Genomic DNA, 62,004 nt, shown 5'->3' on the forward strand with positions numbered 1-62,004 from the left:
CACAAACAGTTCACCATCGTATGTCTTCGTGAAAAGAGTGGGATCCAGTGAACCAGGTATGAAGCCTTTGCTCTTCAGAAAGTACTTGAGTGTATCATACCAGGCCCTAGGGGCTTGTTTGAGGCCATACAGTGCCTTGTTGAGCTTGTATACCATATCAGGATGTTTTGGATTTTCAAAGCCAGGTGGTTGTGCAACATACACTTCTTCTTCAATCTTGCCATTGAGAAATGCACTTTTCACATCCATTTGATATAGAAGTATGTTATGATGATTTGCATAGGCCAGCAGTATGCGTATGGCTTCAAGCCTAGCCACAGGAGCAAATGTTTCATCGAAGTCAATGCCCTCCACTTGAGTATATCCTTGAGCAACGAGACGAGCTTTGTTTCTGACAACTTGACCATGCTCATCTTGCTTGTTGGGTATATCCATTTGGTGCCTATTATGTTGTGCTTCCGTGGATCAGGACGCTTAACCAGTTCCCATACATTATTCAGCTCAAACTGTTGAAGCTCTTCTTGCATAGCTTGAATCCATCCCGGTTCCATGAAGGCTTCTTCAACTTTCTTGGGTTCTGATATTGAGACGAATGCGAAATGCCCACAGAAGTTTGTTAGCTGAGTTGCCCTTGAACGAGTGAGTGGACCAGGTGCGTTGATGCTGTCAAGTATTCTGTCAATCTGTACTTCATTTGCAACACGAGGATGTATGGGGCGAAGACTTTGCTCTTGCTGATCTGTGTTGTCGTTTGGAGGAATGTCTTCATGCTGAGCATTGTCTTCATGTTGATCAGGTGCTGAGATGATGAGTTCTTCTTCAGGATGAGCTTCAGAAGGCATGATCTCTCCAGTTCCCATAAGCTTGATTGATTCACTGGCTGGGACTTCATCTAGCACATTTGGCAGTTGCTCTCTTTGTGAACCATTTGTTTCATCAAACCGCACATCCACTGTTTCAACCACTTTGTAATGGAAGAGATTGAAGACTCTGTAGGAGTGTGAATCCTTTCCATATCCAAGCATAAAGCCCTCATGTGCTTTTGGTGCAAACTTTGAGGTGTGGTGTGGGTCCTTGATCCAGCACTTTGCGCCAAATACTCTGAAGTAACTGACATTTGGCTTCTTGCCAGTTAGGAGTTCATAAGATGTCTTGTTCAGAAGCTTGTGAAGATAAACACGATTGATTGTATGACATGCAGTATCAATGGCTTCAGTCCAGAATTTTCTTGGAGTCTTGTATTCATCTAGCATTGTTCTGGCCATCTCAATGAGTGTTCTATTCTTGCGTTCGACGACGCCATTCTGCTGTGGCGTGTATGGAGCTGAGAATTCATGTGTGATGCCCAAGGTATCCAGATATATATCAAGGCCAGTGTTCTTGAATTCAGTGCCATTGTCACTTCTGATGTGCTTTATCTTGGCGCCAAAATTGTTCATGGCTCGATTGGCGAAGCGTCTGAAGACATCCTGCACTTCAGTCTTGTAAAGGATTATGTGTACCCAAGTATATCTAGAGTAATCATCAACAATGACGAAGCCATAGAGGCAAGCTGAAGTAGTAAAAGTTGAGTAGTGAGTGGGACCGAAAAGATCCATGTGAAGCAGTTCGAAGGGTTGTGTAGTAGTCATGATTGTCTTCGAAGGATGTTTTGCCCTTGTCATTTTCCCTGCTTCACAGGCACCGCATAAATGATCTTTCTTGAACTTGACGCCCTCGATGCCTATGACGTGCTTTTTCTTCGCAAGGGTGTGGAGGTTCCTCATGCCAGCATGCCCAAGCCTTCGATGCCAAAGCCGGCATTCTGAAGCTTTTGCAAGAAGACATACTGCAAGTTGTGGTCCTGCTGAGAAATCTACCACGTACAAATCACCTTTCCGATACCCTTCAAACACTAGAGATTTGTCAGATTCCATCAGCACCAGGCAACGATATTTTCCATACATTACAATCATATTCAAATTGCAAAGCATTGAGACAGACATTAAGTTGAAGCCAAGGGATTCAACAAGCATGACTTTATCCATGTGTTGATCCTTTGAGATTGCAACTCTACCTAGACCCAATACCTTACTTTTACCAGTGTCAGCAAATGTGATGTGACTCTTGTCAGATGGACGTAAAGTTGAGTCCATAAGAAGACTTCTTCTGCCAGTCATGTGATTTGTACACCCATTGTCAATAATCCATTCTGAAGACTTTGAAGTCGCTGGTGTCGTACCCTACAGTGCAGTTAGGGGGATAGGCTTCACGAAGAGAGTTGTGAAGCATAAACATTTGACGAACCAGTGGGTTATGAAAACTTAGATCCAGATTAGGACTAATAGGGAGAGTAGCATGCGATTCAGGAGCAAAGTACATAATGATGCCATTCGGGCATTTTATCTTGCACCCTACAAGATTTTTAAGGTCCCCAGCAATAGCATCAGAAGATTTTGTTTTTCTGCTGGAGACCTTTCCCTGCAAAAGAGAGTTAAGCTTTCTTAACCACCCACATCGTCAAGGGTGGCTTAGAAGCAATAAGTCTAAGTGCAGCATCTGAGAATTTTGGCTTTGGAGCCCTAGCAAACAGTCTAGCAGGGGGACAATAATACTCATAGGAATAAGCAGAATAATTTTTGGTCATATGAGCATGACGGTTCGACGAACCGCTCTCATATTCATATGCCTGAGTATGGTTTCCCTGCAAAACATTTGCGTTAGTGTAACTCAGGTGAGTCCTCTGTTTGTATGAAGCCATTGGACCGTATGAAGCCTTTGGTCTGAGGTTTGTCTTCTTTAAGTGAGGTGTCATGAAGACATTCACAGGAAGATTTTCCAGACACTTTTTCGGAACCCAGATCTTCTTCATAGGCGGTCCATTCCTGCAGTTAGTACCAATGTACCTGGCAAATACTTCACCATTCTGACTCTTAAACAGTTTGTAGTTTGCATCAAAGGATTCATCAATGATAATGGGGTTGGCACAAGCGAAGCCAGATAGATTAGATGGATCTGCTGAGGATTCCTTTGCAGCAACCCATGTGGTTTTGGGGTACTGCTCAGGTTTCCAGCAAGAGCCATCTGCATTAATTTTCCTCACGAACCCAACACCCTCTTTCCTAGGGTTTCGGTCCAAAATCTGCTTCTTAAGGACATCACATAGTGTCTGATGCCCTTTCAGACTTTTGTACATCCCTGTTTCAAGCAATGTCTTCAACCTAGCATTCTCATCAGCAATAGTAGTGGTATCCTCAGCAGAGGGGTTAGTTACCACCTCAACAGTTGAAGATATTGGAATAGCAGTAGCAGTGGAACATTCGGCAACAGAAGTAGCATTATCACGCTCAATGCATTTAAGGCATGGTGGTTCAAATCCTTCCTGAGCGGAACTGATCTGTTCGGCTCGAAGTGACTCATTTTCCTTTTGAAGATCTTCATGATCCGCTCTCAACTTCTCAAGATCTTGCTTCTTTTGAAGATAATCATAGGAAAGCTTTTCATGAGTAGTTGAGAGAGTCTCAAGACGATCTTCAAGTTCCTGACACTTAACGTGAAGATTTTTTATGTCTTCAATTAAGGATTCAGAACGAGTCATTTCAGCACCCAACAGATCATCGCTTCTGTCTAACAGTTTTTGAATATGTTCCATAGCTTTCTGTTGTTCAGTTGCAATCTTAGCAAGTGTTTTGTAGCTAGGTTCTGAATCACATTCAGAGTCATCGTCACTAGATGTTTCATAGCGAGTAGTGCGTGTGTTTACCTTGGCACCGCGTGCCATGAAGCAGTAGGTAGGAGTGGAGTCGTTCTTGTCATTTGCGTCGGTGTCGGTGATGCAGTCATTGTCTTCAGTGTTGAAGATGGACTTGGCGACGTATGCTGTAGCCAGACTCGCAATGCCAGTATCAGACTCCTCCTCAGACTCCACCTCTGCATCTTCAGATGCGGACTCCTCCTCTGAATCCATCTCCTTTCCAACAAACGCACGTGCCTTGCCAGATGAGCTCTTCTTGTGTGATGAAGACTTCGATGAAGACTTGGAAGAAGACTTTGAGTATTTCTTCTTCTTCTTGTCGTCAGAATCATATTCCTTGCTCTTCTTCTTCCTTCTGTTCTCATTGTCCCACTGTGGACACTCAGAGATGAAGTGTCCAGTTTTCTTGCACTTGTGACATGTTTTCTTCTTGTAGTCATGAGCAGAAACTTCATCATTCCTTGAGCTTGATCGTGAAGATTTTCTGAAGCCTTTCTTCTTGGTGAATTTTTGAAACTTCTTCACTAGCATTGCAAGTTCTCTTCCAATGTCTTCAGGATCATCAGAACTGCAGTCAGATTCTTCTTTAGATGAGGAGACGGCTTTTGCCTTCAAGGCGCGAGTTCGCCCATAGTTTGGACCGTATATATCTCTTTTCTCAGAAAGCTGAAACTCATGTGTGTTGAGCCTCTCAAGTATGTCAGACGGATCGAGTGTCTTGAAATCAGGACGTTCTTGAATCATCAGGGCCAGAATGTCAAATGAACTATCAAGTGATCTCAGCAGCGTCTTGACGATTTCATGTTTGGTGATCTCAGTGGCGCCGAGGGCTTGAAGCTCATTTGTGATGTCAGTGAGCCGATCAAAGGTGTGTTGAACATTCTCATTGTCATTTCGCTTGAAGCGGTTGAAGAGGTTGCGAAGAACACTGATTCTCTGATCTCTCTGGGTTGAGATGCCTTCATTAACCTTGGAGAGCCAGTCCCAGACTAGCTTGGATGTCTTCAAGGCACTCACACGGCCATACTGTCCTTTGGTCAGATGACCACAGATGATATTCTTGGCAGTAGAGTCCAGTTGAGTGAACTTCTTGACATCAGCAGCAGTGACACCTTCTCCAGCCTTGGGAACGCCGTTTTCGACGACATACCATAGGTCGACGTCAATGGCTTCAAGATGCATGCGCATCTTATTCTTCCAGTAGGGATATTCAGTTCCATCGAAGACGGGGCACGCAGCGGAGACTTTGATTATCCCTGCAGTCGACATAGCTAAAACTCCAGGTGGTTAAACCAAATCACACAGAACAAGGGAGCACCTCGCTCTGATACCAATTGAAAGTGCTTTATATCGACTAGATGGGGGGGTGAATAGGCGATTTTTATGAAAGTCTTCAAAACATGGGAGTTATGAAGACATACAGTGAAGATTATGCCTATTACTATGCAGCGGAAGTTAGATTACACTAGGCCAGCCATGGTCAGGTATTCAATAGAGTGAAAGCACAATGACTAACAGCTGCAGTGTAATAAGGATCAGGTAGGAAGAAGTTATGAAGCCAAACAGATCATATATTCACGTTGTGAAGACAAAAGATAAAGCAAGCATGCAATGGCTTCATAATGAATAACAGTAAGTCAAAGGAAGTGAAGATGAAACCAGTGACTCGTTGAAGACAATGATATGTTGGACCAGTTCCAGTTGCTGTGACAACTGTACGTTTGGTTGGAGCGGCTAGGTATTTAAATCAAAGGACACACAGTCCCGGACACCCAGTCAAGGACACTTAGTCCAAGACACCCAGTCCTCACCGTTTTCTCCTTGAGCTAAGGTCACACATACCTCGCCCAATCACTCTGGTAAGTCTTCAAGGTAGACTCCCAAACCTTCACATACTTCGTTCACTGGCAATCCACAATGTCTCTTGGATGCTCAGAACGCGACGCCTAACCGTCTGGAGGATGCACAGTCCTCAAGTGTAATAAGTCTTCAGGTCACACAGACAAGAAGACTTAAGTGATGCCCAATTTACTCTGGCTCTGGGTGGTTAGGGCTTTTCTCCTCACTAGGAATTTTTCTTTCAAAGGCTTCGAGGTGGGTTGCTCTCAAACGACAAAAACCGTGCACTGAAATCTGAGCAGCCAACCGTTTATGGTTGTGGGGGTGGACTATTTATAGCCATTTGGCAACCCGACCTGATTTGTCCGAAATGACCCTGGGTCACTAAGGAACTGACACGTGTACCAACGGTCGAATTTTGAACTCACACGGCAACTTTACTTGGGCTACAAGTAAAGCTGACTTGTCTGACTCTGGACAAGATTTGCTCTCATAGTCTTCGCTCGAAGACATAGGATTTGAGTTAGGCATCACTTCAGCCATTCTGTCTGGTTCTCTTGGACCCCACTTAACAGTACGGTGGTTCCTACGACACAATCATAAATGAAATGAAACTACGAAGTATCTAAGTCTTCGAGTTCCATAAGCTTCATAGGGAGTCTTCTCATGTCATTGTCTTCAATATGAATATCTTCATAAACCACCATTGTCTTCAACGTCTTCGTACATTTTTAGGGGTCATCTCTGGTGGTAAAACCGAATCAATAAGGGACTTCTACCTGTGTTTTCCTGCAATTCTCACAAACACATTAGTCCCTCAACTAGGTTTGTCGTCAATACTCCAAAACTGACTAGGGGTGGCACTAGATGCACTTACACATATGCAATGCACCGGCGAGTCGCGCGCGCTGCATTTTTGCGCGCTACTGAAGCGGCGCGCGCACTGCATTTTAGCGCGGCTGCTGGAGCCAGCGCTGCGCGCCGCGCCAAAACTAGGCGATGCGTGCGTGGCATATCTGTTTTTTGCGCGCGGTGCGACCAACGCCTGTTGGAGATGCTCTCAGGTGACCCCTCTTCTGAATGTGTGCTCTCAGGAAAGGTTCTATTTCGAGTGTTATTATCGGAGGTATGTCTCGTTGCTTTTGTTGTCTATTTGTTTCTTCTTTAATACCTGCAATTGAAAATAAATACATACGCTTTTCTGCCTATAACTTCAGTGCAGAATGAAATATCATATCAAATGAAGGAGCTCCTAAAAATTTCTCGAGCACATCACACACATATCACATAGGCATAATTCATACAAGCTCACATAGGCTAATTCATACAAGTTCATAGAAAAAGAACATTACTCGAGCACATCATACACAAGTTCACATATTCATACATAAGCTTAATTCATGTAAGTTCATAAAGCAAAACACATGCAAATTCTAAGTTTCTAGCCGCGTTGCACACCACATGGACACATTCTCTATGCTTCTGGAGGAGGAGGAGGGGCAACATTCCCACCCGCTTGATTTTGCATTAGCACGGTCCATAGATGTATATTGAAATGATATCTATATTAAGAGAAAGTCGAACCTCAAGCTTTTGCTCGAGCATCTTTATCCTTCATTTGTTTTCGCTTGTTCCCTCGCTCTTGCCTCCTGTTCTGCCTGCCGCCGTTCCTCCTCTTCAGTAGCCCGCTTCTCCAATAAAGCCTGCAATATGGCGTTAGTCTCATCTCATATATGTTGCAACGATTCTATTTCAAGGACACGTGGCGACTTCCTATTCACCTACTTCGCCGAGTGAGGCTCTCGGTAAATTCGTCACTCGGCATCAGCTCTAGGGCTCGCCTGTCAGGTCATGGACACGTGGTAACTTCCTATTCGTTTTCTTTGCCGAGAAGGGCTCTCGGCAAAGACATGTCTCGGCATTAGGAGCTGGATATGCGTCAGCTTCCTACTCATTTTGTTTGCCGAGAAAGGCCCTCGGCAAAGACATGTCTCGGAATTATGTTTGGGTTCCGTCTGTCAGGAGTTGGACACGCCGCGGCGGCGTAATCCTTGCCGAACGCCACCTTCAAGCTCTCGGCAAAGACGTACCACGTGGCAACCGCCGTCTCCATCCCGTGGCTGTGAAGTCTCTTTATTTTGCCAAGAGGTACCGTTTGGCTCTCGGCAAACTGTTTGCCGAGTCCCTGATAGTTGGCCCTCGGTAAAATTCTGTCTGTCTGCCTGAGAGGTATAGGCCAAGTACTCTTTATCGAGAACGATTTTCGGCAGACTTTGCCGAGTTTATTTGGCCCATCACCGAATGTACCTGGCACTCGGCGTAGACCAAATTCCATTAGTGCGTTGCCGTGGTGCATGCTGACTAGCACATAGTACTTATATTTTTAATTTTTACGGAAAATTTGCGTGAGAAATTTACCGGGGAATCCACGATTTACCACCTACCTGAACTGACTTTTGCAAGCGCAGGCGTTGGGTGGAGGTTCCACGAGGAGGTTGACACTAAAGAAACCACGGCCTGTCGGGCGGTCATGGTGATAGCCAGCCATTCCAGGGGTATCCCCAATGTTTGTTGGCGCGTAAAGTCTGCACTAGCTCTGTTTAATAAGCCCTGCTGCTGTTTAAGAATTTACTCTTCAACTGCAGTTCGTTCGCCAGCGCTAGAATTCCACCGGCCAGATCAATCGTCCGATATGCATGATAAAAGATGTGTTTAGGTCTCAGTCGACTGATACTTAACCAAATCTCAGTTAAGTAATATACCAGTATATAAAAAGAAAAAGAAAAAACTGAAAAGAAATTATACAAATCTTCATGTAAAATCAAAGAAATATAGCATCAACTAAGTCTAAATCGATTGAGATTTAGCAAAACTGATGATAAAAAATACGAGAGATTCGCCGACCAATTAAAATAGCAAACTCCTTGCGACCGCCACCTTCATCATCATGACTCTTCTGTCTTACTAGTGCTAGAAGGCGACAAACACGACCTGCATCCGATAAGCATGCATGCATATTATTGCACTGTCCAGAAGCGACTAATTGTAGCTTTGAACGATTGCTTGGCTTCTTGCTGCAGAACGCAGACAGACAGACCTCACCGCCAGCTCACCACCGAGACAAGCTATTTAGTACTTCCTCCGTTTTTAAATATTTGTCATTTTAAAATTTTTAAATGATTACCATGTACAGATGTATATAGACATATTTTAAAGTATATTTTTTTTTTGCTTCATATGTAGTTATTTGTTGAAATCTCTAGAAAGACAAATATTTAGAAACGTCGAAGGAGTATTTCGCAGGAAGCTTCTGTCCCCCACGACCGGAATCCTTCCACAAAAGGCTGTGCTGTGCGGTGATAGCCAGTTTGCCACACTGCGTCTGCATCCCCTGCGCGCGTCTTTCTAGTGCTGCTGCCGTGCGCGTGGACTGCGGACTGCGGAGAGGGAGAGGCTAAGCCATGGCGAGGGGCCACGTGATGGTGCTGCCCATGCCGTGCCAGGGCCACGTCGTGCCGCTCATGGAGCTCTCGCACCGCCTCGTCGACCACGGCTTCCAGGTCACCTTCGTCAACACCGAGGTGGACCACGCGCTCGTGCTCGCCGCCATGGCGCCCGACGGCGCCGCCGCGCTGCGCCGCATCCACCTCGCCTCCATCCCGGACGGGCTGGCCGGCGACGAGGACCGCAAGGACCTCAACAAGCTCATCGACGCCTACTCGCGCCACATGCCGGGCTACCTGGAGCGGCTCGTGGGGGAGATGGAGGACGCTGGGCGGCCCAGGGTGAAGTGGCTCGTCGGCGACGTCAACATGGGCTGGTCCTTCGAGGTCGCCAGGAGGCTCGGCATCCGCGTCGCCTCCTTCTGGCCGGCCTCCGCGGCGTGCCTCGCCATCATGCTCAAGATCCCCCAGCTCATTCAGGACGGCGTCCTCAACGACAAGGGTATGTGTGCTTCTCCTTCCGTGGACTGATCGATTTCTTCACCGGCTGTCCGGCCCGGCGCGATTGAATACCGTACGTGTACTGTAGGATGGCCGGTGCGGCAGGAGACGCTGCAGCTCGCCCCGGGGATGCCGCCGCTGCACACGTCGCTCATGTCGTGGAACAACGCCGGCGCCCCCGAGGGGCAGCACATCATCTTCGACCTCGTGTGCCGGAACAACAAGTTCAACGACCTCGCCGAGATGACCGTGTGCAACTCGTTCCAGGAGGCGGAGGCCGGCGCGTTCAAGCTCTTCCCCAACATCCTGCCCATCGGTCCGCTCTTCGCCGACGGGGAGTTCCAGAAGCCCGTGGGCAACTTCCTGCCGGAGGACGCGAGGTGCCTCAAATGGCTGGACGCGCGGGCCGACGGCTCCGTCGTCTACGTGGCCTTTGGCAGCATGGCCATCTTCGACCCGCGCCAGTTCCGGGAGCTGGCCGAGGGGCTGGAGCTCGCCGGCCGGCCCTTCCTGTGGGTGGTGCGCCCGGACTTCACCCCCGGACTGAGCAAGGCGTGGCTCGCCGAGTTCAGCCAGCGCGTCGCCGGCACCGGCATGATCGTCAGCTGGTGCTCCCAGCAGCAGGTCGCTCCAAACCCACAAACCGCCACGCTCACCCGTGCCACTTGACGTGTCGCTAGCTGCGCAGTGCCGTAACGTGTGGATCTGTTTGGTTCCGGCATGCAGGTCCTGGCGCACCGCGCGGTGGCCTGCTTCGTGTCGCACTGCGGGTGGAACTCGACGATGGAGGCGGCGAGGAACGGCGTGCCGGTCCTATGCTGGCCATACTTCTGCGAGCAGTTCCTGGACCGGAGCTACGTCACCGACGTGTGGCGGACCGGCCTCGCCGTGTCCCCCGGCGACGACGGCATCGTGGCCAAGGAGGAGGTGCGGGGCAAGGTGGAGGGGCTCATCGGCGACGCGGGCATCAGGAAGAGGGCGTCCTGGCTCATGGACGTGGCGTCCGAGTGCATCGGCGAGGGCGGCTCGTCGGAGAAGAATTTCAAGAAGTTCATCGACCTGCTAAGCCAATGAGAGAGTACACCGTATACTGTGATACTCCTACAACGGTAGTGCTCTGTGTACGTGGCGGGTGTGTTATAGCTGTTTGTGGCGATCAACATCTCGGGTCAGTCAAGTCTTTTTCTAGTTGGGTCAGTCAAGTTACAAGATTGCAAGAACTGTTGAATTTTTTTCTAGAAGTTCAACGGCTACCATGGGTCCATTGCTTCGGGTGCTCCCAAGCCATGGCACACGAAATAATATGTGTAAGATGAATCGATCATGTATCGTGGACATCAAGTTCCAGTTCAAAATGTGGTTCTCCAAGCAGCGTGTGACCGTGTGTCATCGTGGTGCAAAATATGTAGGGCATGAGTTAGCTAAAACTGGTAGTTTGTGTTAGCCAACTGTTGTACCGTCCCAAGTAGCTGCGTGCCTTGGGCGATTTGCCCGAGCACCTTTAAGTTATAATAAAGTTCTGCTTTACCCCAAAAATACATTTGCCATATGATACATCGATTTGACCGAGAAAACCCCAGATGTGCAATTTTCATCGGAATACATCTGACTAGTCTCCTGTTAGATTTATTTTCGTCAACAAAACGTAACCAGGCCATCCATTCATAATCCGTCAGAGTCAACCCAAAACTAATATTCAGTGGAGCCCTAGATATATAATATCCACTAAAAAGAACGTTATTCTTGACCTAGAGTGGGTAACTCTTTTTTAACCCTCATCAGGTCTTTCCAAAAAGGAGAATCAAGTTTTGGCTGTCACTTGTGCTATTTTATTTATTTTTGAATGGAGGCACTTAACTCTTGCTACATGGGCTGTCCCAAAATGCGCGATTGGGGTCTATCTGTCGACTCGCGTGATAAATAGGAGCTCCCGCCAAAATGTTGATGCATTGCACCGAGCCGAGCCAGCGACTATACCGGGTGGCCCATGTAGTAGGTTTTGTTTTCTGGTTTTGGGAACCTTTTAGAAGATTTGGTCTTTTTTATTTTAATTTATTACCTTTTGTTATTTTAGTTCTTAAAAAAATCAAATGTTTGAATATTAAAAAAACGTAAGTTTTACTCCCTCCATTCCTAAATGTAAGCCTTTTTAGAGATTCGATTCTAATATGAACTCCATACGGATGTATATAGACATAGTTTAGAGTGTAGATTAACTCATTTTGCTCTGCTTGTAGTCCATATTGAAATCTCTAAAATGACTTATATTTAGGAACGGAGGGAGTACAAATCTTTGAATTTTTTGCCAATGTTTTTTGGAAATATTTCCTTTTATATAATGACCCTAAAATTTGAAAATGTTGACAGTTTTCAAAACATCTTCTCAGTTTATTTTCTGAAAATATGAATTTTAAGCATAAATACATTTTGTGCTTTCCTATAAAACCATAACAAGAAACCAAAATAATAATAATCCAAAACAGAAAAAACGAAGAATCCAAGGCTTGCTTATGTTTTTAGCGGAAGAAACCAGAGCTAGTGCCTGTCACTACTTTGGTGCTGCTACATGGGCTGGCCCACCCGAATGCACTCTTGTACCCCCTCCGAAGTTCAATTTCATGGGCCGCCTAAAAATAAGTCCATATTTAGGCCGCTTAAAGATTTATGTTTAGGCCGCCTAATTTCATGGGGCTCCCTCCGAAGCTTCGGTTGATATGTCCATCACAACCATCATACAAGCCAAGGCAACAGGAAGATGGCGGAGTGCCAGGGCTTCAGGACATGCCAATGCTTCCATAGAAGTGGAAATTGCTTTTGGATCCCGGACTCTATGGAGCTTGGATTTTTGATTTTTGATTTTTTTTCTTTCAAAAAACTATATGTTTGAAGTTTTGGAACATTTTGAAAAAAATTACACATGAACCTATGGATGTATACTACATCTCATATTTTTTTTTCATGATGGAATACGTTTCGATTCAAGCTACAAAAAAATCATCTCGTTCTAGCACATGCACTGTTCACTATAGAAGTATTTGTTCATGAAACTATACAGGAATGTAGTAGTAATAGTAGTATATACCTAAATCTTCATGTGTATTTTTCCAGTTATTTTTGAAATTTAGAAAACAATTTTGGAAATTTTCAAAAAACAGTGTTCCATGGAGCTCGGGAGAACAAATCCACTCTCCATGCAGAGAGAGAGAGAGAGAGAGAGAGAGAGAGAGAGAGAGAGAGAGAGAGAGAGAGAGAGAGAGAGAGTAAATCCACTCTCCCTTACAAGGGTCAATTATCGATGGCTATATGTTGTAGGTGCCCATACAAGGAGACAGGAACATATCGCAGCTCCTTTCTTCTCACTCACTCACCGCGCGAGTACATGTGGCCGACGGAACATATGGCAGAAGCAGACGCCCGGCCGGTTTCATCCTTCTCCGCGGAAAACGACGAGCACGACGCAGAAAGGCGCCCTTATCATCACTCCCTGCGTTTCTGCCGCTGCGCACATTGCCTGTTCAGCCCGACCGGCGAACCGGCCATGGCCGGCGCGGCGCCCCACGTCATGGTGCTGCCGTTCCCGGCGCAGGGCCACGTCACCCCGCTCATGGAGCTCTCGCACCGCCTCGTCGACCACGGCCTCCAGGTCACCTTCGTCTGCACCGAGCCCATCCACAAGCTCCTTCTCGACGCCCTGCCGCGGAACGGCGGCGGCGAGGCGCTGGACGGGATCCGCCTGGTCTCCGTACCGGACGGCCTGGCCGACGGCGACAGCCGCAGGGACCTAGGCAAGGTCCTGGCCGGGGTCTTGGGGCGCGTGCCGGGCCACGTGGCGGAGCTCATCAGGGAGACGGAGGCGTCCGGGGAGAGGAAGGTGCGGTGGCTCGTCGCCGACTCCACCATGGCGTGCTGCTTCCAGGCCGCGAGGAATCTCGGCGTCCGGGTCGCCTCCGTCTGCCCGGCGTCCGCGGCGTGCCTTGCCACGTCGCTCAGGATTCCCCAGCTCGTACAGGATGGCATCTTCGACCACAATGGTACTCTGCTTCTTTACTCATTTCCATGCAATACTCTGCTCCTTCATATTCTGGAACTAAATTTACTGCCTTGAGAAGTCTCAATCAATCTATTGACGCAGAGAAATGCAGTTTTGTTCGGTCCAATTCACAAACCAAAATCATAACACATGGATAATGTGCAGGCTTACCGAAGAGACACGGGAAGATCGAGATCGCCCCCGGCATGCCGCCACTCTGCCCGACGCAAATGGCATGGAACATCGACGGCGCGCCCGAAGGACGGCAGGCGGCTTTCGAGCTGGTGGTCGGGATGGCTCAGGTGACCGGCCTCGCCGAGATTGTCATGTGCAACTCGTTCCACGAGGCCGAGACCGGGGCGTTCGAGCTGTGCCCGGACATAGTGCCCATCGGCCCGCTGTTCGCCGACCAGGAGCTCCGGAAGCCCGTCGGGCAGTTCTGGCCGGAGGACGCCAGCTGCTTGGGATGGCTGGACGCGCAGCCCGAAGGCTCCGTCGTGTACGTGGCGTTCGGCAGCTTCACCATCTTCGACCCGCGGCAGTTCCGGGAGCTCGCCGAGGGGCTGGAGCTCACCGGCCGTCCGTTCCTGTGGGTCGTGCGCCCGGACTTCACGTCCGACGGCGTCAGCAAGGCGTGGTTCGACGAGTTCCAGACGCGCGTCGCCGGCAATGGCATGATCGTCAGCTGGTGCCCCCAGCAGCAGGTGCGCGCCCGGTGCACTGCCAAGAACTTCAGCATCATGCCATGCGTTTTGAGTCCGGCCATGATCCTTGGTTATCTCGACGTACATGTAGGTTCTCGCGCATCCGGCGGTGGCATGCTTCGTGTCGCACTGCGGGTGGAACTCGACGATGGAGGGGGCGAGGAACGGCGTGCCCATCCTGTGCTGGCCCTACTTCTCCGACCAGTTCGCGAACCGGAGCTACATCTGCGACATTTGGAGGACTGGTTTGGGCGTGACGCATGGCGAGGACGGCGTCGTCACCAAGGAAGAGGTGAAGGCGAAACTCGAACAGCTCACCGGCGACAAGGGAATCGCGGAGAGGGCGCGGATGCTCAGGGATGCAGCTCGCAAGAGCGTCAGCGAGGGAGGCTCCTCGTACGAGAATTTCAAGAGATTTGTCGATCTCCTGATGGAGTGAGCTGCACCATTTCGCTCTTCCTAGAGTTCTACTAGTATCTTTATCGTGGCATCCTGAGATAGGCCAAGGAGAATATATTATATTGGACTTTAGGGGATCGTGAACAAATATTGTCCCGGCTTATTGCATCTCCAACAAATCCGCTTCCCTAATTTATTTGTTTCTGGTCCTCTGTCTGAAAAAGCTTGTCCCTCAAATGAATGCATTTAGCATCAAATTAGTGCTAGATATATTTATTCGAGAGACAAGGTTGGAACAAGCTTTTCGGACGGAGGGAGTATATCAAAGCAAGTTTGCTATTTCACATCTAGATGCAATATACTTCGGGTGCAGGGTAGAAATGCAAGAGTTTTTTTTACCTATTTTCCATCCTGAGCGATTTTCCTTCGTTTGTCCTTTTATCTTTTTGTTGGTTTTGTGTATTTTTCTTTGTTTTTTTGTGTATTATTATCGGGCTTTTGTTAATACATGTGAAGTTTTTTCGATATACAATATTATTTCTGAATGCATCAGAAACATATCTATACCGGGTTTGCTATTTCACATATTGATGTGAAATAGTTACCTCACATCTAAGTCCATCACCATAGAATAAAACTTTGCTATAAGATTCGTGCAACTGTCTCTCACACTCGTACATCCCATGCAGTTGTGTTTGTTGCTCAGTTGTGTCACGTTGTCTTCGTTGGGTTTGGCCCAATGACGAAAATAACCAGTTTCTTTTATACATTTTTTGTGGGTTGGGCTGTCTGTGTGTTTGACGGCTATACTTTTTTTTGAAGCAATGTCATTGTGAGCGGGGAGAGGCATTCTCAAAAGAAAAGGAAAAGCGCGGAGATGAAGCAAGGCAAGGTATAGGTATGCTCCATGAGTTATAGGGCGCTAGGGTGACAACTTGTAATTTTCGTCCGGTCTTTTGGAACAAGGGTATTTAATTTTTTTTCATGTTTGTTTTTTCCATTTTTTTCTTTTGGTTTTTAAACCTTTTTTTGGTTTCCTTTTTTTGGTCTTTTTAAATCCATGATTTTTGAAATTTTATAAGTCTATTTTAAATTCACTGATTGATTTAGTTTTCGTAATTTTCGTGCAAGCGCTCTATCTTCCACCTCACTTTGTTGTTGTTTGTGTATTGCATATCTTGTTGATCGCCTAGGCCCGTTTAGCTTCACTTTTGTCAGCTCTCGGGTCGTAACTAGGCTATGATTTTTTTGTCCCAGTTACAAATCCACTCTCGACTCACAACTAGGACCCGGTCTTTTTCCCCAGTTGTAAGCCCACCATCGACTCGCAGCAGGGGCCTGACCTTTTTTGTCCCAGTTGTAAGTCCGCCCTCGACTCACAACTGGGACCCGACCTTTTTTTGTCCCAATTGCAAGTCCACCATCTCCTCGCAAATTGGGCCCGACCCTATTTTAGTTGCAAGTCCACCCTCAACTCGTAATTGGAGCCCGATCTTTTTTTGTCCCAGTTGCAATTCCCCCTTCGACTCGTAATCGGAACCTGACTTTTTTGTCTCAGTTGCAAGTCCATCCTCAACTCGTTACTCGGGGTTCGACCTTTTTTTTCCTAGTTGCAAGTCCATTCTCGAGTCACAACTGGGGCCCGGACTTTTTTTCCCGATTGCAATTACACTCTCGACTCGCAACTGAGCCCCGACATTTTTTGTCCTAATTGCAAGTCCACCCTCGAGCCGCAACTGGAGTTCGACCTTTTTTTTTGTCCTAGTTGGAAGTCAATCCTCGATTCCTAACTGGGGCCCAACCTTTTTTGTCCTAGTTGCAAGTCCACTCTCGACTCACATATGGGGCTAGACTCTTTCTGTCCAAGTTGCAAGTCCACTCTCGACTCGTAACTGGGGCCCAATCTTTGTTGTCCGAGTTGCGATTCCACCCTCGACTCGTAACTAGGCTCATACCTTTTTTGTTCGAGTTGCAAGTCCACCATCCACTCACAACTAGGGGCCCAACCTTTTTTTGTCCGAGTTGCAAGTCCACCCTCCCATAACAAATCAGATCTCCAACATAATCCTTCGGCCTTATACTCTTCGAGTATTTACTGAGACATGGCGGGACACAAAAATCAAGAATCCTTGGATACTCTTCTGGGTGATATGATCCGGGTATACGCGTAAAACAACCTCCCCTGACTAGGTATCCTTACTCATGACAATATCAACACCTAGTTCCAGGGGAGAGAAAAAATCCATCTAGATCCATGCTTTGAAACTACATACCAATCAAGGCACTCAACACAAGACATAGGTAACATCATCTTCTGTATGGTTTTGATGAAGATATTATACTCGCATTTAGTTATCCCTAGTTACAAAAACATATGATGATTATTTTACGTGGTTCACATAAAAAACATCATTGCTATTATTTGCATGTGATTCAAAATTAACCGTTCTAGTTTAGTCAAACAATGAGATGTAATAATAAATCATTATGAAAAATTATGCAAAAACCATAACCCTCTCTTCGAAACCAAACCTTCATGAGCCCTAACCTTATTGCAAGACGCCAAATTAAGTCTAGAGTATGGACATTGAACCGGGACTAATGAGCTGAGCCGGCCTGGACCATAGCCCTGTTTTCTACTAGTGACTGCTCGTCGCCCCCACCTTTTTTCTCTCTTCCTCCTCTTGAGAGTCTCCCCAAAGCTTCCCCACCCCTGTCTCTTCATTTGGCAACAACGTCGGATGACAGGGGGTGGGGGAACTTTGTCGTTATAGATGTTAGGGCTAGGTTTAGTAGTAGTTTAAGATTGCCTTGGTGATGATTGCTGTAATGTCGTGTCGGAGATGTACTCATATGCTTATGAGTGGCATCGATTGGCGGCAGATTGTTTCTTCCTCTCCTCGTCCATGGTGGCATGCGAAGTAGCAAGGAACATTCTCCGCTCTCTCCATCAATAAACTACGTGGAGCAGTGAATCCGGTGCATCAGGCTTTCCTTGCCCTCTTTTTCCATTGTTGCCGAGACATAAGGAAGGATGCGGGTGGATGGTTGTGCTACCCATTCTGATCTAGCATTCAAGGGGACTTGCAAGCTGCACTGAATATTCATTCGTCTAGTTTCTTCCACTACATCAACCTTGGCCGTCAGAAAAGAAGATCAAATAAGCAAGCTATTTTGGCGAGCTTTATTCACCCTCCATGGTGAGCCCGGCCGGCTCCTTTGCCCGATGATGGCAATGATTTATCCGAAGATGGTGGCGAAAGCAGGACTACATTGCATTTTCTCTCTATTATATTTAGGGTCTTGTTTGTAAAAGAAATGATGTTTTCTCTTATATTTAGGGTCTTGTTTGTAAAAAGGAAGGACATGATTATACTCTTTATTTGATTGAATGTCTTGTCTTTATCACCTTCTGATATTACAAGTTTACAACAGCTTCGGGGACCTTCTAGTCCCTTCCCGGCCGTGTTATAAAGGGAAAAAGTCCAGCACGTAGTGTAATGGATTATTTCGCGTATTGTTGTTGGTCACGTATGCATTTGCATGGCACCCATTCGACACACACGTGAGCCACACATTTTTCATTTTGCTTTTGCTTCTGCAAACTGTACTGTATTTGGAAGAAAATCTTCCTTTCCGTTTCCCTTACGTTTATTTCGGATATACTTCCCCATTCCTTATACAAGGCTACAAACTCAAATTACAGTGTCAATGTAAAATTAAATGATTGTTTTGGAAGTTAACCTTTTTTTTTCGTTAAACGAATCATTAATATGCTTGTATGCATATAAGGAAGGAATGAGAAGGAAGTACTATTATGACTACATGCATGCAAGTATTAAAAAGGGTGTGTCTAGGGCACATCTAGATGTGCTTTAGTTATTGCACATCTAAATGAGTGAATCAAGTATAAAGAGAAAAAAAGAGAGAAAGAAAATATTCACACGAATCTCAATGTAAGATCAAAACATAGCCGGGCTAGGCTCGAGCCCCATCTCGGGCTCGGTTGATGCCTTTTCTCTAAAAAAACATATGACTTAGATGTGCAATACTTATGGCACATCTAGATGTGCTTTAGCAAAACTGTATTAAAAAAGTTGATAATATGAGAAAACATTATTAATTTTTGCCACGATTACTGTTAGTGGTCTTGTATAGATGCAAAATGTATTTTTCCTAGTGACTTTATAAGGGAATGAAGGGAGTATATTACTCCCTCCGTCCTGAAAAACATGTCGCAAGCATAGTGTAATGTAAATTTTGCACAAAAACCCCTTGTATCTTCGAATCTTTTACAAACAAGTCCTTCCGTCTTCCTTCGCCCGATCTAGCTCCCGTGCATCGGGCCAAGGCCGTCGTCGGCCGATTCGTCGCCTGCGCCGCCCAGGGCCAGCTCCTCCGCCGCCCGGTACCTGCTCCTCCGCCGCCCAGTAACTGCGCCACCGCCGCCCAGGACCTAAGCTGCCGTAATCCACTCCCACCGCGATCCCCTCCGCCGCTGCAGCGCAGGACCTGCGCCACCAAGATCCGGTGGATCTCGTCCTCCTCAAGGTCCCGCCACCAAGATCCGGTGGATCTCGTCCTCCTCAAGCTCCCGAGCGCGCCTGGACCTCAAGATCATCCTCCTGCTTATCCTGTTCCGCCAGGCTCGTGCTGCTGCTCCCCTGCTCGAGCTGTCGCTGGAGCTCCCCTGCTGCTTACCTGAGCGATGGTCACTGGTAATTTCCGCCGCCCATCCCCGCCGACGCCCACCAAATCGACGATCCCTGGACTTTCCCCCGCCCACGCCTAAGCTCCGGTCGCCTGTTCTACTCCTCCATGCCCAGCACCTCCTCTCCACAACTAGGCACCGCTCCTCCTCCAAGCCCAGGCGCTTCTCCTCCTCCACGCCCAGCACCTCACTGCTCGCCCAGCAGTAGATCCTCTACTTCTCACCTGCAGATCAAGAGATCAGTTAAGCAGAGTATCAGCCGCAGATCAATTGATCAACACAGAGGACTATCATCTGTAGCAGTAGTATCTGTAGGAGCAGTATCTTCTGTAGCAGCAAATGATCGATATCAGCAGTATCAAAGATCAAACTTTTTTTACATCAGATCAAAGATCAAACTTGCCCGGCGCCTCTGCTCTTCAGGTACAACGATTTTATGACGTTTTAAAACATGAGCAAACTGAACATCATAACATGTTTCAGTTAGGATGACCAATACTGTAAATTTCAGAAACTAAATTAGAACATGTTTTCCAAGATGTAGATATGCACAATACAGTCTGATCTGCATTTGAAATTAGAACTAGAAAACAAGATTAAAATTAGGAAACACCCATATACTGTCAAGTTATGTCGATGCTCCACTTAAGGCAGGGAACTGCACCCATTTTCACTACTACAATATGATAGCCAATGGACAAAAATGTGACTGATGGGTAACTTTTTGAAATCAAAACAAAAATGGACAGTAAACTGATAATGACAGCAAACTGTAATTTGTTACAGAGATTTTTCTATTGAAAATATAACTGAATGGACATAAAAATGGGTGAAAAGATAACTGAAGGCTAGGCTAAAATGGACAGTAAACTGATAATGACTATTGCCAACAAGAGTAGGAAAATGCAAGCTTCTGAGATTTGTTACATAAATTTTCCTACTGAAAAGATAACTGAATTTTGTGTACTGAAAGTTTATAGTGTCCAGTGTAGGAAAGTTTACTGAAATTTGTGGAGTACTCAAAGTGCTTTGAACTAAAAAAACCATCAAAGTTCAAAGCCTAGCTGATTTGAATGGCTCATTCTTTGGGATCATCAATGTGCATTCAGGCTAATTCTTTGAACTTTTTTGGAATTATTTAGATTTATTTGAATTGTTTAAATTAATCCGAATAATTTAGTCAAGGCCTTTGGATTAATTTGAATTTATTTGAATCTCACAATTTGGTCTAACTTAGATGATCTTGTCTACTTGGAGTACATAATCTACCGAGTAGTCATGTCCCAGTCATGCATCCATGCATCCAGTAGAAACATCTTGCATACATGATCATGTGTCAAACTTTTAATCAAAATCTACTGAGTAGTTATTGTGCTCATCCAGTAGCAACATCTTGCATACATGATCAGTAGTCATGTCGCAGATTTCTATTTACACTGAATTTGTATATCACCAAGAGCTCTACTAGTTTCAGACTAGATTTACACTGAATTATTTGACCAGTAGTCATGTGAACTCTCTGAATTTGTAAACACTTCCAGACTTGAGCATTCAGAGTTTGCAATTGCAAAAAAAGGTCCCTTGTTCATGAACTTGTACTGTACACCATGCATTCAAGCAGAAAGAAACAAACAAGGTCTGAAGAAGAATGAATCCCTTCTCCATTAATTTTATTCAACATGATAAGTTCAGGTCATAAAAATCCATGATGTTGCATGAACAATTAGACAGTACACAGGGACAATTAACAGGACTACTCACGGAGACAATCACACATGATCAATTAACAGGATTAGTCCACGATATTCCTTACAGCTCCACAATCTGGATATCAATTAACAGTATGTACACACAACAAATAGCAGCAGATGGATTGGAATTCTTTCTGAAGTAAAATTAACAGGAGCTGGACCACAAACAGCAGTAGATAAATTAACATGATTACTCCATGATGCTTCACCAACAGAGGAGGGATGTGGACGGCTGACCTCCTGCAATTCCTCAATTTCACCGCCGTCGTCGTCCTGGTGCCAGCTGTTGCCGCCAGCCAAGCAGGCCAGCGCGGCGAACGCGGAGGCGCCCTTGTAGTTGTGCCCGCCCGCTCCAGTAGACGAGGCGGCGGACGCGTTGGTCGGCTTCGACGCCCTGGCATACGCGACGCCGACGAGCTCCGCCGCAGACGCCTCTCCAGTGACCGTGCCGTGCATCGCCACCACCCGCTGCCACTCGTCTGGTCCCTTTTTCTCCTCCTGCTCTCCCCTATCTTGCCGGCGCCAGTGACCTTTTCCTCCACGGTGGCCGGGATTGGTGGTGGTAGTGGAGAATCGACGGGCAGCAAGCGCCGATTTTCCGGAAGGGGATGGGAGAAAGCTTGGAAATTTAGGGATGCGGGAAAGGGGAGCGGGGGAGCTGCACGGGGTAGAGGTGGATCCGCGCGGGGTTGCGGTGGAGCTGCACGGCGGCGCGGTGTGCTTGAGCTACGCGAGGTCGCCGGCGTTGCGGGGGAGCTAGTGGAACTGAGCGAGTTGGCGGAGGAGACGATTGGACCGCGGGTTCGGTCGGATAAATCTGAAGGACTTTTTCAGAAAAATACCGCTGCGACATGTTTTTCGGGACGGAGGGAATGGATGCTAGTGTCCGTGCCGTGCCCATTCCCAGCTGTTCGCCACACATTGCATCCCTGGCTGATTGTGCTTGTAAACAGAGCAGCCGCAGCAGTAGGTGCACGCGGAGGGAGGGAGGCCAGCCATGGCCAAGGGTCACGTGATGGTGCTGCCCATGCCGTGCCAGGGCCACGTCGTCCCGCTGATGGAGCTCTCGCACCGCCTCGTCGAGCACGGCTTCGAGGTCACCTTCGTCAACACCGACGTGGACCACGCGCTCGTGCTCGCCGCGCTGCCCAACGGCGGCGAGGCGCTGCGCGGCATCCACCTGGCCTCCATCCCGGACGGGCTGGCCGACGACGAGGACCGCAAGGACCTCAACAAGCTCGTCGACGCCTACCCGCGGCACATGCCGGCCTACCTGGAGGCGCTGGTCGGGGAAATGGAGGCGGCCGGCAGGCCCAGGGTGAAGTGGCTCGTCGCCGACTTCAACATGGGCTGGTCGTTCGAGGTCGCCAAGAGGCTCGGCATCCGGGTCGCCTCCTTCTGGCCGGCGTCGGCGGCGTGCCTCGCCATCATTCTCAAGATCCCCCAGCTGATCCAGGACGGCGTCCTCAACGACAAGGGTATCTGCAAATTCCATTCTCTATTCTGAATTCTTATAGCTTGTGAGTGATTGCGATCGAATATTCTACTGTACTGTAGGATGGCCAGAGCGGCAGGAGACGCTGCAGCTGGCCCCGGGGATGCCGCCGCTCCACACGTCGCTGCTGCCGTGGAACAACGCCGGCGACCCCGACGGACAGCACATCATCTTCCAGCTCGTGTGCCGGAACAACAAGTTCAGCGACCACGCCGAGATGACCGTGTGCAACTCGTTCCACGACGCCGAGGCCGGCGCGTTCAAGCTCTTCCCCAACATCCTGGCCATCGGCCCGCTCTTCGCCGACAAGGAGTTCCAGAGGTCCGTCGGCAACTTCTTGCCGGAGGACACTAGCTGCCTCAAATGGCTGGACGCGCGACCTGACAGCTCCGTCGTGTACGTGGCCTTCGGGAGCATGGCCATCTTCGACCCACGCCAGTTCCAGGAGCTGGCCGAGGGGCTGGAGCTCACCGGCCGGCCGTTCCTATGGGTCGTGCGCCCGGACTTCACCGCCGGCCTGAGCAAGGAATGGCTCGAAGAGTTCAAGAAACGCGTCGCCGGCATAGGCATGATCGTCAGCTGGTGCTCCCAGCAGCAGGTCCTGGCGCACCGCGCGGTGGCGTGCTTCGTGTCGCACTGCGGGTGGAACTCGACGATGGAGGCGGTGAGGAATGGCGTGCCGGTCCTGTGCTGGCCCTACTTCTGCGAGCAGTTCCTGGACCGGAGCTACGTCACCGACGTGTGGAGGACCGGCCTCGCCGTGTGCCCCGGCGAGGATGGTGTTGTGACCAAAGAGGAGGTGAGGTGCAAGGTGGAAAGTGTCATCGGCGACGCCGACTTCAGGAAGAGGGCGTCCTGGCTCAAGGATAACGCTTGGAGGTGCATCAGCGACGGCGGCTCGTCGCACGAGAATTTCACTAGATTTGTGGACCTCCTAAGTGAATGAACAAAAAACATCTCGCGTATGCGTGTGATTAATTTGCTATGTATCATAAGATGATACCAGCTATGTTGTGGGAATTGATTGCAATATGTCTTAATAAGATTTGGCTGTATGAAACACAAATATTTATGAATTAATAATATGAGTATTAAAACTATATATATATATATATATATATATATATATTATTGTATTATATATACGTTTAATTGGGTCGCCGTCTATGTATTTATTGTACATGATTGCCTGTTAAGGTAGTATAATTTTAGGGTGAGCGGAAAATTTAGGAGATCACCTATCTAATTACAATAACCCTCATCTACATACAGGCTACAAAAACTTACGTAAACTACCTAAGGTACCCCCCCCCCCCCCGGCGCGAATTTAACGAGGGTGGGCCCCTTTCTCCCCTTATCTCCAATCATAACCCACCGCGTCTCTCATTATCTTAAATTATGTAGTTTTTTTACGTAAGTGTAGTACTCATCTTTTTTTAGGGCAATGTAGCATTACTCATCTAATTGTATAGGATGTGCGGCGACTACTATTCTAGACACAATTTCACCTTTATGTCAATTTCGTATCAACCCAAATAAGCGATGACATTATTTTCTCATGGAGCACTGGATCTCCACTCAATGATGACACTGGATCTCTCACCAAAAGCTCTGATGGCAATGAACAAAATTTGTAGAGGACTCTTGTGGTGCGAGCATTCAGAGACTAACGGAGGTAATTGCACACCTGCTTGTGAAACACCCCAAATGGGCAGGAGGACTAGGCATTTCATTTTGAAATTTATAAGGTTTGAGAACTTTTTTGAATCGGTGATTTTAGACATTTCATTTTGAATTTTGGGATTACTTATGAATTTTTTTAAAAAATTGAATTCATGAAAACTGTTTTATAATGCGTCAATATTTTTAAATCCATGAACATTTTATGAAATCCCGAACATTTTTTTAAATTTGCGAAGTTCTTTGAAATTAAGATTTTTTTAAAATTCGAATTTCCGAACTTAAGAATATTTTTGAAAGAAATCCCGAACATTTTTTAAATTTGTGAAGTTCTTTGAAATTAAGAAATTTTTTAAAATTCAAATTTCCGAACTTAAGAATATTTTTGAAATCTGGTACTTTTTTCGAATTTGATATACATGAACAGTTCTTGAAGTAATAAAAATGAAGAAAAAAAAGGAGCGTTCACTCACTTGCGTTGAAACTTCTTACCAACCACCTCATTCAACGAAACAACGGACATGTCTGCAGAAATAATGACTCGAATCCAACCCAGTCACCAACATGAAGAATTTGCATACTCACATAATGCTATACAATGTGAAAAGCTTCGGAAAATCTAATTTGAGAAGGACTAACTCTTTTCCAGAATTCTTACATTGGCGTGAATACTCAAAAGACCATTCAAGGTAATCTTGTAGGGTGTTGAACAAAATAAACTCATATTGATTCATGTGGACTACCTGAAGAAGGTTCTGAATTGGAAATGACCAACAAGCAATTTTGAAATGCAATCAATGGTTTGAAGAAGATTATTTCCTTTTCAAAGACCTTCTGTCAGATGGCACAGAGGCAACTAGATCATCAATTTCCTTTTCAAAGAAAGGAGCAGACAAATCATGGAAGCAAACAATGGTTTGAAGAAGATTATTTCAGACTCATTTAACTCACATAAAAGCAAACAATAGAAACTGAAGACTAGAAGAACTATTTGCCCATTTGATTCCGAGGAACGAACCATCTCAAAAGAGAGAGAACTAATATTTTGGTGTTATTAACACGAAAATCTACAATCAGCTTGAACATTGTCTTAGATTTTCCGCACGCAAAAAAGTGATGAGAATCTTAACTGGCATTGTCACATATTTTTTGTCATTATTTTCAGACGAGTTATCCTTTGGTATCAAAGTAATTATGGAATCATTAATACATGAAAAATCAATGACTCCTAAATGAAAACCAACACATACTTTTAAGAATCTCGCTTAATGATTGGCCGTGAATCGTTTGTGAGGGCTAATTAGCAATGTTCTCCGTCGCTAACACCGACATCAAGGAGCGGTTCACAATTGGTTTATTTAACGACACAACCTTCTGGCGTCGCATGGCTTATCAGTTATCAAATTATACAGAGTGCGACCAACGAGTAGATGGAGAATCCCGTCCTATACAATTTGATAGGTGTTTCGTACCAATCATCTGCTGACACATGAACATGTCACCAATCATCTGTTGACACATGAACATGTCACCCCTGATCTTGATATGCAACCATGCATCATTACTCCGTAGACCGTACTGAGCCACCCCTACCCCTATAGAGCGAGGTTATGACGATTGAAACTGCTGCCAGGACAAACAGAGCCATTATGTGACGATGCAAGAGCACAGTGTTAAGTGTATGATTGCTTGTGTCAATACAGCCAGTCCGAGAGAGATCGTGTTGTCTAGACAGTGTGATTCAGCGAGGCGCACAAGCATCGTAAAAAGGGATGTAAATTTCATCAAACACTAGTTAGCATGCACGTGCAACACACGTATTTTAAAAAAAGAAAATACATGTTCATCCTAGTTATAATAGATAAACATTAAAATAAAAAATCTAGTGATGCTACTTATAAATATTACACAATCAGTAGCTGATAATAATGTACTAATAATGAAATAACATTTTTCATTTAGCGGATGAATACTGAATTTATTTGTTGTATTGAAGGGAGGATATTTTCTTTTCTTTTTAACACGGGGGGATATTTCCTTTGCGGCGAGGAGTAACTAACCTACGCAAACTTCTGATGCAAAAAGTACATATATTAAAAAATTCCAACAACCGAAACAGCTGGACAATTATAACTAAAAAATTGTTGTTATTGTTGCAAGCATATGACTCATCATGAAATAAAGAAATAAGAACATCGTGCGTTTGATTTTCCCAAAGAACATAAATATGAATGTTTATAAATATCCATTAGACAATGCAAAAAAAATTAGGCTATGTTGTTGTCTCTGATTCATCCAGTTCTCCATGGAAACAAAGCACTCACGAGGTTCAAAAGGCCAAAGCTATTGTCTTTTTTTTTTCTGCCGAGCGACACAACCTGCACCTGATCAGGCCCTGGGACCTGGGTATCTCTTGGTTGCTTTCAGTAAAAATATTCCAAACTTTATGCTCGGCTTCAACTTCTCTGAAGGATCCCGACCCAAAAATTAAGAGAAGTTAAGTCGCTAACATGACCATTCTAAAGAATCTGTGTCAAATATTAGTATTGGAGATGAGATTAGGATTTCCCCTAAAATGGGATTATGATTTATGGGTCAAATAATGTCAAACTTTTGGGACAAATCAAGGAGAGAAGGTGTCGCATCAAGTTTGTAGTGATGTAGTCCCTATCACCACGAAATCTTCTGCAGCAGAATATCTAACAAAGGATCAGTGCACAACAGTTCGCATCAAAAGTTCAGGACACAACCCACTATTTAGTAATCAGTACACAGCACGCAGACACAACAACACAGACGCCACCGTCCTCAACCTCCGGCCATGCACGCTCTCCTTTGTCTGCACCCGCGTTCTCCTCAAGCAACAGTCGCATTGCCTCCTCAAGCCCCAATCAGCGTCGTCCGCGCTTGCCCTCCTCAAGCTCCGGTCCGCATGGCCCGTACTCGCCCTCCGCAACGGTCGGCCGGCACTCGCCCTTTGCTGGAAGAAGGAGGAGAGAGTGCACGAGCAGAGTAGGAGACTCACTGGCCTCTTGCTCAGGCAACCGCGCGTCCCTCGGGCCGCCGGCCACGCACGCCTATGCTGAGCCAACCCCCTTACCTCGCGTCCAACGTCTACCCGACGAGCCTCTTCAACGGGTCAAACACCGCGCCCGCCGCCCTGAGGCTACGGCTGACGCCCCATATCTCTCGAATGGCCTGGCCACATGCGGCCGCGGCAACAACATCTAACACGTCGCCCACATTGCCAAAATCCAACAGCGCCGAAAGCAGCGCGTAGGTGGTGGTCTGCTCGAGCGGCCGCTCGCTCTTGTCCCGATTGCGCCCGACGGGGACCCAGCCCTCCCAGTGACGATTGCGGCGATGTCGACCAGTCATGCGCACACGCCGCCCCACTCCAGCGTGGACTCCGCCTCCAGCCGCAGCTCCTTCTCCTCAGGGCTCTTCAAGGGTAATAACAAATTAGCGGTCGGGTGTGGTGTGGAGGCCTGTTCATAGAAGGAAATCATTGACGTGATTTCAGGAACTCGTTGAATCGGGGGCGGAAATCGTTGACGTGATTTCAGGAACTCGTTGGATTGAGGGCAGGTGGTGGAGTACGGTCAGCCAGCCATTAGAAATTGCCAAGTCCACACCATAAAGCCATTAGATCAATGATGGCGGTTACATTCAGATTTGTGGGACTAATCGTGCGGTCGTGAATGGGTCGTCCGGTGTTCTGGGAGTAATTACGGGGTGCACTTAACAAAGTTTCCGTCGGATTGTTTAATAGTAGTGGAGATGCAGTCTGCATGGGCCGGAAAACGGGATCACACAGCCCGCGGGAAACCAAAATCTCATTAGAATCGTATAAGGCCCAATAAGGCAAAGCAACCCCCCACCGGGCCGAACCCCCACTTCCCGCTGAATCGTTCCTCGTGTCCATCATCGCGAGCGCCCCTGCCGGCGACAGCCGGCAGCCGGCCTGGCGGATCGCATGCACCGGGGCAGAGCGAAAACGACGAGATCGTTTGATGCGCCGACGGCCGCATATGCCAAAACAGCGCGCGCTTATCAGTACCTCTGTTTCTCTGTCTGCCTACTCTCACACACACTCCCGCACACACACTGACACACGCGCGCACCGTAGATCGACCAGCATGGCCGGCGCCGCGCCTCACGTCATGGTGCTGCCGTTCCCGGCGCAGGGCCACGTCACGCCCTTCATGGAGCTGTCGCACCGCCTCGTCGACCGCGGCTTTCAGGTCACCTTCGTCTGCACCGAGCTCATCCACGGGCTCCTCCTCGACACCGGCACCACCGGCGACGCGCTGTGCGGCATCCGCCTCGTCTCCATACCGGACGGCCTGGCCGACCGCGACGACCGCAGGGACCTCTGCAAGTTCGTGGGCGGGATCACGCGGTACATGCCGGGCTACGTGGTGGACCTCATCAGGGAGACGGAGGCGTCCGGAGAGAGCAAGGTGAAGTGGCTCATCGCCGACGTCAACTTGGGGTTCTGCTTCCAGGGCGCCAAGAACCTCGGCGTCCGGGTGGCTGCCGTCTGGCCGGCGGCTGGCGGGAGTCTGGCGACGTGGTTCACGATTCCCAAGATGATAGAGGATGGCTTCATTGATGACAAGGGTATGAAAAATTCATCGTTCGTAACTTCGTATGATATTCCCTGCATTTCAAAATAATTGAAGTTTTAGTTTTTTTAAGTCAAACTTGTTTAAATTTGATCAACTTTACAGAAAAATATTCTAAGAACTAGTACAAGACTAAACACACATAGTACGGCAAAAAATACATATAGTACGAAAAATATATTTCATTGGAAGTTTCTCGCAAAAGAAAAATGATGTTGTAGATGTTAACATATTTTTCTATAGATTCGATCAAACTTAAAAAGGTTGACTTAGGACAAACACAGAACTTCAATCATTTTCAAAAGGAGATAGTACCATGCATACAGTGAGAAACTAAGTACTGTATTGGGAAGAATCTGCAAGTTTTGGAACAGTTTTATGTCACCGCGGTTCTTTTTAGCTGCGGATTTAAGAGATTGTTCTGCACACTTGCTAAGTCAAGCCGACATCTTGCAATATTTTAATGAAATACGGCTATATTTTAATTATAATCTTTTTAAGCATTTGAATTAAATTTAGTGAGCATAGCTTCGTTTTGAACCACATTTAGAGCATCTCTAATCGAACTCTAAAAAAGGGCTAACTTCTTTAAAGATTTAGTTTTGAGGAGTTAAGCTCCACCTAACCTAACCTAACCCTCAAACAGTTAACTTCTAAAAAATTTAGGAGTTAAGGCCAAAACCCTCCCACCCTCTCTCACTTCTGAGTAGCCGCCAACATTTCTCATCAAAAGATTCTCTATCCAAACTCCCGCCCTAATGTCACCGACGCATCCACCGAAGGTCCTAATTCTGATGGGAATGGAACCGTTGGCCACCTCCGCAACCCACCGATCACTATCGTCGGTGCTACGATGCCGAGGTCGACGAACGCACAACCTCTCGTGCAAAGGAAGCGGCTACAGACGACGACGACCGTACAGTCCGCCAAGCCGTCCACGAAGGCCGGCGGCAAGACCGCGCTGTCCATGAAGATTACCAGCCGCCCTCTGGTTGCGCTGGCCGAGAACAAACGGACGAGGAAGCTGCGGACAACATACAAGGTTATTGACGAGGCGGCGGCTCATCCACTCGGATGCCTTCTCACATCGAGTGACTTCCACGCCTTGTCATCCATCTGCGACCACCCCTCACCTCCTCCGCCGCCACCTACGACTACCGCAGCCTTCAGAGAGGATCATGTCTGCCAAGTGTCCGACGCAATGCCTAGAGATCGTGCTAGCATCTATATGGATTCGATCTCAATCGATGACACGATGAGGAAATATTGGGAACTCACTCCTGGTGAGATTTAGGCCCAACCAATGTTCGACTGCGGTGGTGATGGTGCTAGCCGTGGTCACGGTGGTGGTGATGGTGAGCAAGGGAATGCATGAGTTCATGTAGTATGAACTTGGCAGGAATTGATTCATGACATAATACATGTTATGCGGTGGTTTTCTGGATAAACTTGATCTATTTTGTGGCTTTTGGATGATGTATATGCATGTTTTAATTTAAATTGCTTGATTGGATGAACTATATGTATGTTTGTTATTAAATTGTTGCATATGGTGCATTTGAATCATTCAAAGGATTGACGAAATACCATGCAATTGTTTGAAATATATGTCACAAAGGATGAAACTATAGCCCATTTTAAAAAAAAGAATTAAATATAAGGGTTTCGTTAGCTCCGCTTACCATTTGACTTCTCATATTTGAGAAGTTCAATATTGAGAGAGCATTTGTGGAGTTGTAGGAGAGGAGTTCTGCTAGAGATGACTATAGTGACTATCCAGATGAGATTATTTAGACAAGGGAAGCTTTATTGCAAAAACAAATGCTCTCTAAATCAAATTTAAGGTGTCATGAAAAATAAACGAGGTTCACTTTGCGAGGAATAACTTGTTCATTACTATAACTATGAATCTACGACAGTAGGAGGTATATTCGTGTCCCACTTTTTGAAGCAAAGGCTTCTCATGCTAGGCCAACGGTCTAGCTAGAATCTTCTTGAATTCAAAAAAAATAAAACCTAGTAGAATCTTGCCGAATTAAAGATACTGCACCAGAAGTCATATGTGCATCATTCGTGCAGATTGCATATCAATCAGCTTTGACTAAGTCAATACAAGATTTACGTTTTGTTCAGTCTCTTTGTAGAGGGTTTGGGACTTTTTTCATGAAACGCATGCAGATGACAACACATAAATTATTATTTTTTGATGAAAAACACCTAAACAAATGACATGTGCAGGCGTGGCAAAGCGACAGGAGAAGTACGAGATCGCCCCGAATATGCCGCCGGTCTGCCCGTCGCGCATGCCATGGTTGATCGACGGCCCACCGGAGGGGCAGCAGGAAGTCTTCCAGCTGGTGGTCTATGATAACGCGAAGGCGACCAGCCTCGCCGAGATGCTCGTGTGCAACTCGTTCCTCGACGCCGAGACTGCGGCGTTCGGGCTGTTCCCGGAGATACTGCCCATCGGCCCGCTGTTCGCCGACAAGGAGCTCCGGAAGCCCGTCGGGCAGTTCTGGCCGGAAGACGTCAGCTGCTTGGAGTGGCTCGACGCGCAGTCCGAAGGCTCCGTTGTGTACGTGGCGTTCGGCAGCTTCACCATCTTCGACCCGCGGCAGTTCAGAGAGCTCGCCGAGGGGCTGGAGCTCACCGGCCGGCCGTTCCTGTGGGTGGTGCGCCCGGACTTCACCTCCGACGTCCTCGGCAAGGCGTGGTTCGACGAGTTCCAGAGCCGCATAGCCGGCAAGGGCATGATCGTCAGCTGGTGCCCCCAACAGCAGGTATGGTATATATATTCTCAAGAACTCCATGATGCGCCCATTGCAAGTGGCAGGTCTCTGATCCATGTCAACATGCAGGTTCTGGCGCATCCCGCCGTGGCGTGCTTCATGTCGCACTGCGGGTGGAACTCGACGATGGAGGCGGTGAGGAACGGCGTGCCCATCCTGTGCTGGCCCTACTTCGCCGACCAGTTCACGAACCGGAGCTACATCTGCGACATCTGGAGGACCGGCTTGGCCGTGACGCTCGGAGACGGAGTCGTGATGAAGGAGGAGGTGAAGAGCAAACTTGAGCAGGTCATCGGCGACGAGGGGATCGCGGAGAGGGTAGGGATGCTCAGGGATGCGGCTCGTATGAGCATTAACGAGGGCGGGTCATCGTACAAGAATTTCCAGAGATTTGTTACCCTCCTAAACGAGTGAGCTGCATTTTACTGTATACTGAGAAACATTTTTCGTGTTTCTCTTTTTATTTGTTATACATTGTGCACGCTTTCTGACGCGTTTCCCTTGCGTATATATCTTCCCAGATTATGATGGCTCACCGAGTATAGTGGTTCCCTAGCGTACACTTCTTAATCTGTAGAAGAAGAAAAATCCGAACGATTTTAACCTGCTAACGTACGAACCGTTTGGAATACAAAATACGTTATGGCATTTCCAACGTTGACGCTTAAGCCGCCCGCAACCGTGTGGATCGTGTGGTTCAGACTTGTTGTGCGATCCAACGCGAGCTTGTATCGGTCTGCATGATGGTCCGGACGCATTTTTTCTCGTAAACCATAGACAAACGTGTGGGTTTTGCGGGCGTCTGGACAACACCCACACCCTGCTTCTGACCATCCTAGTCCACACGAAACCCTCCCTCACCCACACGCGTTCGCGCAGAGTGGCAAGTGCGCGCATTCATGCCAATGTAGAGCGGCTGCTCCACATTTACAACTATGACATTCTTTGTTTTGATTCTCATATTATCAATCCAATATTCATGTTCCAATTTCATTGAAATATATTGCAACCAATTTTTGTAGCAACCATCTACAATTACAGTTCTTGAGACCTAATGCATTGTACATCTATGTTTTCCTCTCCTCTACTTCCATCGATCATACACAAAGACCCCTAAAAGAAAAGAAATATCCAGGAGAAGCAGAATGCATTACATTTTTTTCCACTGTCATTAATAGACGTGTGTGTGTGTAGCTGGAGCTCGTCTTAGAACAATTCGATCTGGAAACAAGGGGAAGAGTGGCACCGCCACCTTGTAGGCCTCATCTATGACCGCATCTAAGAACTAGGCGAGGCAATGTAAGAATCTGGAAAAGGATGGACACCCAATAAACTACGATGATGGGGGCAGAAGACGAGTAGACGGGCAGTGGCAAAGAGCAGTTTTCAAGCATGGGTAGGCAGAGTGAGAAAGTTCCATCTTAATCCAAAATATCCAGAGATCTAAAAAAGGGCAGAAAACAAATACAATTGGTTGCTCTAACAACACCACCCTAGTTAATTTAGAGAAAAATGGAAAGTTGGACATAAACTGGCAGAAGAAAATAGAGTGAAATACCAATTGGGAAATTGGCCCGGGTACGGAACCAAACTGAATGTTCCGCGAAAAGGAAGTGGCCATATGTGTGTGTGGCAGTGTACATGACTTAAGGTGCAACATGATTTACCATGCAAGGAGGCATGGCGCAACAACCCCATAAAGTTGCTTTACAACATGAGAATTGTTGGAACTATATATCTTTTACATGGGGCTTGCTTTGGTAGACCCCCCCTCCCCCCAACAAAACCTAGAAGGGCATAATGGTCATACGGAAGAAACGTATGCCCACCTCCTATCCGTATACCTTGACGAATAAAAAAAAACCGCCGCACGTGTAGAGGAAAAAAGTCAGCTGCACGATCTTCTCGCCCGCCCGACGTTCACGCACGTCGACCACGCCCAGTTTCTAACTGTGCGATCGCCGCCGACTGAACCCCATCCGACGCCGCATCTGAACGTCGCCGCGGATCCGTCCCGCGTCGACCTACGCCGGCGACGTCTACACCGCGACCCTCGTCTTCCACGTCACCGCCGTCTTCCATCTAACCCTCGTCTTGCACGTCACCGTCGGACGGCTTGTCGGCTGCGACTGACCGCGCTGTCGTCCGCACGCCGCGGATCCGGCCCTGCGTCGACCTACGTCGGCGACGTCTACACCGCGGCCCTCGTCTTCCACGTCGCTGCCGTCTTCCATCTAACCCTCGTGTTGCACGTCGCCGCTGTCTACTCCGCGGCCGAAGGTTTGCCATCTAATCTCCTCGTCTAAACCTAGCATGCTAAATGATATGAGTCACACATAGTGATCTAGGGTTTATGGTTGAGTAAACATGCCGTCGCAGCGGCGCCTCCCCGGACGACCGCATGTTGTAGGCAGATAGAGTTGCAGTTGGGCATGATCCACAGTACAAACTTAACACGTGATGAATTCACAATGTTATGCAGTTTGGTCAGTTAGGCGTGTTGCCATGGATGAACAAACCGCATTGACGGGGGATGATAATGGTACTAATAAGGTGACTCGGAATGATAACGATATTTTTAATGAAGATGATGACAGCAGCGACAACGATTCCGTGTCGTCATTTGATATCTTGCCTCCGGAGGATTTTGATCATAATGAACATGGCGCAAATAGTGAAAACGTAAGTACCGTATATTTTGATTTCATCTTTGAACCTGCAATGTATGGCATGGCTAACTATTTCTCTATGTATACAAATTTGTAGGAAGATGTGGATGTTGACAATGTGGAAAATAGTTTACAGGAATCATTCGCGGATAACTTGAGCCAGGTTCGTAGATAGATGTTGTACATCGATGAATATTATGAATTAAATGATAGTAGTTAACATATACATTTTCATATGAATTTTGTAGGAGGAGTCAGATGGTATTAGCGGTGATCACGATGAGGGGGAGATCGACATTGAGGAGGCTCGAAGGCAGCAGCAAATGGTGGATACACATTGGAAGGTGATGGCTATGACCTTTCGGTCGCAAGGTGATGCATACATAGTCTATAACAATCACGCCAAAGAGAACGGGTTTAGCATCAGAAAACAGAAAGTCAAACGAGGTGCTTCAGGAATGATACGGTACCGGAGATTTCTTTGCTCCAGGGCAGGTAGAAGGCAGAGCAAGTTTATAACCATGGAGGGCCGCAAGTGCAGGCTTAGACCGGAGACTCGTTGCGATTGCGGTGCACATATGGTGGTGAAGCTGGACAGAGAACGTGGTGTTTGGTTTGTCGCGTCATTCGTGGATGATCACAACCACGCGATGGCTAGGCCCGACGAGGTTTGTTTTCTGTGGTCTCACAGATGGATTGGAGAAGGCACGAGGGCAGAGATATTGGCGTTGGAAGCTGTCGGGATAAGAAAGCATATAATAATAGACAACTTTATCAGCAGATACGGTTCGTACGATAAGTGCGGGCTTATCAGGAGGGATATTTACAATCTTTGTTGCAGAGAAAAAATGAAGCTCATAGCAAAAGGTGACGCAGAGACGGCAGTTGGCATTATGAGGAGCAGGAAAGAGAAGGACCTTGAGTTTTTTTTGAGTATGTGCGTGACAAGGAAGGGCGACTGAAGAGTATGTTTTGGTGTGATGCACAGTCGCGGAGGGACTATCAGGACTACGGAGATGTGGTTGTGTTTGGTAGCACGTATAAGATGAACAGATATGATATGCCGTTCGTCCCCTTTGTCGGAGTTAACAACCACCGTTGCACCACAGTGTTTGGATGTGCCATAATTGCTGACGAGACGGAAGGGACATATGTGTGGCTGCTGCAGACATTTATGAAGGAAAACTGCCAGGTGAAGCCAAAGTCAATAATCACAGATGGTGACGCTGCAATGATCCGGGCTATTCGGACTGTGCTTTCAGATGTTTTCCATCGTCTTTGCTCCTGGCATATCGAGAAAAATATGCAGAGGCACATGCATTACAAGTCACTGGATGAGTTCAGATCGCTCCTATACTATGCCACCTCTCAAGCGAACTTTGAGCAGAGATGGACCGCTTTCTATAATAAGTGGAAGACGGATAGAACTAAAGAGTGGCTTGACAGGATGTACAGGAAGAAGAGACTTTGGGCAGCTTCATATCTTTCCGATGGTTTTTTCCTTGGTATGCGAAGTAACCAGAGAAGCGAAAGCCTCAACTCCTGCCTTCACCTACACCTGGACTACGGTATGACAATAGTTGATTTGGTTGTGCATTATGAGAACTGTATAGATGACTGTGAGGCACACCAAAAAGAACCACCGTCGGTTACTGAATATAAGGCACTTGAGGAGCATGGCGCCAAAGCATTCACACCTACTAATTTTTACATCCTGCAAGATGATTTGCACAAGATGGGCCAGCTGGAGATATTTGAGACGCTCGTGGGAATTGAGCGTCAGACATATATGGTGACATGGAAGGATAACCACAAGTTCATGTATAATGTTGTTTATGAACCAGGTAACTCAGAAGAAACTATAACATGCAGTTGTTTTAGGATGGTTCGGAAAGGCCTGCCATGCAAACACATTCTTTTTGTTCTCCATCATCTGAGCATAACTGAAATACGAAAGTGTTGTGTCCTTCATCGGTTGTCAAAAAATATGAGAGATGGATTGCCTGTGCAGCGGAAGAGTGATATGTTTGGATGGGGTTGGTCAGGGCCATTAGAGAGAGACCGGTATAGTCAAATAAGCATAAAAACCGCAGAGGCAGCTCATGATGCAGCAAATGATCCCTTCTTGTTTGACGAGTTGATGAAGTGTCTGGACAACATAATAGCGCAGAAAAAGATACCAGAGGAGGAACTTATAGGAAGTAGAAGGTATGCTAAGCTTAAGGAGGAGGCATGTCAAGCGCAACAAGTTGAGCCTGGTATTGGTGATCCTGATAAAGTTTCGACGAAGGGTGCACCTAAGAAGGGGCGGTCAAAGGGGGGCCCCGATGTTACAAAGAATGGTAGGCCAAAAGATTTTACAGAGAAAAAAAGTGATCCGTTGTGCAGTCTGTGTAGTCTACCAGGTCATAACAAGGCTACTTGTCGAAAAAACCAGAAGTAAGATGCTACCTTATTATTTTTTGTTATGTTGGTACTTCGGTTTTACAAATTATATTTTCTCACCCATATTTTTATGTTATGTTTAGGAATTGGGCGTAGAGAAGCATCTTGCTATGTTGGAAGAATAAAAACGGTCGCATGAGTTTAGTCCGAATAAACTATGTTGTTTCTTGTTCGTACTTGTGTGGCAAAAAACTTTATGTCTCGATTTATTTATGTGTGATGTAAATACTTATGTGAACATATGTGATATGACACATCATATTTGTTTAATGAATTGCCATCTTATTTGTACTGCTATGTGAAAGAGTTCACAGTTTTAATATGCTGCGTTTTTGTTACTGTACCTGTTGCAAAAAACATGGCCGACCGTCGTTGTGCAAAAAAACATAGCCGACCGTCGTTGTGCAAAAAAATGCCCGACCGGCTGCTGGACCGCAAGTTGGGCTATATTCCCAACCCAAATCAAGCCAACGAGGCGACTCGGGAGGTCCATATAAAGCCCATCAAGGGCCCAGCAGCCGGGTCCAACGGGGCGGCGATTTCAAGCAGTACTAGCAGATGAGTTCGACCTGTGTAGCACGCCGGCATATTTAAGCTGGTCCTCACCCCCGTCAGCTTCCGAGGTGGGACTAAACTCCTTCGTCGGGCGCGCGAGACGACGATGACTGGGCCGGGGAGGGGCGAGGCTGGCCCTGTCGTACTGGGCCGACATGGGCCGGGCGGTGACGTTGCAAGAAATGGAGCCTCGTCAGCGTTGCGTCGACCGCATCGCCTTATTTAATACCACCTCGCCAACGGAAGGGCGCACCGACCGGCTTAAATAGCCGCGTCGACTGTTTCTCTCGAACTCCTCTGTTACAAGCTCCTTGTCAGCCCCGTTGGCCTACTTGTGGGCCCTTGTGGGGTCCGCATCGACTGCCCGAGTCGCCTGTCGGCTAAATTTTGGTTGGATGCACAGTCCCTGGGTCCACAAGGGAAGGTCGGGCTGTTTTTTTTTCTAGTCAATTTTTTTTAGCAAACGAGGAGGCGTCCGCCTGCATTTATATGTGCATCTAAGAACCAACAAACGGCGGCTGGCATTATCATCACATAATAATATTGCACATAAAGCCAGCCGTCTGCCTCCATTTATATGAAACTCTACGAGCCAGCAGACGACGGCATCATCATCACATAAGCATATACCACATAGCAGCTTAACATATATAGTTGGAAAATAAATATTGTAGCTAGTACCGATGACGGCACCTTTATTTAGTTGCGGACGTGCATAATCATGCCCATTACAATAAGAAATGTCATAATATCAAAATTGATCCTAGTGCCGTCAACGGCACGTTTATTTAGTTGCGATAATAAGAAAAAGAATGTTCTCGTAGCCAAAAACCCATCAACAAACTAATTCTTGTCCATGATCTTCAAAATCTTCTCTTTCACAGTTTCCATCGTGTTGCACTCTGAAAAAAGTATTTCAGCTAGAATGCATCCCCTTGAAGCATTCACCTCAGCTTGATCAAACTCAAATATCCATTCATCTCCGTTCCAGTTTTGAATGCATTTCACCACAAACAGACCACAAGAAACTCTGTAAAAAATCTCGAGTCAGGCATTGCTGTGTAAGAGAAGTATTTAGAACTTAAACAGTTGAACATACCCATCCTTTTATAACGGCATATCCTACTCATTTATTGGCCACGAAGATACATCTGGATGTTCCGTTTGTACAAGGGAGTTCACCTCCAAGGTATCTTTAGCTATTTCTGCCCTCTGAAATATAGATGTGAAGTTCATATGAAGTACATAACTAATTAGTACTATCTATCTTGTTACATGTAAAGAAAGAAGCTTACCAGCTGCCTTATTTTTTTTAAGAACTGCCTTGCTGCATTTACCAGTAGAATTTAAAACTTGAAACTCTTTTTTCTTGTTGTGCATGAGAATTGTTATCTAGTGACTTTCTTCCACATGAAAAGGAAAGTATGCCTACAACAAAGTTTAGTCAAGTTCTTGGACACACAGTTAGTTATGTACTATGAAGGATCATACAAATGTGAAATACCTTATCTGTAATGAAATACTCCTCATTAACTCTAGACACCATTTTATTTTGGTTTGTGAAATGCTCCATAAAATGGTGCTTAGAGTTCTTAAACATTTCCTTCAGCACGAAGAATAAGCCAGTGTGACACCCAAGATGATAAAATGTGACGGTCAGGACAAGGATTATGGGTCTGCATATGGTTGCAATAACTATTGATGACCTGAAAATAACATAACAACAATACTCCTCTTAGAAAAAATTAAATATGACATGTACAACTTCATATAATTGTTGTAATACTTACACCGCCATGCAACCATTTTTTCGCAATGATGGCTTGAAGCATATCAGGTGTACATGTTTCCCCAGCAATTCCTATCATGTGCACGACAGTTTTCCTACTAAGCTTCGCCGAGTCTGATAGTGTCTTGATATAAACCTTCGCGGCCTCTATGTGATCCTCAGTAATGTAATCGGTATTAATCAGAACATCTCTTATACCAAACAAACCTAAAATATAATCAAACAATGAGTAAATAAATTGTGCATGGAAGGAATGAAATATCTTCAAAACAAAGTACATAACACTTACTTTTCTTTGGACGTTTACGTCCACCGATCTGCTGGAAGGGTGAAAGAATATGCTTTGACTTTTTTCTCTTGCGTTTCCCTTCATTCTCCTCAGTGCCACTTTCTTTCGCATTCCCATCATTCTCCTTAGTGCCACTTTCTTTCTCATTCCCGTCATTCTCCTTAGTGCCACTTTCTTTCGCTTTTTTAATAAGTGTGTTCAGACTATCCATACTAATCTCCTCAGATTTATCGGCGCTAGACCCGTCTGACACTGCATTTATATTCTTGGGGGTTGAAGTAACTGCTGGAAAGTCATTCGTGCGTACCGTTGCAAAAGATGGGTCGGTTGAATTACCATTCTCATCAATAACGAAGGGGTCCCCTTCATCTCCTGTACCGGGTGTGTTGAGATGCATACCTTTCTCACGTGCGGACTTCTTCCCGTTCCCATTGGTGAAGGATGCCTCCACCCCGTTGTCCATATCGTCCTTTGCAGGAGTTGATTTTACATTTGGAAAATATTTTGACGGACCATACCTCCTCATTCAGTTCTCACTATGCTCCACAAACTCAACATCACTAAACCCTCTATTTGTCTTGAAGACAAGACCTTTGTTCTCCAGCTCCTCCAGTACTATCTGCAATAACACACATGCAAAGAATATGAATAATCTCATGTAATTTGAATAACACATCACTAATTACCTCAGCACATTTTTTAGGGACAAGGCGAATTTCTTTCTGCATGTCTTTGATGCTTTTCATAATTTGATCTAAGGTCGTGTCCTTGCTCGATGAAGCCTCGTCTCTATTATCCTTCCTTTTCCGCGAACGACCTGTTCTATCAACTGGCTCAGATTCTTCCTCCACAAATTTCCCCTCTTGAGCAATTATCATCTGTCTATGCTTCTCACTTATTATGTCATCAACCTGTGCCATGTTAAATCATTTTAAATTACTCACCATGAAAAACGTTCCATAACTCCATGCATGCAAACCATAAATACTTACCCTCCCATTCCCGCGGCCGTACGATGTGTCGTACGCATCACGCTTCATAGCCTCGACTTCTGACCAGTTAAGCATCAACGGATACTCATGCGCCAGTGGATCAAAAGTCTCGTCATCAAGTGGCTGCACTTTCTCCCAAAACAAGTACTGCATGAACATGAAATATATTAGCAATCTTAACAGTCCAGACTATAGTTCGAAATAACATATATAACATACAATTTACCTGTATGAGAGCAAGGTTTCCCACCGGCCATGTAAAATTTGTACGATCCGATAAAGTCTTCGTGATGCCATCGACGCAAACGCGTAAAGTAAACGCGTTCCAGTTAAATGATTTAATGCTCTCCACATCCTCCACAAGCTTGTAAAAAGCATTAGGAACTTCTACCGTGGAGTGTGGTGCAAGAATAGTGCCTAGAAGAACCAACATAATTCGATGCAGGAAATCATCATCATACAATCCACTAGTAGTGATGTCCTGTATAAGCTGGTCTATCATTATTTCATTCGTACTCGAATCTATGAAACGACTCGGCACCTTCACTTTCGCCTTTAGCCCCCCTTTACCTAAAGCTTTCATGGCATCTCTGCCCTTGTTCACTAGGCCAAAAATATCAAACACATCTTCAGCGCGCAATGATATCGCACCGTTTCTTGATGGCATAATGAACCTTTCTGTGTCCACTGCGTATGATTTAATCATAAACTTTAGCAGACACTTGCGCATGAGCACACTAGGAATCATCAACATTTGTCCTAGTCTAGTGCTTGCAAATTGTTTTTTTGCCTAGAGGTCAGTTTGCTGACGAGGAGACACCACTTCTCAACAGAACAGAAAATCTGTCCGTAGTCCTCCATCACTATGAATAGGAGCAAATAACATATTAGCTACTTTTCATGTGTACATGATGAACATGATGATTGCATCGTTGAAAAAACATAAAAATTACCTCCCACCAGTACGGCCGTCGGTGGCCGCGACGGGGGGAGGGGGGGGGTGCTGGTGGTGATGACGACGCCGACTGCGTGCTGTGGAACCGCGGCCGCCTATGTCAGAATCTTCGGCTGACGGATGTAGACGGACGACCACGTTGGATGGCGTGCTGTCGATCGGTGGACGGCGGATTTAATGTTCTCCAACGGCGGCGGACGGACGGCGGATGAGGTGTTCTCCACCGGCGGCGGACAGACGGCGGAGTGGCGTCACGTTGCCAGAAGGGGTGGATGGACGGCGGCGTGCTGAAGAGGACAGGGTGAGGAGTGTCAGGGGATCGGGGGCAGATGGCGGCGTGGGTTAGGGCTTGGGGTAGGGCGTCGTGGGTGACGAGGGCATATGGCGGCGGGCGTGCCAGGTGCTAATCACGATAGATTCGGTCGGGCCCGCGTCGCTTCTGTCTCCACTGCCGTACGCAATGATTGGGCCAGGCCCCAGACGACACGGGTTGATTAGCGTCGGCGTGCAGTAGTCCATGCATGGTCATATCTTATGATATTTTTTTAACTTCAAACGGAAAACAAATTATTTTTAAATATGGTTCCTAACTACGGTTTTTTTTCTACCCCGTAAAACGTCATGACACTTTTTCCAAACGTTGCCATCACCATCCACAGCACATACGTCAATTCTCGTATTTTTCCGGCGCTCGGCGCATTTTCTAGGGTTTTCCAGGTCGAAAATCGCAAAAATACTGCCCGGACGTGACGCAACGTCCGTTTTGTGTCCGTTTTCGTTCCAACCTTGCGTGGGGGCCTACGTTGGCCGTGCCCACATGTACGCACACTTTGGTGCAATTGCATGCATGCGATCACGTAGCCCCAGTGCAACCAGCTACTTCTCGGTCTGCCGGGGAGGGAGTTCCCAACTACGGTTTTTTTCTGCTCCATCAAACATCACGACACTTTTTCCACACGTTGCCATCACCATCCACAGCACACACGCCAATTCTCGTATTTTTCTGGCGCTCCACGCATTTTCTAGGGTTTTCCAGGTCGAAAATCGCAAAAACACTGCCCGGAAGTGACGCAACGTCCGTTTTGTGTCTGTTTTCGCTCCAACCTTGCGTGGGGGCCTACGTTGGCCGTGCCCACATGTACGCACACTTTGGTGCAATTGCATGCATGCGATCACGTAGCCCCAGTGCAACCAGCTACTTCTCGGTCTGCCGGGGAGGGGGCTCCCAACTACGATTTTTTTTCTACTCCGTCAAACGTCACGACACTTTTTCCACACGTTGCCATCACCATCCACAGCACACACGCCAATTCTCGTATTTTTCCGGCGCTCGGCGCATTTTCTAGGGTTTTCCAGGTCGAAAATAGCAAAATACTGCCCGGACGTGACGCAACGTCCGTTTTGTGCCCGTTTTCGTTCCAACCTTGCGTGGGGGCTTACGTTGGCCGTGCCCACATGTATGCACACTTTGGTGCAATTGCATGCATGCGATCACGTAGCCCCAGTGCAACCAGCTACTTCTCGGTCTGCCGGGGAGGGGGTTCCCAACTACGGTTTTTTTCTGCTCCATCAAATGTCACGACACTTTTTCCACACGTTTCCATCACCATCCACAGCACACACGCCAATTCTCGTATTTTTCTGGCGCTCGGCGCATTTTCTAGGGTTTTCCAGGTAGAAAATCGCAAAAACATTGCCCGGAAGTGACGCGACGTCCGTTTTGTGTCCGTTTTCGTTCCAACCTTGCGTGGGGGCCTACGTTGGCCGTGCCCACATGTACGCACATTTTGGTGCAATTGCATGCATGTGATCACGTAGCCCCAGTGCAACCAGCTACTTCTCGGTCTGCCGGGGAGGGGGTTCCCAACTACGGTTTTTTTTCTACTCCGTCAAACGTCATGACACTTTTTCCACACGTTGCCATCACCATCCACAGCACACACGCCAATTCTCGTATTTTTCCGGCGCTCGGCACATTTTCTAGGGTTTTCCAGGTCGAAAATCGCAAAAACACTGCCCGGACGTGACACAACGTCCGTTTGTATCCGTTTTCGTTCCAACCTTGCGTGGGGGGCTACGTTGGCCGTGCCCACCTGTACGCACACTTTGGTGCAATTGCATGCATGCGATCACGTAGCCCCAGTGCAACCAGCTACTTCTCGGTCTGCCGGAGAGGGGGTTCCCAACTACGGTTTTTTTTCTACTCTGTCAAACGTCACGACACTTTTTTCACACGTTGCCATCACCATCCACAGCACCCACGCCAACTCTCGCAATTTTTTAACCCTCGACGCATTTTCTAGGGTTTCCTAGGCTAAAGTACCCTACACCGATGTCCGGACACACACTGAGCTACGTGTGTTTCCTGTCTGATTTCGTTCATATCGTGCGTGTAGGACTACATTCGGGATGCACACACACTCGCAAAATTTTGTTCTGTTACATGCATGCAATCACGTACTTTAGCGTCCTTACTATTTTATTATATTTTACCATATTTTCGTGTACAAATTCATCATCAAATCAAAACTCTTGAATGAAAAGGACAAAAGGAATTTCACTTAAATTTCATTCAACATAGATAAAATATTTTACATAGTCGAGCGAACTCGATGATTACAAGTTCATACATAAAGTCTACTACTTAGGCTTACAACGACATAACCAAATTAAATAAAAAACACAGTAAAAAAACTACTCGTTGTCGCTATCAACGAGGTCAATCACGGCCGGGCCGTCGCCGCCGTCATCGTCGCTGCTGGACCGGTTGGCGAGGTCGTCCCAGTCCACCGGATCGTCGTCGGAATCCTCCTCCTCCGCCGGCGCCTGCTCCCACTCCTGCTGCCACTCCGGCGGCACCTGCTGCCACTCTGGCGCCGCCATCGCCGCCTGCTGCGCCGCCTCGGCCGCCTGCTGCGCCGCCTCGCCTGGATTGCGGCCGCAATCTCGGCGGTCTCCATCGCCTCCTCCGCCGCCGCTGCAGCCTCCGACGCCCGTACGGCCACGTGGTACCCCGGCGTGTCATCCGGGTCGCCGTCCTCGCGGAGGATGACCTGCTCCGGCGGCAAGTCTATCCCCGGCGGCGAGGGAGCGGCGGCCGGCGCGGGCGCCGGTGCCGGGTGCACACCGTGGCCGCCGCCACGTCTGTGGCGATCGTGCGGTGGAGGCGGTGCGCGAAGACGGCCGCTGCGGCCCGTCAGGTCGGGGGTCTCGCCGGCCGCCGCAAGGCGGAAGGCGGCCATGACCTCCCAATAGTCCTTCCCGCACCAAAACCGCTTCCGGCCTTCGATATTGTGCCGGCCGCCGCTGTGGTTGCGGAGCTCCTCCTCCGTCGCGCCGGGACCCGGCGTCGTGTAGCCGTCGGCGTCGATCTTCCAGTTGCGTGGAAGACGGCAGCCCGGCGGCACAAGGAGGCAGTAGCGGTGGAGCTCCAGCGTCTCCGGCACACCGATGCTCGTCGGGCATGCGCCGGGGACGTCATCGTCGGCGCCGCCGCCGTCGGTGCTGCTGCTGCCGCGGAAGAACGACATCGGGTGCGGGAAGGAGGCGACGGGCGTCGGTGGGACGGGTGTGGGCGGGGGCGGGGGAGGAGGCGGGCAGGCGACAGCACGGTGGGACGAGTGTGGGCGGGGCGTCGCCGTTTTATAGCGGGGTGGGGCGGGGCGGGGGAGGAGGCGGGCGGGCGGCAGCGCGGCTATTAACGCCGGCGCGTTAATGACCGCGCGGCAGGCGAGGCGACGTTTGACCGTCGGGCGCCGCGAACGGCGCGTCCGGAGGGGGCAGGCCAGGCGGCGGGCCGGTCGGGTGGCAGGCCAGGCGACAGCGGCAGCGGTGGCGCGACAGGCGAGGAGCCGACAGCGACGGTAGGCGGCAGCGGTGGCGTCCGGCAGGCGCGGCGGCAGGCGGCAGCGGAGGCGTCCGGCAGGCGGCACGCGCGTGCAACCGCCTACGTGCATGCGCGCCTCGGGCGCCGTGATTGGCGGACGGGTGCGGGCTGGCGTGCGGTCGGGGGACGTGGGCGGGTGGGGCCGCGGCGGGTGCGGCGCGACGCGTTGACTGCGGGGACTGCCGCCGTGATCGCGGGCGGGCACGTCTGCATGCCTGCCACGTCACCAGGCGCGTGCGGCCGGCCGGTTTAATTTTTTTCCCTCCCGGGCGGGCGGGCTGTATTCATATACGTATTGCTTCGTCTGTTTTTTTTTTTTTGCGGATGGTCGGGCCGGCGGGGAAGCTTTTTCAAATGTGCCCATCCTGCCCTTTGTTATGAAGGGGTATTGGGCAATCTCGGCCGTCCTTGTGTTTACAGGGGGTCTATCGAAGCGGAAGTGCTTTTACATATACAAGAACAAATATGCAAAAGTAAAAGTATATGCAACACATACCCTTGAACGTATGGTAATGTAGCCCCCGCCGACGGGAGGTGCACCATCATCCCTCATGAATGGCTTGTCTGCTTGGGTAGGGTGGTCGGGTGATGCATTTCGGTAAGCAGTTGTCATCACTAGTTGCATTTAGGAACAAGGTGGGGGCAATGTAAGGTGTGGGAAAGGATGGACACTCGACAAGTTATGTCGGTTGGCTCCGGACGAGCTTGCGGCAGTGGCAAAGCATATTTCAAGCATGGGTATGCGGAGTATAAAATGTTCCATCTTAATAAAAAATACAGGGATCCACAATAGGCATAAACCAAAATACAATTGTTCTCTCTAACAACATCGCCCTAGATAATTTAGAGGGTGGTAAATGCAAAACAAAACACAAAAATAAACTCCATGTAGGGCAAATGGAAAGTTGGGCATAAATTGGGAAACATTAATAAAGTGAAATGACAAAGAGCAAATTGTGTTAGGCTATAGAGGGCGCGACTTCAGGGCGTGCTTCGATAGGAGCAGGATGACCTTGAACCACGCCGAGTCTCTCGCGGCAAGGGAGAAGCAATTCTTGTGTGGCATTGTACTGTACACGACCCAAGGTGCAATACATGGTTTACAATGCTGAGAGGCAGGGCACAACAACATTAAAGATGCTTTACAACACAAGAATTGCTGAAACTATATAACTTTATTTCACTTTTCTCTTTCGGTCTACATTATCTTTGAGATTTTAAGAAAACAAACGTGCATACAGGGATTAACGGAAGTATTCTAATGGTAGGGTGACAGATCGAGATGGCATGTTGGCAAGAAGTTTGGTTGTGTTGTGGCATGTGAATAGAGTGTGCCTTTGAAAACCAATAAACAGTCTTTTGCTTGACGACATCTTGACAAACGAAGCGTTTGTGTCTCCATTGCATACAGCGGCACCAATGAGCAGATCACGATGGAAAATTTAATGACACAACCTTTCCGTGTCACATCGCATGGCTAATCAATTATCAAATTATACATGCTGCGACACCAACGAGTAGATGGAGAATCCTGTCCTATATTAAGTGATTCGTAGTACTAATCATTTCTCTGAACACATAAACTTGTCACCTCTGATTTTGATATGCAACCATGCATCATTAGTTGCTAGTGAGCCACTCCCTGTAAAGCGGGGTTATGACGATTGAAACTGCTGCCAGGACAGACAGAGCCACTCTGTGATGATGCATGATCATACGTTTTTTTTAACTGACATGATTGAAGATTGCTCACCACCTCTGCCACGCGGTGATGCAAGATCGTGTTTGGCTGCCTCTACGGAGTTGAGTACAGTTACATTATTTCTAGGGTTTAGCCAAATTTTATTCATCGAAAACCAAGAGTGGGATACAAGTCGGATCATGGGGTAGCTGAGTACAGTTACATGGAAGCAAACGAGCGATGAAATTACCTCTTCTTTGAAATTGCTCCACGACGTTGATGTGCCACGGGTGAAAATGGGAAACATACACCTGTGTGGACCGGAAAACGAGATAACACGGCTAGTATGCGTCGCCAACGAAACAAAATTAAACAGCTAAAGGATGATCATGAGAATTGGCAGGAAGGGATGGCGCACTTAAATCCGTTGGTATCAAATTATTTCTCGACTTTGTTTACCACTAAGATGGATGAGGTTGACCCTGCTTTACTAGAGAAGGTGGTACGACGGATGGATCCGGCAATGAATGACTCTCTTAATCAGCCCTATGCAACAGATGAGAAGAGCTTGTTTTCTCTATTGGGGATTTAAAAGCCCCGGGAAAGGATGGCCTGCATGCGGTTTTCTTTAAAAAAATGTTGGAACATCCTTGGTGAATCTATTATAGAAGAGGTGCTTCAGTCGATAAATGAGAAAGTAATTCCAACGGGGTAGAACGATACGGTGATCATTCTCATTCCAAAAGTTGATATCCCTGAAAAGGTAACCCAGTACAGGCCTATCAGTCTCTGCACTGTTCTATATAAAATTATTTCTAAGATGATTGATATACGCCGGAATAAGTTGTTAGATGATGTTATATCTCCTGTCCAAAGTGTGTTTGTACCGGGGCATCTAATAACAGATAATATCCTGGTTGCTTATGAGAGTATCCATACCATAAAGAATAAGAAAAAAGGGAAGCATGGATATTGTGCTATCAAATTAGATATGCATAAAGCTTATGACAGGGTGGAGTGGGCTTTCGTACATAAAATGATGATTCGGTTGGGCTTTCAGCAGGAGTTTGTAGATCTCATCATGGCTTGCGTCGTTTCATCTGTTAGATATACTGTGAGATTTAATGACAAGGAGATGGAAGAGTTCACACCTACTAGGGGTCTCAGATAGGGAGATCCGCTCTCTCCATATTTATTCTTATTGTGTGCTGAAGGATTATCAAGTTTATTGGCTCATGCAGAGGAGGTTCGTGGGATCGAGGGGATAAGAGTATGCAGAAATGCACCATCAGTTTCACATTTGTTATTCGCTGATGACTCCTTAATCCTTATGAAAGCTGATTTGATTAATGCAATCTCATTGAGACAAGTACTTGATCAATATTGTGCTAATTCTGGTCAACTAGTTAGTGAAGCAAAGTGCAGCATTTTTTTAGCCCAAATGTGGATGTACATGCCAAAGTTGATATCGTGACCGAGGCAATGTCTGATAGATATCTTGGGCTGCCTGCTATGGTGGGTGTGCACCGAAGTGATGCTTCAGGTATTTTGGTAGAAAGGGTGATAAGTAGACTGCAAGGATGGAAAGAAAATATTTTATCCTTGGGTGGGAAAGAGATCCTGATAAAAGCTATAATACAATCACTACCAGTTTTTGCTATGTCAGTGTTTAAGATCTCGAAGAAAATGTTGGGGAACGTAGTAATTTCAAAAAATTTCCTACGCACACGCAAGATCATGGTGATGCATAGCAATGAGAGGGGAGAGTGTGATCTACGTACCCTTGTAGACCGACAGCGGAAGCGTTAGCACAACGCGGTTGATGTAGTCGTACGTCTTCACGGCCCGACCGATCAAGCACCGAAACTACGACACCTCCGAGTTCTAGCACACGTTCAGCTCGATGACGATCCCCGGACTCCGATCCAGCAAAGTGTCGGGGAAGAGTTCCGTCAGCACGACGGCGTGGTGACGATCTTGATGTACTACCGTCGCAGGGCTTCGCCTAAGCACCGCTACAATGTTATCGAGGATTATGGTGGAAGGGGGCACCGCACACGGCTAAGAATATGATCACGTGGATCAACTTGTGTGTCTAGGGGTGCCCCCTGCCCCCGTATATAAAGGATCAAGGGGAGGAGGTCGGCCGGCCCCTATGGCGCGCCAAGGAGGAGTCCTACTCCTACTAGGAGTAGGACTCCTACTAGAAGGGGGAAGGAAGTGGGGAGGGAGAAGGAAAGGGGGGGGGGGGCGCCGCCCCCCTCTCCTAGTCCAATTCGGACCAGGGGGAGGAGGCACACGGCCCACCCTGGCTGCCCCTCTCTCTCTCCACTAAGGCCCATATGGTCCATTACTTCTCCCGAGGGGGTTCCGGTAACCCTCCGGCTCTCCGGTTTTCTCCGAAATCACCCGGAACACTTCCGGTGTCCGAATATAGCCGTCCAATATATCAATCTTTATGTCTCGACCATTTCGAGACTCCTCGTCATGTCCGTGATCACACCCGGGACTCCGAACTAACTTCGGTACATCAAAACTCATAAACTTATAATATAACTGTCATCGAAACCTTAAGTGTGCGGACCCTATGGGTTCGAGAACAATGTAGACATGACCGAGACACGTCTTCGGTCAATAACCAATAGCGGAACCTGGATGCTCATATTGGCTCCTACATATTCTACGAAGATCTTTATCGGTCAGACCGCATAACAACATACGTTGTTCCCTTTGTCATCAGTATGTTACTTGCCCGAGATTCGATCGTCGGTATCTCAATACCTAGTTCAATCTTGTTACCGGTAAGTCTCTTTACTCGTTTCGTAATACATCATCTTGCAACTAACTCATTAGTTGTAATGCTTGCAAGGCTTATGTGATGTGCATAACCGAGAGGGCCCAGAGATACCTCTCCGACAATCGGAGTGACAAATCCTAATCTCGAAATACGCCAACCCTACATTCACCTTTGGAGACACCTGTAGAGCTCCTTTATAATCACCCAGTTACGTTGTGACGTTTGGTAGCACACAAAGTGTTCCTCCGGTAAACGGGAGTTGCATAATCTCATAGTCATAGGAACATGTATAAGTCATGAAGAAAGCAATAGCAACATACTAAACGATCGGGTGCTAAGCTAATGGAATGGGTCATGTCAATCACATAATTCTCCTAATGATGTGATCCCATTAATCAAATGACAACACATGTCTATGGTTAGGAAACATAACCATCTTCGATTAACGAGCTAGTCAAGTAGAGGCATACTAGTGACGTTTGGTTTGTCTATGTATTCACACAAGTATTATGTTTCCGGATAATACAATTCTAGCATGAATAATAAAAATTTATCATGATATAAGGAAATAAAATAATAACATTATTATTGCCTCTAGGGCATATTTCCTTCAGTCTCTCACTTGCACTAGAGTCAATAATCTAGATTACACAGTAATGATTCTAACACCCATGGAGCTTTGGTGCTGATCATGTTTTGCTCATGGAAGAGGCTTAGTCAACGGGTCTGCTATATTCAGATCCGTATGTATCTTGCAAATCTCTATGTCTCCCACCTGGACTAGATCCCGGATGGAATTGAAGCGTCTCTTGATGTGCTTGGATCTCTTGTGAAATCTGGATTCCTTTGCCAAGGCAATTGCACCAGTATTGTCACAGAAGATTTTCATTGGACCCGATGCACTAGGTATGACACCTAGATCGGATATGAACTCCTTCATCCAGACTCCTTCGTTTGCTGCTTCTGAAGCAGCTATGTACTCCGCTTCACATGTAGATCCCGCCACAACGCTTTGTTTAGAACTGCACCAACTAACAGCTCCAGCGTTTAATGTAAACACGTATCCGGTTTGCGATTCAGAATCGTCCGGATCAGTGTCAAAGATTGCATCAACGTAACCATTTACGATGAGCTCTTTGTCACCTCCATATATGAGAAACATATCCTTAGTCCTTTTCAGGTATTTCAGGATGTTCTTGACCGCTGTCCAGTAATCCACTCCTGGATTACTTTGGTACCTCCCTGCTAGACTTATAGCAAGACACACATCAGGTCTGGTACACAGCATTGCATACATGATAGAGCCTATGGCTGAAGCATAGGGAACATCTTTCATTTTCTCTCTATCTTCTGCATTGGTCGGACTTTGAGTCTTACTCAATTTCACACCTTGTAACACAGGCAATAATCCTTTCTTTGCTTGATCCATTTTGAACTTTTTCAAAACTTTGTCAAGGTATGTGCTTTGTGAAAGTCCAATTAAGCGTCCTGATCTGTCTCTATAGATCTTGATGCCCAATATGTAGGCAGCTTCACCGAGGTCTTTCATTGAAAAACTTTTATTCAAGTATCCATTTATGCTATCCAGAAATTCTATATCATTTCCGATTAGTAATATGTCATCTACATATAATATCAGAAATGCTACAGAGCTCCCACTCACTTTCTTGTAAATACAGGCTTCTCCAAAAGCCTATATAAAACCAAATGCTTTGATCACACTATCAAAGCGTTTATTCCAACTCCGAGAGGCTTGCACCAGTCCATAAATGGATCGCTGGAGCTTACACACTTTGTTAGCTCCCTTTGGATCGACAAAACCTTCCGGCTGCATCATATACAACTCTTCTTGCAGAAATCCATTCAGGAATGCAGTTTTGACATCCATTTGCCAAATTTCATAATCATAAAATACGGCAATTGCTAACATGATTCGGACAGACTTAAGCATCGCTACGGGTGAGAAGGTCTCATCGTAGTCAATCCCTTGAACTTGCCGAAAACCTTTTGCGACGAGTCGAGCTTTGTAGACAGTAATATTACCGTCAGCGTCAGTCTTCTTCTTGAAGATCCATTTATTCTCAATTGCTTGCCGATCATTGGGCAAGTCAACCAAAGTCCATACTTTGTTTTCATACATGGATCCCATCTCAGATTTCATGGCTTCAAGCCATTTTGCGGAATCTGGGCTCACCATCGCTTCTTCATAGTTCGTAGGTTCATCATGATCTAGTAGCATGACTTCCAGAACAGGATTACCGTACCGCTCTGGCGCGGATCTTACTCTGGTTGATCTACGAGGTTCAGTAGTATCTTGTTCCGAAGTTTCATGATTATTATCATTAGCTTCCTCACTAATTGGTGTAGGCGTCACAGAAACAGGTTTATGTGATGTACTACTTTCCAATAAGGGAGCAGGTACAGTTACCTCGTCAAGTTCTACTTTCCTCCCACTCACTTCTTTCGAGAGAAACTCCTTCTCCAGAAAGTTTTCGAATTTAGCAACAAAAGTCTTGCCTTTGGATCTGTGATAGAAAGTGTATCCAATAGTTTCCTTTGGATATCCTATGAAGACACATTTCTCCGATTTGTGTTCGAGCTTATCAGGTTGAAGCTTTTTCACATAAGCATCGCAGCCCCAAACTTTCAGAAATGGCAACTTTGGTTTCTTGCCAAACCACAGTTCATAAGGCGTCGTCTCAACGGATTTTGATGGTGCCCTATTTAACGTGAATGCGGTCGTCTCTAGAGCATATCCCCAAAACGATAGCGGTAAATCAGTAAGAGACATCATAGATCGCACCATATCTCGTAAAGTACGATTACGACATTCGGACACACCATTACGCTGTGGTGTTCCGGGTGGCGTGAGTTGCGAAACTATTCCACATTGTTTCAAATGTATACCAAACTCGTAACTCAAATATTCTCCTCCACGATCAGATCGTAGGAATTTTATTTTCTTGTTACGATGATTTTCAACTTCACTCTGAAATTCTTTGAACTTTTCAAACGTTTCAGACTTATGTTTCATTAAGTAGATATACCCATATCTGCTTAAGTCATCCGTGAAGGTGAGAAAATAACGATATCCGCCACGAGCCTCAACATTCATCGTACCACATACATCTGTATGTATGATTTCCAACAAATCTGTTGCTCTCTCCATAGTACCGGAGAACGGTGTTTTTGTCATCTTACCCATAAGGCACGGTTCGCAAGTACCAAGTGATTCATAATCAAGTGGTTCCAAAAGCCCATCAGTATGGAGTTTCTTCATGCGCTTTACACCGATATGACCCAAACGACAGTGCCACAAATAAGTTGCACTATCATTATCAACTCTGCATCTTTTGGCTTCAACATTATGAATATGTGTGTCACTACTATCGAGATTTAATAAGAATAGACCATTCTTTAAGGGTGCATGACCATAAAAGATATTACTCATATAAATAGAACAACCATTATTCTCTGATTTAAATGAATAACCGTCTCGCATCAAACAAGATCCAGATATAATGTTCATGCTTAACGCTGGCACCAAATAACAATTATTTAGGTCTAATACTAATCCCGAAGGTAGATGTAGAGGTAGCGTGCCGACTGCGATCACATCGACTTTGGAACCATTTCCCACGCGCATCGTCACCTCGTCCTTAGCCAATCTTCGCTTAATCCGTAGTCCCTGTTTCGAGTTGCAAATATTAGCAACAGAACCAGTATCAAATACCCAGGTGCTACTGCGAGCATTAGTAAGGTACACATCAATAACATGTATATCACATATACCTTTGTTCACCTTGCCATCCTTCTTATCCGCCAAATACTGTTGGGGAACGTTGCAGCAAACAAAATTTTTCCTATGGTTTCACCAAGATCCATCTAGGAGTTCATCTAGCAATGAGTGATCGGATTGCATCTACATACCTTTGTAGATCACGCGCGGAAGCGTTCAAAGAACGGGGATGAGGAAGGCGTACTCGACGTGATCCAAATCATCGGAGATCCTAGCACCGAACGGACGGCACCTCCGCGTTCAACACACGTACGGTCAGCATAACGTCTCCTTCTTCTTGATCCAGCAAGAGGGAAGGAGAGGTTGAGGGAGATAGCTCCAGCAGCAGCACGACGGCGTGGTGGTGATGGAGCTGCAGTACTCCGGCAGGGCTTCACCAAGCACTATGGAGAAGGAGGATGTGTTGGAGAGGGAGAGGGAGGCACCAAAGGTGTGGGGTAAGAAGTCCTCCATCTCCCCACTATATATAGGAGGGCCAAGGGGGGGGGCGCCGGCCCTAGGAGATCCAATCTCCTAGGGGGGTGCGGCCAAGAGGAGGAATCCCTCCTCCCCAAGGCACCTAGGAGGTGCCTTCCCCCTTTGGGACTCTTCCCTTCTTGAAACCCTAGGCGCATGGGCCTCTTGGGGCTGGTGCCCTTGGCCCATATAGGCCAAGGCGCACCCCCTACAGCCCATGTGGCCCCCGGGGCAGGTGGCCCCACCCGGTGGACCCCCGGGACCCTTCCAGTGGTCCCGGTACAATACCGGTGACCCCGAAACTTGTCCCGATGCCCGAAATAGTACTTCCTATATATAATTCTTTACCTCCGGACCATTCCGGAACTCCTCGTGACGTCCGGGATCTCATCCGAAACTCCGAACAACATTCGGTTTACTGCATATACATATCCCTACAACCCTAGCGTCACCGAACCTTAAGTGTGTAGACCCTACGGGTTCGGGAGACATGTAGACATGACCGAGATCGCTCTCCGGTCAATAACCAACAGCGGGATCTGGATACCCATGTTGGTTCCCACATGCTCCTCGATGATCTCATCGGATGAACCACGATGTTGAGGATTCAAGCAACCCCGTATACAATTCCCTTTGTCAATCGGTATGTTACTTGCCCGAGATCTGATCGTCGGTATCCCAATACCTCGTTCAATCTCGTTACCGGCAAGTCACTTTACTCGTACCGTAATGCATGATCCGTGACCAGACACTTGGTCACTTTGAGCTCATTATGATGATGCATTACCGAGTGGGCCCAGTGATACCTCTCCGTCATACGGACTGACAAATCCCAGTCTTGATCCGTGTCAACCCAACAGACACTTTCGGAGATACCCGTAGTATACCTTTATAGTCACCCAGTTACGTTGTGACGTTTGGTATACCCAAAGCACTCCTACGGTATCCAGGAGTTACACGATCTCATGGTCTAAGGAAAGGATACTTGACATTGGAAAACTCTCGCAAACAAACTATACGATCTTGTGCTATGTTTAGGATTGGGTCTTGTCCATCACATCATTCTCCTAATGATGTGATCTCGTTATCAATGACATCCAATGTCCATAGTCAGGAAACCATGACTATCCGTTGATCAACGAGCTAGTCAACTAGAGGGTTACTAGGGACATGTTGGTGTCTATTATTCACACATGTATTACGATTTCCGGATAATACAATTATAGCATGAATAAAGACAACTATCATGAACAAGGAAATACAATAATAATGCTTTTATTATTGCCTCTAGGGCATATTTCCAACAGTCTCCCACTTGCACTAGAGTCAATAATCTAGTTACATTGTGATGAATCGAACACCCATGGAATTCTGGTGTTGATCATGTTTTGCTCTAGGGAGAGGTTTAGTCAACGGATCTGCTACATTCAGGTCCGTATGTACTTTACAAATATCTATGTCTCCATCTTGAACATTTTCACGAATGGAGTTGAAGCGACGCTTGATGTGCCTCGTCTTCTTGTGAAACCCGGGCTCCTTGGCGAGAGCAATAGCTCCAGTGTTGTCACAGAAGAGCTTGATCGGCCCCGACGCATTGGGTATGACTCCTAGGTCGGTGATGAACTCCTTCACCCAAATTGCTTCATGCGCTGCCTCCGAGGCTGCCATGTATTCCGCTTCACATGTAGATCCCGCCACAACGCTCTGCTTGCAACTGCACCAGCTTACTGCCCCACCATTCAAAATATACACGTATCCAGTTTGTGACTTAGAGTCATCCAGATCTGTGTCGAAGCTAGCGTCGACGTAACCCTTTACGACGAGCTCTTCGTCACCTCCATAGACGAGAAACATTTCCTTAGTCCTTTTCAGGTACTTCAGGATATTCTTGACCGCTGTCCAATGTTCCTTGCCGGGATTACTTTGGTACCTTCCTACCAAACTTACGGCAAGGTTTACATCAGGTCTGGTACACAGCATGGCATACATAATAGACCCTATGGCCGAGGCATAGGGGATGACACTCATCTTTTCTCTATCTTCTGCCGTGGTCGGGCATTGAGCCGTGCTCAATCTCACACCTTGTAATACAGGCAAGAACCCCTTCTTGGACTGATCCATATTGAACTTCTTTAATATCTTGTCAAGGTACGTGCTTTGTGAAAGACCAATGAGGCGTCTCGATCTATCTCTATAGATATTGATGCCTAATATATAAGCAGCTTCTCCAAGGTCCTTCATTGAAAAACACTTATTCAAGTAGGCCTTTATGCTTTCCAAGAGTTCTATATCATTTCCCATCAATAGTATGTCATCCACATATAATATGAGAAATGCTACAGAGCTCCCACTCACTTTCTTGTAAACGCAGGCTTCTCCATAAGTCTGCGTAAACCCAAACGCTTTGATCATCTCATCAAAGCGAATGTTCCAACTCCGAGATGCTTGCACCAGCCCATAAATCGAGCGTTGGAGCTTGCACACCTTGTCAGCATTCTTAGGATCGACAAAACCTTCCGGCTGCATCATATACAATTCTTCCTTAAGGAAACCATTAAGGAATGCCGTTTTGACGTCCATTTGCCATATTTCATAATCATAGAATGCGGCAATCGCTAACATGATTCGGACGGACTTCAGCTTCGCTACCGGTGAGAAAGTCTCATCGTAGTCAACCCCTTGAACTTGTCGATAACCCTTAGCGACAAGCCGAGCTTTATAGATGGTCACATTACCATCCGCGTCTGTCTTCTTCTTAAAGATCCATTTATTTTCTATGGCTCGCCGCTCAACGGGCAAGTCAGTCAAAGTCCATACTTCGTTTTCATACATGGATCCTATCTCGAATTTCATGGCTTCTAGCCATTTGTCGGAATCCGGGCCCGCCATCGCTTCTTCATAGTTCGAAGGTTCACCATTGTCTAACAACATGATTTCCAAGACAGGGTTGCCGTACCACTCTGGTGCGGAACGTGTCCTTGTGGACCTTTGAATTTCAGTAGGAGCTTGATCAGAAGTATCTTGATCATCATCCTTAACTTCCTCTCTAGTCGGTGCAGGCACCTCAGGAACATTTTCTTGAGTTGCGCCATTTTCCGGTTCAAGAGGTAATACTTCATCAAGTTCTACTTTCCTCCCACTTACTTCTTTCGAGAGAAACTCTTTCTCTAGAAAGGATCCATTCTTGGCAACAAAGATCTTGCCTTCGGATCTGAGGTAGAAGGTATACCCAATAGTTTCTTTAGGGTATCCTATGAAGACGCATTTTTCTGACTTGGGTTCGAGCTTTTCAGGTTGAAGTTTCTTGACATAAGCATCGCATCCCCAAACTTTTAGAAACGACAGCTTAGGTTTCTTCCCAAACCATAATTCATACGGTGTCGTCTCAATGGATTTCGATGGAGCCCTATTTAAAGTGAATGCGGCAGTCTCTAAAGCATAGCCCCAAAAAGATAGCGGAAATCGGTAAGAGGCATCATAGATCGCACCATATCTAATAGAGTGCGTTTACGACGTTCGGACACACCATTACGCTGAGGTGTTCCAGGCGGCGTGAGTTGTGAAACTATTCCACATTTTCTTAAGTGTGTGCCAAACTCGTGACTCAAGTATTCTCCTCCACGATCTGATCGCAGGAACTTGATTTTCCTGTCACGTTGATTCTCAACCTCACTCTGAAATTCTTTAAACTTTTCAAAGGTCTCAGACTTGTGTTTCATTAAGTAGATATACCCATATCTACTCAAGTCATCAGTGAGGGTGAGAACATAACGATAGCCACCGCGAGCCTCAACACTCATTGGACCGCACACATCAGTATGTATGATTTCCAATAAGTTGTTTGCTCGCTCCATTGTTCCTGAGAACGGAGTCTTGGTCATTTTACCCATGAGGCATGGTTCGCATGTGTTGAATGATTCGTAATCAAGAGACTCTAAAAGTCCATCAGTATGGAGCTTCTTCATGCGTTTGACACCTATGTGACCAAGGCGGCAGTACCACAAGTATGTGGGACTATCATTATCAATCTTACATCTTTTGGTACTCACACTATGAACATGTGTAGCATTACGCTCGAGATTCATTAAGAATAAACCATTCACCATCGGAGCATGACCATAAAACATATCTCTCATATAAATAGAACAACCATTATTCTCGGATTTAAATGAGTAGCCATCTCGAATTAAACAAGATCCTGATACAATGTTCATGCTCAAAGATGGAACTAAATAACAATTATTAAGGTTTAAAACTAATCCCGAAGGTAAATGTAGAGGTAGCGTGTCGACGGCGATCACATTGACCTTGGAACCATTCCCGATGCGCATCGTCACCTCGTCCTTTGCCAGTCTCCGCTTATTCCGCAGCTCCTGTTTTGAGTTACAAATGTGAGCAACCGCACCGGTATCAAATACCCAGGAGCTACTACGAGTACTGGTAAGGTACACATCAATTACATGTATATCACATATACCTTTCGTTTTGCCGGCCTTCTTGTCCGCTAAGTATTTGGGGCAGTTCCGCTTCCAGTGACCACTCTCCTTGCAATAAAAGCACTCGGTCTCGGGCTTGGGTCCATTCTTTGGCTTCTTCCCGGCAGCTTGCTTGCCGGGCGCGGCAACTCCCTTGCCGTCCTTCTTGAAGGCTTTCTTACCCTTGACCTTCTTGAACTTAGTGGTTTTATTCACCATCAACACTTGATGTTCCTTTTTTGACTTCTACCTCTGCTGATTTCAGCATTGCAAATACTTCAGGAATGGTCTTTTCCATCCCCTGCATATTGAAGTTCATCACAAAGCTCTTGTAGCTCGGTGGAAGCGACTGAAGGATTCTGTCAATGACCGCGTCATCCGGGAGATTAACTCCCAGCTGAGTCAAGCGGTTATGCAACCCAAACATAGTGAGTATGTGCTCACTGACAGAACTGTTTTCCTCCATCTTACAGCTGAAGAACTTGTCGGAGACTTGATATCTCTCGACCCGGGCATGAGCTTGGAAAACCATTTTCAGCTCTTCGAACATCTTATATGCTCCGTGTCTCTCAAAACGCTTTTGGAGCCCCGGCTCTAAGCTGTAAAGCATGCCGCACTGAACGAGGGAGTAGTCATCGGTACGTGCCTGCCAAGCGTTCATAACGTCTTGTTCTGCAGGGAGAACAGGTGCGTCACCTAGCAGTGCTTGTAGGACATAATCTTTCTTGGCAGCTATGAGGATGATCCTCAGGTTCCGGACCCAGTCCGTATAGTTGCTGCCATCGTCTTTCAGCTTGGTTTTCTCCAGGAACGCGTTGAAGTTGAGGACTACGTTGGCCATTTGATCTACAAGACATATTTGTAAAATTTCAGACTAAGTTCATGATAATTAAGTTCATCTAATCAAATTATTCAATGAACTCCCACTTAGATAAACATCCCTCCTGTAATCTAAGTATAACATGATCCGAGTTAACTAGGCCGTGTCCGATCATCACGTGAGACGGACTAGTCAACATCGGTGAACATCTTCATGTTGATCGTATCTTCTATACGACTCATGCTCGACCTTTCGGTCTTCTGTGTTCCGAGGCCATGTCTGTACATGCTAGGCTCGTCAAGTCAACCTAAGTGTTTGCATGTGTAAATCTGGCTTACACCCGTTGTATGTGAACGTTAGAATCTAACACCCGATCATCACGTGGTGCTTCGAAACAACGAACTGTCGCAACGGTGCACAGTTAGGGGGAACACTTTTTTGAAATTATTATGAGGGATCATCTTATTTACTACCGTCGTTCTAAGTAAACAAGATGCATAAATATGATAAACATCACATGCAATCAAATAATAAAAGTGACATGATATGGCCAATATCACATAGCTCCTTTGATCTCCATCTTGGGGCTCCATGATCATCTTGTCACCGGCATGACACCATGATCTCCATCATCGTGTCTCCATGAAGTTGCTCGCCAACTATTACTTATACTACTATGGCTAACATGTTTAGCAATAAAGTAAAGTAATTTACATGGCGTTTCTCAATGACACGCAGGTCATACAAAAAATAAAGACAACTCCTATGGCTCCTGCCGGTTGTCATACTCATCGACATGCAAGTCGTGATTCCTATTACAATAGCATGAACATCTCATACATCACATATATATCATTCATCATTCATCACAACTTTGACCATATCATATCACAAAGCACTTGCTGCAAAAACAAGTTAGACGTCCTCTAATTGTTGTTGCAAGTTTTACGTGGCTGAAGTAGGGTTCTAGCAAGAACGTTTTCTTACCTACGTGAAAGCCACAACGTGATTTGTCAACTTCTATTTACCCTTCATAAGGACCCTTTTCATCGAATCCGCTCCAACTAAAGTGGGAAGACAGACACCCGCCAGCCACCTTATGCAACTTGTGCATGTCAGTCGGTGGAACCGGTCTCACGTAAGCGTACGTGTAAGGTTGGTCCGGGCCGCTTCATCCCACAATACCGTTGAAGCAAGATAAGACTAGTAGCGGCAAGAAAGTTGACAACATCAACGCCCACAACAAATTGTGTTCTACTCGTGCAAGAGAACTACGCATAGACCTAGCTCTGATACCACTGTTGGGAAATGTTGCAGAAAAAAAAAATTTCCTAGGGTTTCACCAAGATCCATCTAGGAGTTCATCTAGCAACGAGTGATCGGATTGCATCTACATACCTTTGTAGATCACGCGCGGAAGCGTTCAAAGAACGGGGATGAGGAAGGCGTACTCGACGTGATCCAAATCACCGGAGATCCTAGCGCCGAACGGACGGCACCTCCGCGTTCAACACACGTACGGTCAGCGTAACGTCTCCTTCTTCTTGATCCAGCAAGGGGGAAGGAGAGGTTGAGGGAGATGGCTCCAGCAGCAGCACGACGGCGTGGTGGTGATGGAGCTGCAGTACTCCGGCAGGGCTTCGCCAAGCACTATGGAGGAGGAGGATGTGTTGGAGAGGGAGAGGGAGGCACCAAAGGCGTGGGGTAAGAAGTCCTCCATCTCCCCACTATATATAGGAGGGCCAAGGGGGGGGGGCGCCGGCCCTAGGATATCCAATCTCCTAGGGGGGTGCGGCCAAGGGGAGGAATCCCTCCGCCTTCCCCCTTTGGGACTCTTCCCTTCTTGAAACCCTAGGCGCATGGGCCTCTTGGGGCTGGTGCCCTTGGCCCATATAGGCCAAGGCGCACCCCCTACAGCCCATGTGGCCCCCGGGGCAGGTGGCCCCACCCGGTGGACCCCCGGGACCCTTCCGGTGGTCCCGGTACAATACTGGTGACCCCGAAACTTGTCCCAATGCCCGAAATAGTACTTCCTATATATAATTCTTTACCTCCGGACCATTCCGGAACTCCTCGTGACGTCCGGGATCTCATCCGGGGCTCCGAACAACATTCGGGTTACTGCATATACATATCCCTACAACCCTAGCGTCACCGAACCTTAAGTGTGTAGACCCTACGGGTTCGGGAGACATGTAGACATGACCGAGATTGCTCTCCGGTCAATAACCAACAGCGGGATCTGGATACCCATGTTGGTTCCCACATGCTCCTCGATGATCTCATCGGATGAACCACAATGTCGAGGATTCAAGCAACCCCGTATACAATTCCCTTTGTCAATCGGTATGTTACTTGCCCGAGATCTGATCGTGGTATCCCAATACCTCGTTCAATCTCGTTACCGGCAAGTCACTTTACTTGTACCGTAATGCATGATCCGTGACCAGACACTTGGTCACTTTGAGCTCATTATGATGATGCATTACCGAGTGGGCCCAGTGATACCTCTCCGTCATACGGAGTGACAAATCCCAATCTTGATCCGTGTCAACCCAACAGACACTTTCGGAGATACCTGTAGTATACCTTTATAGTCACCCAGTTACGTTGTGATGTTTGGTATACCCAAAGCACTCCTACGGTATCCGGGAGTTACACGATCTCATGGTCTAAGGAAAGGATACTTGACA

The 62,004-nt window shown here is 46.9% G+C and overlaps 7 protein-coding genes across 7 annotated transcripts; 6 read left to right on the top strand and 1 right to left on the bottom strand.

The window, feature by feature from the left end:
• The first annotated feature begins 8,923 nt into the window (after window positions 1–8,923).
• LOC125510640 (UDP-glycosyltransferase 83A1) lies at window positions 8,924–10,887 on the top strand. The gene is made up of 3 exons (XM_048675883.2): window positions 8,924–9,517; window positions 9,605–10,140; window positions 10,243–10,887. Exons 1-3 carry the CDS (start codon window positions 9,034–9,036, stop codon window positions 10,588–10,590), a joined length of 1,368 nt encoding a protein of 455 aa, XP_048531840.2. The 5' UTR covers window positions 8,924–9,033; the 3' UTR covers window positions 10,591–10,887.
• Window positions 10,888–12,887: 2,000 nt separating this feature from the next.
• On the top strand, window positions 12,888–14,845 carry LOC125510641 (UDP-glycosyltransferase 83A1). The gene is made up of 3 exons (XM_048675884.2): window positions 12,888–13,547; window positions 13,712–14,250; window positions 14,342–14,845. Exons 1-3 carry the CDS (start codon window positions 12,896–12,898, stop codon window positions 14,687–14,689), a joined length of 1,539 nt encoding a protein of 512 aa, XP_048531841.1. The 5' UTR covers window positions 12,888–12,895; the 3' UTR covers window positions 14,690–14,845.
• Window positions 14,846–21,986: 7,141 nt separating this feature from the next.
• Window positions 21,987–23,706, top strand: LOC125510643 (UDP-glycosyltransferase 83A1). Its single transcript, XM_048675885.2, has 2 exons — window positions 21,987–22,589; window positions 22,669–23,706. Exons 1-2 carry the CDS (start codon window positions 22,109–22,111, stop codon window positions 23,550–23,552), a joined length of 1,365 nt encoding a protein of 454 aa, XP_048531842.1. The 5' UTR covers window positions 21,987–22,108; the 3' UTR covers window positions 23,553–23,706.
• A 4,616-nt stretch (window positions 23,707–28,322) lies between these two features.
• Window positions 28,323–32,117, top strand: LOC125505979 (UDP-glycosyltransferase 83A1-like). The gene is made up of 3 exons (XM_048670873.2): window positions 28,323–28,909; window positions 31,153–31,694; window positions 31,773–32,117. The coding sequence occupies exons 1-3, from the start codon at window positions 28,426–28,428 to the stop codon at window positions 32,115–32,117; spliced, it is 1,371 nt and encodes a 456-aa protein (XP_048526830.2). The 5' UTR covers window positions 28,323–28,425.
• Window positions 32,118–33,652: 1,535 nt separating this feature from the next.
• Window positions 33,653–35,334, top strand: LOC147972957 (protein FAR1-RELATED SEQUENCE 11-like). The gene is made up of 3 exons (XM_087524514.1): window positions 33,653–34,385; window positions 34,470–34,535; window positions 34,621–35,334. The coding sequence occupies exons 1-3, from the start codon at window positions 34,164–34,166 to the stop codon at window positions 35,332–35,334; spliced, it is 1,002 nt and encodes a 333-aa protein (XP_087380640.1). The 5' UTR covers window positions 33,653–34,163.
• Window positions 35,335–35,417: 83 nt separating this feature from the next.
• Window positions 35,418–36,815, top strand: LOC147972958 (protein FAR1-RELATED SEQUENCE 5-like). Its single transcript, XM_087524515.1, has one exon. The coding sequence runs from the start codon at window positions 35,418–35,420 to the stop codon at window positions 36,813–36,815; it is 1,398 nt and encodes a 465-aa protein (XP_087380641.1).
• A 3,161-nt stretch (window positions 36,816–39,976) lies between these two features.
• Window positions 39,977–41,025, bottom strand: LOC147972959 (uncharacterized). Its single transcript, XM_087524516.1, has 4 exons — window positions 40,669–41,025; window positions 40,443–40,589; window positions 40,137–40,361; window positions 39,977–40,069 (listed from the first exon to the last, which is right to left on the bottom strand). The coding sequence occupies exons 1-4, from the start codon at window positions 41,023–41,025 to the stop codon at window positions 39,977–39,979; spliced, it is 822 nt and encodes a 273-aa protein (XP_087380642.1).
• Window positions 41,026–62,004: the final 20,979 nt, after the last annotated feature.

Source organism: Triticum urartu, chromosome 5A (genome assembly GCF_056163025.1).
Source record: "Triticum urartu cultivar PI428250 chromosome 5A, HENAU_Tu73, whole genome shotgun sequence".
Taxonomy (NCBI): domain Eukaryota; kingdom Viridiplantae; phylum Streptophyta; class Magnoliopsida; order Poales; family Poaceae; genus Triticum; species Triticum urartu.

Excerpts from the sequence above, each read along its gene's own strand:
- LOC125510640 (XM_048675883.2), top strand. The coding sequence starts at position 9,034 with ATGGCGAGGGGCCACGTGATGGTGCTGCCCATGCCGTGCCAGGGCCAC. Across the intron at positions 9,518-9,604 it reads CGGCGTCCTCAACGACAAGG|GATGGCCGGTGCGGCAGGAG; the intron begins GTATGTGTGCTT and ends CGTGTACTGTAG. Across the intron at positions 10,141-10,242 it reads GCTGGTGCTCCCAGCAGCAG|GTCCTGGCGCACCGCGCGGT; the intron begins GTCGCTCCAAAC and ends TCCGGCATGCAG.
- LOC125510641 (XM_048675884.2), top strand. The coding sequence starts at position 12,896 with ATGTGGCCGACGGAACATATGGCAGAAGCAGACGCCCGGCCGGTTTCA. Across the intron at positions 13,548-13,711 it reads TGGCATCTTCGACCACAATG|GCTTACCGAAGAGACACGGG; the intron begins GTACTCTGCTTC and ends GATAATGTGCAG. Across the intron at positions 14,251-14,341 it reads GCTGGTGCCCCCAGCAGCAG|GTTCTCGCGCATCCGGCGGT; the intron begins GTGCGCGCCCGG and ends ACGTACATGTAG.
- LOC125510643 (XM_048675885.2), top strand. The coding sequence starts at position 22,109 with ATGGCCAAGGGTCACGTGATGGTGCTGCCCATGCCGTGCCAGGGCCAC. Across the intron at positions 22,590-22,668 it reads CGGCGTCCTCAACGACAAGG|GATGGCCAGAGCGGCAGGAG; the intron begins GTATCTGCAAAT and ends ACTGTACTGTAG.
- LOC125505979 (XM_048670873.2), top strand. The coding sequence starts at position 28,426 with ATGGCCGGCGCCGCGCCTCACGTCATGGTGCTGCCGTTCCCGGCGCAG. Across the intron at positions 28,910-31,152 it reads TGGCTTCATTGATGACAAGG|GCGTGGCAAAGCGACAGGAG; the intron begins GTATGAAAAATT and ends TGACATGTGCAG. Across the intron at positions 31,695-31,772 it reads GCTGGTGCCCCCAACAGCAG|GTTCTGGCGCATCCCGCCGT; the intron begins GTATGGTATATA and ends GTCAACATGCAG.
- LOC147972957 (XM_087524514.1), top strand. The coding sequence starts at position 34,164 with ATGAATTCACAATGTTATGCAGTTTGGTCAGTTAGGCGTGTTGCCATG. Across the intron at positions 34,386-34,469 it reads ATGGCGCAAATAGTGAAAAC|GAAGATGTGGATGTTGACAA; the intron begins GTAAGTACCGTA and ends ACAAATTTGTAG. Across the intron at positions 34,536-34,620 it reads TCGCGGATAACTTGAGCCAG|GAGGAGTCAGATGGTATTAG; the intron begins GTTCGTAGATAG and ends TGAATTTTGTAG.
- LOC147972958 (XM_087524515.1), top strand. The coding sequence starts at position 35,418 with ATGAACAGATATGATATGCCGTTCGTCCCCTTTGTCGGAGTTAACAAC.
- LOC147972959 (XM_087524516.1), bottom strand. The coding sequence starts at position 41,025 with ATGAAAGCTTTAGGTAAAGGGGGGCTAAAGGCGAAAGTGAAGGTGCCG. Across the intron at positions 40,590-40,668 it reads GAAACCTTGCTCTCATACAG|TACTTGTTTTGGGAGAAAGT; the intron begins GTAAATTGTATG and ends ATGTTCATGCAG. Across the intron at positions 40,362-40,442 it reads ACGGCCGCGGGAATGGGAGG|GTTGATGACATAATAAGTGA; the intron begins GTAAGTATTTAT and ends AACATGGCACAG.